This window comes from Erpetoichthys calabaricus, chromosome 12, assembly GCF_900747795.2.
Source record: "Erpetoichthys calabaricus chromosome 12, fErpCal1.3, whole genome shotgun sequence".
NCBI classification, from domain to species: Eukaryota; Metazoa; Chordata; class Cladistia; order Polypteriformes; family Polypteridae; genus Erpetoichthys; species Erpetoichthys calabaricus.
This window is the reverse complement of record NC_041405.2, coordinates 4,248,672-4,320,760: the sequence shown is the minus strand read 5'-3', so window position 1 is coordinate 4,320,760 and position 72,089 is coordinate 4,248,672. Positions and strand designations below refer to the sequence as shown.

Sequence of the window (72,089 nt, the reverse complement as noted above, 5' to 3'; positions counted from 1 at the left end):
AGCACAGTGGCCTCCATCATCCGTAAGTGGAAGAAGTTCGAAACCACCAGGACTCTTCCTAGAGCTGGCCAGCCATCTGAACTGAGCGATCGGGGGAGAAGGGCCTTAGTCAGGGAGGTGACCAAGAACCCGATGGTCACTCTGTCAGAGGTCCTCTGTGGAGAGAGGAGAACCTTCCAGAAGGACAACCATCTTTGCAGCAATCCACCAATCAGGCCTGTATGGTAGAGTAGCCAGACTGAAGCCACTCCTTAGTAAAAGGCACATGGCAGCCCACCTGGAGTTTGTCAAAAGGCACCTGAAGGACCTTCAGACCATGAGAAAGAAAATTCTCTGGTCTGATGAGACAAAGATTGAACTCTTTGGTGTGAATGCCAGGCGTCATGTTTGGAGGAAACCAGGCACCGCTCATCCCCAGGCCAATACCATCCCTACAGTGAAGCATGGTGGTGGCAGCATCATGCTGTGGGGAACTGGGAGACTAGTCAGGATAAAGGGAAAGATGACTGCAGCAATGTACAGAAACATCCTGGATGAAAACCTGCTCCAGAGCGCTCTTGACCTCAGACTGGGGCGACGGTTCATCTTTCAGCAGGACAACGACCCTAAGCACACAGCCAAGATATCAAAGGAGTGGCTTCAGGACAACTCTGTGAATGTCCTTGAGTGGCCCAGCCAGAGCCCAGACTAGAATCCGATTGAACATCTCTGGAGAGATCTTAAAATGTCTGTGCACCGATGCTTCCCATCCAACCTGATGGAGCTTGAGAGGTGCTGCAAAGAGGAATGGGCCAAACTGGCCAAGGATAGGTGTGCCAAGCTTGTGGCATCATATTCAACAAGACTTGAGGCTGGAATTGCTGCCAAAGGGGCATCGACAAAGTATTGAGCAAAGGCTGTGAATACTTATGGACATGGGATTTCTCAGTTTTTTTATTTTTAATAACTTTGCAAAAATCTCAAGTAAACTTTTTTCACGTTGTCATTATGGGGTGTTGTGTGTATAATTCTGAGGAAAAAAATGAATTGAATCCATTTTGGAATAAGGCTGTGACATAACAAAATGTGGAAACAGTGATGTGCTGTTAATACTTTCTGGATGCTCTGTATTGAGCATACTGAATGCGAAGTTGAGTACAGAGAAACAACTCATCTTTAAGTACAGAAACAATTGAAGTTTAACAAGAAGAAACACTTTTCTTTTTTTGGCCTTTTACTCTACATGTCTAACAACTTTTCTCCATCCTCGTGTGGATTGTTTGCCTTGAAGTTTCACTAACCCCCTTTTTAAAAACCAACATTTTCAGACCGAGAGGTTTCTGTTGGTACACTTTTGACCCCTTGCTTGATTCTCTGCCATACCCACCAGCAGCTACACATTTAATCCGCCTCTGCTGGTTGCTCAACAAATCCTGGTGATTGGATATCTGAGGAGCCATTGGAGGTCCAAAATTTGGACTTCACCGGCCTTAAAGTTAAAGAGCTGAGGAGTCAAATTGCAGGGTTGGGGGTCGTCTGTGTGTGTAAATTCAGTGTGAAGTCAAAGTGAAGACGCAGCTAATAAATTCCTGACAAATTGGCATCTCACGCTGGTTTAGAGCAGAAGGGGGGGGGGGGACCTGGAATGTAACAAGACGAACAAGAAGATGAAGCAACAAAGGTGGAGGTTTTTTTCTTAGAAAGTACTCAGTGACTCAACGCTGGAACAGAACAGAGACGTCAACGGTTGACTGTTGCCAAACCCAAAATGCACTGCACACACCTCAGTCTGCATTCAAAGCAAAATGTTCTCTCTAACCCTAGGAATGATCATTGGAATCCCACTCAGTTGTTTTGGGGCTAATCCGTCAGTCTCGGACAGGGCCCGGGAGTTGTGCGGAGATGTTACGGTAGTAACATCATACGCCGTTCCATTTTCGGTCATTTCCTTTGGAAACTGTGAACAAAATGGCGACCTTAAAAGGTGCAAAACTACTGCTTCCGAGAAGGTCCCGGTCACCGTCACCCTTTGCTTCCTGTCGATTAGCTAATCTCGAAGCCCCCTTCACACCGCGCTCCCCCCCCCCCACTCCCTTTGAGAAGGATCACTAACTTTTCGCGTGGTGCGCCTTATTGAAAGCCTCCTGAAAATCGAGAAGTCTCATCATAGGCGCCCATCTTGTCGTGTCCTTTGGTTACTTTTCTCCAACATTTGGGTCAAAGTTAAACATGCAGTCATATCGCTAGCTTGTCGCTCGTCGTCACTTTCACTCCAGACTTATTGCCGTGTGCACAGCGATGTAACAAAACACTTGTGTCAGGTGTATACTCGAGCAACTGTCCTTTCCAGATCCCACTTGCCGAGATTCCGGTTGGGCGAGATGTCGCTCGCTAATCTTCACACAAGCAGACAGGACTCTCAACTCACTTTTCCCGTTGTTGTTGTTGTTATTGGTGCCATCGTCCGGGTTTTGAGGAAGTGTCAATATTTGGGTGTAATTACAGAAGAATGGGTGAAAGGGAAGAAAACTGAAAAACACAAGACTGTCAGGCACTAAAGCATATGACAACCTGAAAAATATACTAACTGCAGTCGACGTGAAAAAGAAGTACACCCCATGGAAAACATACGGTATTTGAACAGGCAAATGGTAGACGTTCATGCAAACTGTGATCTACTCAAGCAAATGACACCTACAGTCGACATGGCAAATTCATTCAAATAATCTTCTGCTAATTTGTTCAGCTGCTGCCGTTAGGGGTTGCCACAGTGGATCATCTTCTTCCATCTCTTCCTCTCCTCATCATCTTGCTCTGTCACACCCGTCACCTGCATGTCCTCTCTCGCCACATCCATAAACCTTCTCTTCGGCCTTCCTCGTCTCCATCCTTAGCACCCTTCTTCCCAATATACCCAGCATCTCTCATCTCCTCATTCTCTCCACCTTCTCATTCGAATAACCTAAATGAATCAGATTGGTCACATGTACAAAGCAAGTCCGCCCATCCACTTAACACCATTTTAACACTAGAATTACCAGAGCTTACGAGAAAACTCGTCAATCCGGCCCACCTTAAATCTGTTCGCACCTCTCCGTCAGCGTCTTTTGTTCTGTAAATGTGCCGATTAAGACAAGCAGCCGGCTATTCCTTCCTCCCACCGTCACAGAAAGTTCACAAAGTTCTCCCAGCTCGTGCCTTGTTTGATTATCTGGGAGTGAACTGCTGGAGTTTTAGGATGAAAATAATAGATCGTTATTTGGAACACATTCATTTCATGTGTGTTCCGTTTCTACAGTAATCTGTGTAAACACATTGTTAAAACAGAAACTTTTTCATATTTTAGTAATAAATGTTACAAAATGTAGGCATAAACTATAGAATGTGTGAAGCCTGAAGTCCAAAGATCAAATAAAACACTTTCACAAAAGGTTCAAGGACAATACAACAGCTTCCGTGGCGTAGCGGTAAGATTTGCCGACTTATAATCAAAAGTCCCCGGTTCGATCCTGACTGTCTCCTTATTTACTGTTTTCAGTAGTGAGCTGCTCTAATTGTTAATATTATACAGTACACACATACATTTGGTTTGCATCTGTAACAGACGGTGTGCATTTGTAGGACTTGTGAAAGTTACCTTTTTTTTTTTTTACTTTTATTCTCTCAGTCACGATCACGATACATACTAAAATAGTAAGAATAAAAGCAGCTCACGTCTCAAAACGGACTTGTCCGGGATCGAACCCGTGAAGTTTTGATTACCAGTCAAGAGTTGATACCGTTGCGCCACCGAATCAGTCGTAGCATATGCGTGTCAACGTCATACCCTAACGCGGGTTCTTTTTCTGCAGTTATATTCTTGAATAGAAGCGCACTTGTTCTGTTATATTTGTACCATTTGTGAAAGTGTTTCTTTGAAATTTGGAATTCAAGCTTAACACATTATACACTTCATGTCTACATTTTGTCAATTATTACTAAAACATGAAAAATGTTTCTGTTTTAACGATGTGTTTCCTGTACATGGATTGTTGTAGACACGGAACACACATGAAATACATTTGTTCCAAATAATGATATAGTATTTATAAAAGGTGTGATTTTGCTTGACTTCTCACTCTATACAAGTCCAAGCAACTGACACGCAGGTAAACAGACTTGAGCTGAGAAAACTGTGCGGCGGTGGGGGATGTGATAGCAGGCTTCTTGCTGCTTATCAACACATTTACAGGACAAAAGACGCTGAGGGAGAGGTGCGAACGGATTTAAGGTGGGCCAGATTTATGAGTTTTCTCATAGGCTCTGGTAATTCTAGTGTTAAACCCATCCAATCAATCAGGTGATCCACACAAGGATGCCATTATCATTAGAACATCCTCAGGGAGATCTTGCAGGTGGACCTCAGTATCTTCTTCAAAACACGGATTTTCCAGGGTCCGGCCTTCTCTTTGGTATTGACGTGTGTGGCCAACATGAAAAGTGCTCTCCAAAGAACTCGGAAAGAAGATTGGGGCTGTGGATGCCCAGGGATTGAAAAAGATCTCCAACATACTAGAAATCAATCGTTCCGCCGTAAGGAAAATCATCTCCAAGTAGCACAGATTTTTAAATGAAGTTGTCCTGGACTGGGGTTTGCTGGAGCCTATCCTAGTTAGCATAGGACACAACGTAGGGAACAAACCCTGGACAGGGAGCCAGTCTATCACAGGACATACACACATATACACTCACTCACTCACACTGGCAACCACATTTGTCACCCCATTGACTCCTTGGGTTGATTCGCCAGATCTGGTTGGCCAAGCAACTCACATTTCCACGTCCATCCCTCACAAAGCCCTGCACTCGATTGAAGGGGATGAACCTTCCCGGTAGAAGAGTACCAGTCATTGGTTCCAAGGGTTTATGGGTAATTGTACTGCCCTGCTAGAACCTATGCTGTAATATGGCAGGGGGGTTAAAACAGGCAAGACGTGCAACGAAAACTCATTTTGCAACTGAAGGAGTTTTGCACAGAGGATTGAGCGGTCAAAAATGTCACCAAGTCGATGGCCACTTCTGCTAAAGGGGGCAATGGCAGCTTCTGAGGCCAAGGGTGGGCTTACTTCTTCCCCAGCAGACCTTTCCATCTACTGGTAATTTCATTAGATAAGGTGAGCGCTCCTTGCGTTTTCATTTTACGTACGTCACCCGTGTCTGCATAAGGATCTGCCGATTGCCTGTTCAGTTCTGTTGAAAAAGTCAACCACGTCCATGGGGGGTACTTACATTTTCATGTGACTGTATTTAATGGGATTAGAGGGGAAAAAGCAGTTTCGTTCAACGTGGATCACAACAGAACCGATTGACTGTGCCTAATTTGTGGAAACGAACAAGGAACAGACGTGGGTATAAATGGGAACAAACACTAAAAAGCAATCATTCCACAGACCGTAAGGCCCAAAACAGGTTAAAAAAAAGCCAAACACTTAAAAACTAATAATAAGAGAAATGTCTGAACAAGTGGGGTCATGAAGAATGAGTCACAATCTTTGCATTACTGGTTTGACAGAGAAAGAGAAGGAAATTAGGAATGAGCAGCCCTGGAGAGGAGAATCCAAACAAAACCAGGAGTGGATTGGAACAAAACCCTACACCCACCTGCAGGCCTGGGGATGCGGATTTTGGGACCCCCAGTCTAAACACAGTGAGGCTCATCAAACACCGAAGTGCAACAGGCTCCTGTATGAGAGGAACAAGAAAGAGGAGTGAGAGGGGAGCCCAGAGAAGTTCTAGCAGAGAAACTCTGAACCGCTGGCATCAAAGTCAAATCCCAGGGGGCCGTGGAGGCCGCAGGTTTTCATTCGAGCCGCTTCCTTAACTAGCCATCGGTTACTGCTGCTCATTGGACCTTAGTTGTTTTCAGTAGGCTTGAGAAGCGAGCCAACAGATGACCATCTACCACACTCGATAGCAGCTTTCATAAAACAACTGAAAGGAAAAAAGGGAAATTCTGAGACATATCCGTCTGTTCCTGGCCATAAACACGGCGCAAAAACCAACAGTTTTAGAAAGAGCTGGAGAAGCCGAATGAGAGCTTCCTTAACAGTAGGGATTGACCTCTAACTGAGTAATTGGTTGGAGTGAAAATGATGGCCCACCAGTAGAAGTTGGCTTCTAATTAAACAATTGGGATGGAACAAAAAGCCTGCAGCCACTGCATCCTTCCACGAGTGGAACCCGAGGTCCCCGCTGGTCAAAAACCACGAAAAACTTCAAAACCTCACAGGGTCCTTGGCTAATGACTGAGGGACTCCCACAACCACACAGAGGAGCCACCGCTTGGACAACAACTTCAAAGTGGAGCGAGCCCACCGATGGCCTGCTAACACATTGACATCTGATACGGTATCTGCTTCCATAAAATATCTGAAAAGGAAGAAAGAGAAGTTGCGAGAAATCGCTAACTGGCCAAGAACAGAACATGTCACTGATGCTCTCTGGGGGGGAAAAAAGAAGAAAATCCACAGTTTTAGAAAGAGCTGGATAACCAGAATGAGAACTTCATGAACAGTAAGAATGGAATTCTAACTGAGAAACTGGTTGGAGCGAAAAAGGTGGCCCCCTCCAGACCACCGAGTCGCCCAATCATCTTTTGGCTCCTTTGCATCTTGTTACTGTTGGTCAAGGAAAGGAAAGCGAAGCGTACAAAAATAACATAAAAAGAAGGACGTTTCATTAGCAGCAGTAAGAAAAAGGCTGGAATGAGCACCTGCAGCCACCCCCAGGGTCTGAGCTGGACACCGCTGGTTGCTCTAAACCTCACTGGGACAAGCGAGAGGTTCTGAACTGGAAGAGTAATGAAGAGGAGCGTCAGGGGGTCTCAGCAACGAAGGGAGCTTGACAAGAAAACGCAGGGTTTTGAGAACAAACAAACAGGGGAGGCTCCAAGCCAAACAGCCTTTCACATACGAGTGTCCCGGGGGCTCTAAACCACAAAACCACTGAGAAGTTTGCTTGGTCGTTGCCCCTCTCGTAGGTTCAGTGCGGAGTACTGCCATGTTAGCCACCCACTAGTAATCAGCGGGCTACTAACTGCAAGGCCGTCTTGTTTTCACAGCGGGCTCTCTCCATGTCGGCTATCGTCATACTTGGAAGACAAGAATGGTTGGCAAGTGATGACAGGTAAAGAATCTCACTGGGGATTTTTTGGTTCGCATGCAAGTGACTCCAGACTGAGAAGCATTGCAAAGAGAAGTGACAGAGAGGCCAAGTCACCAAGGAGTGCCTGAAAGACAGAGGCCAGTCTAACAGGGCAGGTCCTCCAAACAAGTGACTGAGGTGGGTGTGTGTGTGTGTGAATGGGCCTCCACCGAGGAGAAACAAATAAAGGCGCGCCCTTGAGGCGAACCCAAACTATTTACCAAGAGAGTCGAGGCCCACGAGTAATTAAAAGTTCACAAATCTGTTACACGGCGGTCTTACACAGGACTGAAAAAGACGGCTGACCGAGGACAGTTATGGAAACGAGTGTCTGAGGGTCTTGACACTGGCACACAAAGGCACTCCGACGTGGGCCACGCTGGCTGCGGGTTTTAGTTCCCACCCGATATTTTAATTAGATGCCAATTTGTGAACTTGCTTGTTAAGATTTCCCAACCCTTTAATGTTTCCTCTTAGCCTTAATTCACGTCAATATCAGTTTCATTACTTCTTGTTTTCTTGACCAGCTGCCAATTCATTAATAAGATCCAAATGTCAAAAGAACTGGCAGCTCACCATCTACACTTGGGTGTGTTCATTACGAGGAATCTGTGCGAATAAAATACTTTCAAAGATAAAGGCCTGACGATTGCTAGCCCTGCTCCTTCTACAAATCACCTGAAAGCTGCTCTCCGAAAAGACAGCCTGGCGAGGCAAAGCACTAAGTAGCCATAAAATTCAATGCACTCAGCCATTATCAGGGAGGGGCTTCTAATCAAGCAACTGGGCTGGAACACAAAATCCATCAGCCAGTGTGACCCTCCATGACAGGACCGGAGGACCCCCTGGTCAAAACCATGAAAAACGTCTTAGCTAACATCTGAAGGGAACATTAGCAGAGGAGTGACAGGGGGGCAACAGCTCTGAAAACAAGTTCAACGTGGAGCGTCTGAGTGGTCTTACATGGAGACAACCCACACAGGGCCTCACAGTCGTGAGTGAAAGGCGCTAGAAAAGAAAGAGAGAGGTTAGGAGCACACACTGATACAATGCATTGCTGCACCCAACACACGACAAACCGACTCAGAATCCCAGAGTAGGACCTGAGTGCAGTGAGGGAGACACCTCAGCACCACACCAGTTCAGAGGGAATGGAACCAGGGTGAGATTTGTTTAATGGTGGCTGGAACAGCTGTTAAAAATAAAAAAAAAACAAACACCCGTTGAGGCCAGCGCACGACTGCCTCCATATCTACAACGGCCCACTGGGTGAATTTATACAATAAACACAGGAGAAAATACCAGTGAAGTTTACTCTCCCACATTAGCCAACTTGATAGGTAAATATTTATGCTCAATTCCGATTGCTTTTAAGTAGCTAAAAATATGAAATAGGCCTAAATTAGAAAAAATTAATTAATGGATGAGATCCACCTCGGACTACAGTATGTGAGCTTTGGTTCAAATCCTTCACTTGTGGTTTGCTTCATAAAAGATGTAAAAAAAGACTGAAGGAGGAGCAGAAAAATCAGACCTCCGTCACACTGCTGGGACAATCTGGGTGAGAAGACCCCCAAGTCAGGAATAAAAGGAGGCGAGTTCACACCTCCAAGTAGGAGAAGGTTTTTAAACAAAAGAAGCAGGCCAGACAAAAAGATATTCGAGTAAATTAATAAAGGCATAAATTTGATTCAGTATATCCTTGGTTAGTACAGTATAGAATATCAAAATATTTTATAGTATAGCTCGGTATAATATTATAAAGGACAATGCAGTATAACGACAAATAGTGTAACACTGATTAGTATTATATTGTATAGAATTGTACTGTATAGTGTAGAGGAATAATGTATGGTATTCTATAGTATAGTGTGGTATGGCATAATATTGTACAGTCTAGAGTAACAGTATACCATGGTATAGCAAAATATTGTATAATATAGTAAAATAATGTGTATTATATAGAATAGGATTATCTAGTACAGTATAGTATACTTAACCATATTTTGAATATTTTAATATAGTATAGTGTAGTTAAATATTGTATGGCACTGTATAGTGTATTGTACAGCAAATTATAACATAACATTGAATGTTTTGAAAAGTATAATGCATAGTATAGTATGGCATAATATTGTACTGTATGAAACAGTACAGGATTTATAATGTAATAGCAACGTAAAGTATATTTTACAGTACACTATAGTACAATATTGTACATTGTTAAACAGTATAATATATAGTATTGCTTTGTATTGTGTAATGTAATAGTGAATGGTATTCTATAGTACAGTGTGGTACAGTAGAATATTGTTAAGAATGGTATAGTATACTTTACAGTATAATGTTGAAAATGGTTATACATTACATACTGTATATGCTTACAGTATACAATAGCATTATATTGTATATAGTATATATAATGTACAGGATAGTGTAATATGGTATAATATTGTACAGTATGATATAGTATAGTACACCATTGGACAATACAAGATGGTAGGCCTGCGGTGGGTTGGCACCCTGCCTGGATTGCTTCCTGCCTTGTGCCCTGTGTTGGCTGGGATTGGCTCCAGCAGACCCCTGTGACCCTGTGTTCGGATTCAGGGGGTTAGATAATGGATGGATGGAAGATGGTGAGGCACTCTATAGTAAATTTTACAATATACTACAGCATAATATTGAATATTTTTTGATATAATGCAGTATAGTATATAATTGCTTAATATTACAGTATATAATACATATATATCATTTTATATAATACTGTAACATATACAATAATATAGCCCTAATATTGCATAGTATTTCATAGTACAGTGCTGTGTTGTACAATATTGTATAGTATTATACAGCATAATTTGGTATAACATTATATACTATTATACACTATACAGTAATATTGTGTGGTATGTTTTACAGTGTACTATAGCATAACACACAGTAGTACAGTACAGCACAGTAAAGTGTAGTATAGTATACTATTGTATAGGGTATTTTCTAGTTTTCCCATAGTAAAGTATAGTCCTGTGTACGGAGTACAGTGAAATTCTTACTTGCACGCCTGACCGACACACAGTATGTCGCCACTCCCCGGCGCTGTGATAAATTTTTTTTGTTCTTTATATCACTTTACAATTTCTTGTATTAGGAATTTGTTAGTTTTCGCATACCCCTTGGGGTCAGAGCGCAGGGTCAGCCATTGTACTGCGCCCCTCGAGCAATTACAGGTTAAGGGTCTTGCTCAAGGGCCCAGCAGAGTAGGATCTCTTTTGGCAGTGACGGGGATTCGAACCAGCAACCTTCTGGATACCAGCACAGATCCATTAGCCTCAGAGCCACCACTCCCCGGCGCTGTGATAAATAAGGTGGTCTTTAAAGACGTGATGTTATTTTAGTTAACAGAACACCCCAGTCAGCTTGCCTGATATTTGCCATTCATCACACACCCCCATTTGTTCATATGTAACTACCCTGCATTTGAACTTTAACAACTCAAAGCTCCAAATTCCTCAAAGTGTTCTTTCGAAGTCCTAAACGTATTTTTCTAACTGTGTGAACCTCTTGGCAGAGGTCTGGCGGTTGCTGATGTCCCGTTTTAGAAGCCTACCACTGAATGGCTGGGACGTGTGCCAGGAGTCAACATCATTTCAGTCCACTTGTTCTCGAGTTACAGAGTCCACTAAATTATCAGAAGACGCACACAAACACACTTTTTCACAATGCACAAGGAATGCTTTAGGGAGACTAAAAGTGCTTTTGCAACTGAAAACCGGAAGTCTGTTTTTCTCATGATACCAATACTCGCTCCATGTGTGAGAACTTCACCCTTCAACACGTTCTTCAATGGCACTCGAATACTCGCTGCACGGCACTCACGTCTGCCAGAGGTCATCAGCTTCTTTAGCCGTTTACTGGAATACTCCTGCCACAAACAACAACTTTTACATTAGCTGTTCATCCTACACAGTTTTAAGTGATGGCCACAAACAAGTTTAAATCTCATAATTTTCATGGAGATCACAAAATCCCTGATACCATGCGCTTGAGTATGGCCCATGTTGAGCAGCAGCAAACAATACCAAAACATCAATTCACAAAAAAAAAAATCTCAAAGCACTCACATTGCAGATCCAGCTGACAGCCATCCAGTCCTACGTTCATATCGTCCCAAACGTGAATTTTTACTAAAATGAGACCAAATACAGCACTTCTGGAAAAATGCTCGTGTGTGGAGATGAAGCACATTTAGATAGAATTGAGCATTTGAACTGTAGTCACCCCCATGTACCCACTTACAGGCCACCCTGACACTCCATGAGCCCTACAGCGCAGGACTTTGGGGTTTCTCAATGGCAGTCTGATAAACTGACCTTCAGCTTGTTGAGGCGCCTCAGATCCTGATGTCCACCTGCTCAGAGCTTCACTTGTCTTTCTTTAACTGCTAACCTCCTCTCTCAGGCCACAGCTCTGCATTGCTGACATCACGTCAAGCGCCATGGCAGTCAATGAATGAGCTCTTAGTGGGCAGGACTGACCAATGACTGAAGGAAGAGGCGGGGCCTCAGGTCAAAAGCTCAATCTCATTGGAGTGCTATTCACTATTGTACACGAGAGAATTTTCCGGAAGTGGTTTTATTTAACAATATTCTTGTAAACATTATACATGCTTGAGACGTTGATAAGACCTGCCATGTGGATTATGTGATGCTTTACTTGAGATTTTTTTTTCCATAGACAGTTTTGTATGTGGTTCATGTTGGACCACATTGAAGCCCACTGTATCTGGAAATTTTGTGATCTCCAGTTTTCCTTCACCAACAAAACAAAAAAAACACACAGAATAAGGAATAGTTAAAAAAAAAAAAATCATTTGTGAATGGAGTGTTCCAGAATGTTCTAGATATGTTTCCCTTGCAAACACAGCCACAACAGAAAAAAAAAATCAAGAAGGTGACTTCTGACCGCCACTCCCCCTTAGTTACCTGGACCAGTACCTCTAATTCCAGTTTAAGACCACCTCAGACATCTCAGCTAGCCACATCGACCTTGGAGATCTCCAGCGGTAGCACAAGGACAAATAAACACGTGACATCAGGCCCTTCCGTGCTCTGCTTTATTTTGTGGAAAGTTGCGCCCTCTTTCCAGGTTGAAAGCCCCCCATCACACATCCTCCTTCTTCAGTTCCCTTTTTGAGCCAATTTGCCCCCTGCCCCTTCCTCTTCCCCTTGGTGTGAAGTCCCTTCTTCCTCCCTGGAAATGTGGTTTCCAATATCCTCCTCTTGTCGGGTTCGGGCCACTTGTCCGACTCCATCCTCCATGCGGTCTGTTGCTGTGCCTCTGCGTGCTGCCCTGGGGCTCGTAGCCTGAAGAGAAGTTGTCGTTCCTGATGATTTTCTCCTCTACCGGATTGTCACAGGAGTCGGCCATTTGTCTGAGATTCTTTCCGTCGCCCGCTATCACACGTTCTGACTGACTGGTGCTACAGTCCCGAATGTTACCCTGAGTTTCATTACGAGCGTCCCGAGACAAGGGACTGGCGGCATCACAGTTCCTGTCATCGAGTCGCTTTGCGCACATCACATGACTTTTCGACTGGTGGACGGGTCTGGCAGGACGCCACCTTTCTGACTGGCAGACCCTGACTTGTACAGGCAGCACAGATTCGGGGCCTACCTTCTCCATCTCCTCCAACGGAAGGCTGGGTGACACAGTTTCTGCTTGCAAGCCCATCCGGTGAAAGGTCCTTTCTAAATGCATCTCCCCCTTGTCTTGAATTCTCGGGAAATGCTGACGTCTGTGTTGGCCTCGGCCCCTCCAGTGGGGCCTTTCGTCTTTCCTTCTCCTGTTCTTCCCCATATCCTGGTATACATGACCAGGTGTCTCTGGAGTTCTTACTTCTGCTTGAACACTGGGGTCCTTTAGATCAGACTGGTCACAGTTTTTCACGGAGGTTTCCGATCGACTTCCATCTTCTTCAATGGGAGCAGCTTCTACGGGTGTTTCTACCACAGGGGCGGCCGAGTGTTCAGCGGGAGAGGTAGCAGTAGCAGATTCTTCTGGGTTCAAAATGGACTTGTTACCAGCTTCTTCTGAAGGTGTCTAAAAAGATAAATGAAAAAAACAAATCTAATAAGGGTGGTTAAGTCGATCGACAGGAAAAACTTGGCTAACGAACTACACGTGTTTCAGGATTCGAGCATTTTATAAAGATCTTTGTTACCGGAGGTAGATTTAACTTACAGAGAATATGGATGTGTGTTGTAAAACAAACACGACGACAGCAGTAGTTTTCGCATAACATGAGTATGTACTTAAAAATTGTACAACTAGATGAATGAAAGTCCATGGCATAACCCACCAAATCTGATGGCTCCTGGTGCTTCCGCAGCAAATTCTGAGAAACTCAACTCAACACGTCAGCCTACCAATTTTCATGATCTGCACTTCTTATATATAAACGTGTACGCGTGGAAGTGCATGTGCCTGTCTGGACCAGAAGTGAGAGGTGGAGTCGGGGTAAGGGCTCCTTCTTCGAGGAAACCGAAAACTCGCTTAGTTGCAATTAAAGCAAGGCAAGCACGTCGGCAAAACGAAACCGCCGAAGACAAAGTAGCTTAGCCGCTAACATCGGCAAAACTGTATCCCTTTTACTTTTCCTCCTGCCGCTAATGCACAAGCATGTCGGCAAAACGAATCCTCCTAGGAGAGAAGACGCCCAGAGGAGTTCCCTTCAATTACCGGACATCTCTACATTTCTATATTTATTCTGATGATTTCAACCGTTTCTGGGACCCCGGGGCTTTTAACAGCACGGGCTTACACAGCTAGTTATATATTATTTTTTGGGTTTTTCCTTGCCTCCAAGTTGTCTGTTTTGGAGATATTAGAGGTCAAAAAATTGAAGTTTCTACAACATTTCGGAAGATGTTATTTTTGAAATATAGGGGTTTCAGAAAGTATTCAGACCCCTCCACTTTTATCACATCATGTTAGGTTGCAGCCTAATGCTAATATCGTTGATATTCCTTTTATATAGAATAGAACAGAATTCCTTTTATTGTCACTATACACATGTACAATGAGATTAAAAGCAGCTCCTTCAGTGCAGACATATATGTAGAACACAACAAGTAAATAAACAAATAAACAAATGGTGCAAAAAGTTGCAAAAAAGTTCTGCGACGCTATATACAAATGGAAGAATAATAACTAAATCGAGTTATTGCACATTATTTAAATACTGAAAAGAATAAATATAACTATTGCACTATTGGGTTACTGCACATAATTTAAATATTGCACAATAATAATGATCACGTGCAGTGAGTAGTGGATGTTGGACCCTGAGAGTAATGATATTGTACAGTATACAGCTATTACACAGTTATTATTCAGTACTATTTAGATATTGGATATTGCTGCACAGTTGATGGGTAGAAGGAAGTCCAGGGGTTGGGGGGTTAGACTGTGTAGTCAGTGCATGTGTGAGTTTAGAATGGTTATGGCTTTTGGGAAAAAACTGTTCTTGAGTCTGTTTGTCCTTGTTGTGATACACCTGTAGCGCCTCCCTGAGGGCAGCAGGTCAAACAGATCAGAGCCAGGGTGGCAGCTGTCCTTGATGATGTTTTTTGCTCTGCTGAGGCAGCGGGAGGTGTAAATGTCCATTATATTTGCATCAAGCAACACTTAAAACTCAAGAATGACAAAACTTCACAGTCTGGAGTAGGAAAAGTACCAAGAAGTACGGACTAAGAACTAGAAAAGTCCCTACAGTGGGAAAGCACCTATAGTTCTGGAATGAGATGTTTAATAAGGACATATGTTTGTGATGTTAGGCTGTTCACATACTTCATCCCCATGTGTAATGTTTGTAAAGAGCTCTACTGTATAAAAAGCACTATACAAAGACTGATTGACTGAAGTTCTTGTCAGGAATAAAAAGCGGAGGAGAGCAGAGAACTCGATCTCAACTTCAATAGTTTAAGAGGACTCTAGCAGTACCATCGATTCCTATTTGGGATGGAGAGCCTGTAACTGACTCATAGATTGCTAAAGGCGCACTGCACTTGAAATGCGATCTATTTAGAAGAAAGAAAAAAAAAAGAGTAATCTAAATGAAAAGGAAATGAATGGAGAATGTGCGAGGGGAGGAATAGTGACAGAGTGAAAAGAGAGAGAGAGAGATGGAAAAATCCCATTCAAATTTAAAAAACAAAACAGCCGAGAGACATCATTTGCTTTTTTCTTTGTTTTTTTTTTGGCAAGGCTGATGGGTAGGGAGGTTTGAAGCTTTATGTAAAACACTTGCACGCTAAAAATAAAAACTGATGGCAGAATTTCCTTCAGCGCAGTTCCAAAGTGAGTCAACATAAAACAATCTTCTGTGACTAACTCATTTTAATGGATCCACAATCATTGAGTTTTGACGTTGCCCAATAAAAAGCACCTCCATTAAATGCCCAATGGTAGCTAAAAAAAGAACACCCAGGGGGTCATTACAACAATACATCAACTGTACCGACCCTACTGTCTAATTTCCCTTTGACACAAGCACATCAGCCGTAATAACTTACCACATTCTTCTCTTCTTAGGTTCTTCAACCTCCACAAAGTGTGACAAACTTGCCTGTCAGGTCGGTTTGCAGTCAACCCATTTTCAATTTGTCTACGCAACCTCGTAACATCAGATTTGACCAATTTTTGTGTTTGTAATCAGTAAAAGCACCCTAAATTTCACCAGGATGAAGCCTTATGACTTTTCCTACACTTCCCTAAATAAACGTAATAAAAAAAAAAAAAAGTTAAACATCCTGTAATTTACACAGCTTCTAAGAAATGGTTCCCTTGCCATGTCTATCAGGTCAGTTTTCACCCGTCATTGACTTTTCAAATTTTCAGCAGCGTTTGCAATAGTTTGTTAGCTCACAGCCCATAAAAAACATCCTAAACGTTGTCTGTTCTAAAAGTTAAGATCATCGGGGCTACAGCTTAAGGTGACCAATGACTGTATGACAAGTTTTGTGGTGAAAAATTTGATGTGCAGGGTACCTAAAAATGGGATGCAAGTATTGGGCCAAAAAAGACCCAGAAGGCACAGCACTGAGTCTGCACTTAAAAGACGTTGTGAGGGTTAATTAAACAAAGAAAAATTATACATTTAAAAAAAGAAGCACATGTCGAAACTCATCTTGTCACATAAATGTCCGTCCTTCCAAGAAAGCCATTAAGCACACAGGGGTGTGACACAATTACATTATTTACTGTATTTGTCATGCTATCTTGTGCACTTTGTCTTATTTCCTTAATTCAGTGAGTGCATTTACATGCACACACTGTTACACACGTACGAGTAGGAGGAAGCCGAGTGGACCGAAAGAAGGTAATTCCACAGCATGCCAGGGGGCAGCGGGGCGCACTAAACCTTTCTCTATTTTCTCTGCAGACCAAACATGGGAAAACTTGCCTGATTTCTCATACAAGACATCACTTTTGGTTCCGGCGCCAAGAGTGGTGTCACTTCCGGCTCCAAATCCCAGTAACACGTCACTTCCGGTTCTGACATAGATGACATCACTTCCTTTGATGGCCTTTAAAGCCGCCATCTTTGCCAATACTCTTCAGTTCATGTTGAGAACTCGTCCTGAGCTCATTTGTGCAATTTCAATTACCCCAGGTACAATACAGTGCATCTGGAAAGTATTCACAGCGCATCACTTTGTCCACATTTTGTTATGTTACAGCCTTATTCCAAAATGGATTAAATTCATTTTTTTCCTCAGAATTCTACACACAACAACCCCATAATGACAACGTGAAAAAAGTTTACTTGAGGTTTTTGCAAATTTATTAAAAATACAGTAATCCCTCCTCCATCGCGGGGGTTGCGTTCCAGAGCCACCCGCGAAATAAGAAAATCCGCGAAGTAGAAACCATATGTTTATATGGTTATTTTTATATTGTCATGCTTGGGTCACAGATTTGCGCAGAAACACAGGAGGTTGTAGAGAGACAGGAACGTTATTCAAACACTGCAAACAAACATTTGTCTCTTTTTCAAAAGTTTAAACTGTGCTCCATGACAAGACAGAGATGACAGTTCAGTCTCACAATTAAAAGAATGCAAACACATCTTCCTCTTCAAAGGAGCAAACAAATCAATAGTGCTGTTTGGCTTTTAAGTATGCGAAGCACCACGGCACAAAGCTGTTGAAGGCGGCAGCTCACACCCCCTCCGTCAGGAGCAGAGAGAGAGAGAGAGAGATAGAGAGAGACAGATAAAAAAATCAATACGTGCCCTTCGTGCTTTTAAGTATGCGAAGCACCGTGCTGCATGTCGTTTCAGGAAGCAGCTGCACAAAAGATAGCAACGTGAAGATAATCTTTCAGCATTTTTAGACGAGAGTCCGTATCGTCTAGGTGTGCGAACAGCCCCCCTGCTCAATCCCCCTACGTCAGGATCAGAGAAAGTCAGCGCAAGAGACAGAGAAAAGTAAGCTGTGTAGCTTCTCAGCCATCTGCCAATAGCGTCCCTTGTATGAAATCAACTGGGCAAACCAACTGAGGAAGCATGTACCAGAAATTAAAAGACCCATTGTCCTCAGAAACCCGCGAAGCAGCGAAAAATCCGCGATATATATTTAAATATGCTTACATATAAAATCCGCGATGGAGTGAAGCCGCGAAAGGCGAAGCGCGATATAGCGAGGGATTACTGTAAATAAATTGAGAAAGCACATGTACATAAGTATTCACAGCCTTTGCCATGAAGCTCAAAATTGAGCTCAGGTGCATCCCGTTTCCCCTGATCATCCTTGAGATGTTTCTGCAGCTTCATTGGAGTCCACCTGTGGTAAATTCAGTTGACTGGACATGATTTGGAAAGGCACACACCTGTCTATAGAAGGTCCCACAGTTGACAGTTCATGTCAGAGCACAAACCAAGCATGAAGTCAAAGGAATTCTCGGTAGACCTCCGAGACAGGATTGTCTTGAGGCACAAATCTGGGGAAGGTTACAGAAAAATGTCTGCTGCTTTGAAGGTCCCAATGAGCACAGCGGCCTCCATCATCTGTAAGTGGAAGTTCGAAACCACCAGGACTCTTCCTAGAGCTGGCCGGTCATCTAAACCGAGCGATCGGGGGAGAAGGGCCTTAGTCAGGGAGGTGACCAAGACCCCGATGGTCACTCTGTCAGAGCTCCAGAGGTCCTCTGTGGGGAGAGGAGAACCTTCCAGAAGGACGACCATCTCTGCACCAATCAGGCCTGTATGGTAGAGTGGCCAGACGGAAGCCACTCCTTAGTAAAAGGCACATGGCAGCCTGCCTGGAGTTTGCCAAAAGGCACCTGAAGGACTCTCAGACCATGAGAAAGAAACTTCTCTGGTCTGATGAGACAAAGATTGAACTCTTTGGTGTGAATGCCAGGCGTCACGTTTGGAGGAAACCAGGCACTGCTCATCTCCAGGCCAATACCATCCCTACAGTGAAGCATGGTGGTGGCAGCATCATGCTGTGGGGATGTTTTTCAGCGGCAGGAACTGGGAGACTGGTAAGGATAAAGGGAAAGATGACTGCAGCAATGTACAGAGACATCCTGGATGAAAACCTACTCCAGAGCGCTCTTGACCTCAGACTGGGGCGACGGTTCATCTTTCAGCAGGACAACGACCCTAAGCACACAGCCAAGATATCAAAGGAGTGGCTTCAGGACAACTCTGTGAATGTCCTTGAGTGGCCCAGCCAGAGCCCAGACTAGAATCCGATTGAACATCTCTGGAGAGATCTTAAAATGTCTGTGCACCGACGCTTCCCATTCAACCTGATGGAGCTTGAGAGGTGCTGCAAAGATGAATGGGCCAAACTGGCCAAGGATAGGTGTGCCAAGCTTGTGGCATCATATTCAAAAAGACTTGAGGCTGTAATTGCTGCCAAAGGTGCATCGACAAAGTATTGAGCAAAGGCTGTGAATACTTATGGACATGGGATTTCTCGTTTTTTTTATTTTTAATAAATTTGCAAAAATCTCAAGTAAACTTTTTTCATTTTGTCATTATGGGGTGTTGTGTGGAAAATTCTGAGGAGGAAAATGAATTTAATCCATTTTGGAATAAGGCTGTAACATAACAAAATGTGGAAAAAGTGAATGCACTGTGAATACTTTCCGGATGCATTGTATATGGGTGCCTGCCCCAAATCTTTTTCTGTGTCCAAGGGCGACTTCTTTCACAGTGGTGTAGCCGGCAGGATGACATCCTACAGGAATCAGAAGGCGAACCCAGAACATACCTTGGTACACCAATATGTCTTTCAACCAAAAAGGGGTTGGGTACGGGAGTACCGTACCTGCGTTACTGAGCTGGGGTCAGTCGGTGTGAGTCGGGAGCCTGCTCCGACCCGGAAGCCTGTGACAGATACCTGGGACCGTAGACAGGGGACCTACAGACGAGGGTAAGGTCCAGATTGGAACACTGGTCTCTCAAATCAAGGGACCGCTCCTAAAGGATCCACAAAGGCGACAGTCTTTGAGAAAGGTGGAGGTGCCTCGGGTTGGCAGGCGAGGGAGATCATGAATTGGGAATACAATTCCAGAATCCCCATAAAATCACAGGCCTTTGCACTTTGGGCTAGTTGGGCGCTGGCTAAGACCAAAACAAAATAGCGCCCAACAAATTATTGAACAGATAGCTTGTGCTATATTAGTTCATGCCCTCCCGCCTAGGATAAGGCGAGTAATCAGATTAAGTCAGAAACCTGGTTTCTTAAAAACCTCCGTTTACACGCACAACTACGCTGCTGGAGTTTTCCTTTGGCAAAACACTATGAAAAGAGGAGTTAAATGCCATCATTAGCCGCCATGAATCTGAAAACAAACAAGTCTGTGATAATTTTGTTGTGCTTTATAAATGTATTCATTCCTCCACGTGGCTTGAGATAAATTACATCCTTGACCTGAGCCACCGAATTCAACGTACAGACAATGGCCACTGCATCACCCGATTACACTGAATCAACAGGTCGATAAACAAATAGCTGAATGAAAACTAACCTGATACTTTGTTTATAGGTTTCTGTTACCACATTGCATGTGGCATACTCTTTTCGGCTCGGTTGTGTGATGGAGCCCTGCAAAGGGCTGGCATACCAATACGTGCTCTTCTTGCCTTACAGCCAAGTGCTGCTGGGTTAAGAGCAATGGATGTATTTTTTTTTTAACTTAATAAAATAAGTATGGCATTAAGTTACTCGTTACATTAAAAAGTAATTGGACTATGCAACTTGCATTAATTTTAAAGTGTTATCCAGCAGAGAAGGCTGAAGAGGGTTGGCCACGTGTGCAGAATCCTCTAGACACAGCTACTGACCCGGTGGAGGATACAACAGACTGCGCCCAAGAAAACAAGGACAAAACAAGTGGAGGAAGATCTGAAGATCCGACGACTCAGTCTGAACAAGGCCAGGACCGTCACCATAGACTGTAAAGCACTGAAAAACATCAACCCACAGCATCATAGATGTTGTGCCGCCAACCGTCTCCTCCAGCCACCAGCTAGGAATCAGAGAGAGAGAGAGAGAGAGATCTAGAGAGATCCAGAACGTACATTCAACTCATCAACATAAATACAGCGATTTATGAAATACAGACACTGATTATTTCAGCCAGAAGAAGAGATAATGTGAGCGCCCAAGTATCTGCCTCGGAATAGACCTTTTACCTGTGGCTACTGAAAGCGTTTCGAAAGCCAACACATGCGCAGGTGAACAGAATGCGATGGACACGCGTAGACTACAAAATCCTCAACTGTACCCTGGTTCAGGGTTTACACAGCCACATAAATCGAGTTACTAGCAGAGTAATCTACATGTGTTAACCCTGTTTCTCTAACCAGAATAAATTGTTCACATGGTATTTTAGAAACCAGGTTTCCATGAATAACTGAGTTATTAAAGCACATGGAAACACACTCAGTGTTTCTTAAACTATAGGGTTGGGTCACCACAACTGCGCAGTGAAATTAGTCAAGTTCATCCAAGTGATAAGTCGCCCACTCTTGAGTGCAGCTATTTATTGTTGTACTATGTGAAGCGGCACTGATGATTCACCAGCGAGAGGCTTCGTTTTTATGGCACTAAAATATTAGATTACTTATTTATAAAGGAACATTTACAACAACAGAGGCTGCGCCAAAGTGCTGTACAAAGAAAGCATTAAAATAAACACAATGCAAACAATCAAGCAGATGCAGTTTAATAAACCAACCAATTTTAACATCCACCACAATTGCATTACACACAGTGAAAGGCAGAAGGAAACAAGGAGGTCTTAAGCTGACTTTTAAAAACCTTGATAGAGGATGAAGACCTGAGGTGGAAAGGCAAGTCATTCCAAAGCCGCGGAGCAACAACTCAGAAAGCTCCGTCTCTCCCTTGACTTCAGCACAGACCTCAGAACTACAAGGAGTCGTTCAGAAGAACTCAATGCTCTCTGTGCCACGCAGGGGTGAAGGAGATCACATTTGTATTTTGGAGGGAGACCATGCAAGACTTTCATAACAAACAACCAGGTTTTAAAATCAATGTGACGCCTCACCGGTAGCCAGTGGAGAGACAGAGAGGCTACAATGGGGGAGACGTGATCCTTTTTTTTTTTGACCCAATTAAGAATCTCACTGCAGTGTTTTGAAGCAGCTGAAGGCGCGACAGAGTAGATTTGGGCAGACCCACATATAAGGAATTCCAATAATCCAGCCGAGACGTAATAAAGAGGCATGAATGACCATTTCCAAGTCCTTCCGTGACAGAAAAGATTTTAGTTTAGAAATTTGCCTCAGTTGGTAAAAACTGGACTTTACTACCGCAGAGATTTGTTTTTCAAAACTTACTGACGACTCGAAGATGATGCCTCAGTTTCGGACATCATTATGAATCATTGCTGCCAAAGAGCCCGAGTGCTGATTTCAACTGCAGATGTGGTAGGACCAAAAGTAATGACCTCTGCTTCATTTTCGTGCCATCAAATATTTCATATCCTCAAGAGCTTGTTTTTTTTATAGATGAAGTGATGTCAGGATTCACTTTGAGGTAGAGCTTTGAGGTAGATACGCAACATCATGTTTGTAAAAGATGGCCTACAAGGGGAGCCAGGAAAATATAAAAATGCATTTCCCACAACAACATCATCCTGCTCATAAGCTGGGAAGCAATAAGCTTAGACGACCGACAAGTAAAGACATGAAGAAAAAGAGCGAGGAGGGAATGACAGGCAAGCTTGCGAGGTGAAAGGATTCACGGCGCCAGTTTCTAAGGTCCGAAACCCCTGCGTTCTTTATTCCTCATCACTGGATCCTATAGCTCGTCCTTCCCAGTGAGCATGTATTGGATGTCAGCTCTCATGCACACACAGCCCACCCCTACAACTAAAGAAGAAAACAAACAAGTCACAGACTTGTCGGATGGAGTCTCTGTGTATGTCACATGAGGCAACCGGGATCACAGAATCGACTGCGTCCCACTCATTATGATGATTTAAATCAAGGCTATAACTGAAAATCGCTGGAGATGTCGCCTAAGGTGACAAGAGCGTTCTGGCATGCATCTCTTTGATCTTCTGGGTGACAGCCTTGGCTAGTCTCACGTTTGATTGATTCTCGTCTACCAGTCCTCCACCTCCATGACTTGTGGCTTGGAGATTTTCCTCATTAGGTAGACTAGGGTGAAGGACAGAGTCTTGTTTATAGGCTACAACTCACCATTAATGCTGACCACCAAACATCCTCTCTGACTTGTCCCTGTTGTGCGGTTTTCCTCCATTTTTATTTTTACTCGATTACACGTTTTTCTCTTTGTATTTTCTGTCACTTCAGGTGTTGTTGCTTATGCCAAAACTTCTTATATCAACAGTTTTGGTTTAAGAAATGTAATTAACATTATTAAAAATATTTTGCATCGATTAGAAACAAATCTTTGGTTCTCACGGGTGTCATGGTTATTTAGCAGTGATGAGCGAGCAGTATGTCACGGGATAAACGGTCAACACCGAGGTCTCCTTTTTATTAGCTGATAAATCCTTTTCAATTACTACGGTAAAGAGTTCTGACAGTCTATCCAGCAGGGGGTGATAACTCCCTGGTTGGAATAAGTTCTTTTGTAATTCCAGCATGTTACATAACCCGAAACTATATAGATAGGATCTAAAAAGGCGATACCCCTCCCTTAGTGATACGGAAGTAAGAAATCACATAGGAGAAATAACTTAGCTTTCTTTAATGATGGTTTACGCGGCATAACAGACGAGGAAGCCATGACAAGACTATCACCGAAGTGGGAGCTCGATGTATACAGTCTGCCATTTTCGTCTCTGCGTTGGAAGGATTTTCTGGATTGGATGATGGTATCTCTCGTCCGTCTGTTGGCTTCAGAGGTGTGCCGGGCAATGTTCCAAGGCGTTATACTCTTTCTCCATGTGTAGGCCCCCACTTAGGTGAATAATGCCATTCCAAACAAGGAAAAGAAGATCCAATGTCATGCTGAATCTGACACACAGAAATAGTACAATGCCCATTTCACAGTTGGCCCTTTCTTGTCTTCTAATCCTTGCCTAGCAGTTCTAAATGATGAGCCCCTCTGTGTGCTAAATCTGGCTCTTGTTTTATCTGTACATGTGAGTGGATTTATAAAATATTTTTTGTACGGAGCACAGTGACTTATTAAACTTATATACTTATTACAGACAGCAGGTGCTTTTTGGACTTCATACAAGGAACAAGCAACCATGAAGTGGTTAAAACTTCCATCGCCAGCAGAACATGAAGACCAGCACCAACATCTTGATATACCCAACCTGAATTTTGACAATCCGGCTCTTTGGCTCGAAGACCTTGAACCAAAGACACGAGTCAGTCCACCTGAGATGCCCACACCAGATACTCCAGCTTTATTGGTAGGATTTCTGAGGAACTTTCAAGGCATCTCCTGCACTGCACAGAAACTTATCAAAGATATCATCGGCAATGTTCCCTCAAATTATTTTTTTTTTTTGCTGCTGAGCAAATGTGCCCTAACTTTCCAGTTAAGACCAATTGATTCAATTAGAGATTTGACCGCCATGATACACTAAAGCCCAATGGAAGGGCCACGTGGGTGGCGGCTGGCTCCCCTTGGAGTTTTTAAGATTCTCAATCAGTAAGCTTAGTCCCTTGGAGTTTCTGGCAGTGTGATAACTGCTGTGTAGAAATTTAAAGGTGCTGCACGGGAAAAAGGGTGCGGCCACGCAGCTTAGAGGGAGACCCTTGTTCATTGCCCATCGCCAGTTCTCTCACTTTTTTCAGCCATGTAGCACACCCGGACACCACCGTCCCAGCAAACAGTACTGCAGCAGTTGCTGTTCGCCGGGAAAACTGAAAGGTGCCCACAACTCAAATTCCAGGTCTGTCCAGCTTACTTTGACATCATTTGGTAAGTGGCCATACATGACCTTTGTTGTCCAAGCATGACCATGAATTACTAGGGTTGTGTTTCTTCTTAGTTCTTTGCCATAGACTTCTGCTCTATCTTTTGACCATAGGTTTAGGTTTAATTCCGATTTTCCTGACTACGATTCAGTTCCCAATCTGTTCTCATCTAAATATGGCCTCTTGTCCCAGTTGGTATATATCGCGCCAGCATTCTACAAGCTCTCATTAACGCCCAATAGCTAGTAAAGCATACGGCCACACACAGACCTGGAATTCACAGGGCTGCACTCACTCTCTCTCACAAACACACACAATGTATGGTTTATTGAGGGGCTTGCCCTGGAGTATTGTTGTTTTTTTTATTTGCTTGTTTTGTATCCTACTTAGGGTATGACTAACTCGAATATGTGGCACTGCCTGTGGTGCAGGTGTGGTCACTAAATAAGCTGCCCAGCAGGGAGGGCAAATTTTTGGCTCCAAACCAAAATTTCACAGACTAAATCCACTGTTGGGAAGCAACTCTGCATTACCTGTGCCACCACCCAAAAATGCCTCTTAGGGGCACGTCCTAATAAAGAGGAAATGTGGTTTTAATTCAGAATGAAACACCTGTACAAATGGGGAAACTGTACAAAATCTGGTGGATATACTGCATGTTCAATGGTGTGGATCTACAGGGTGGTCCAGATCTAACTATGCAACTTTTAATGCAATGCAATTATTGCATAATTAGATCTGCACCACCCTGTACACACCAGACAGACACACAAACACACATTCAGCTTCATATTATCTATGATGTTGTAGTAGTCCAGCCATGCATGGGAGCAGGGGACTCGAAGAGAGCGCAGCCGGAAGGTACGCACACACACACACACACACACACACACACACACACACACACACACACACACACACACACACACAGAGAGAAGCACACTGAGCGAGGGGAGTCTCCTACTATTGTACTTCCTGATGTAATCTAAAGGCTGGCTGGCCAGGAGTGCTTAGCTGGTGACAATGCAAAGCAAATTCCTAGAATGAGACGGCGGTTCTGTTAATTATCTTGTACTGTGCTGTTAGACTGAATTCCAACTCCTTTTATTAGCTCTGTTGGAAACAGCTAGTTGTTATTGTATTTCTTGTTAGTTTGTGCAGTGACACTCCTGAGGTTAGGAAATCCTGCCAAAGCAAAGCACAAATATGGCAGTAGGCCAAACCCACACAAAAGAGCAGATCTGCCCAATTTTCAAGTCTGGAGTCCACTGGCTTGCCCACTAGTGTTGATCCGCGAAAGCATTTTTAACAGCGAATTTGCCGGTGACCTTATTCATGAAATATTTCCCCGAAAAAGGCGCTGTGCAGTCATCTTAGGCCAACTTTTTCCGAGCACCCCGTATCACAGAGATGTAGCAGCCATGTTGGATGGGGACGGCACAAACTGACTGAGCATGTGCAGAACTTTCACACACGTGTACCGTACGTGTAGTCCACCTCACACTTGGCGGTACTGCCCAGGCTGCCTTGCACATGCATGATGTCACTACTCGATCAGACATCCAGCTGGATTTGCACCGGACATTCATTTAAAACAAAACCACAACAACTGGAGGTATTTTCATTTGAGGGGTATATTTGCTGAGAAAGAAAACAATGCTTTGCTGGTCTGCATATATTCATGATATGTTGTCTGTTCACTCACTGCTGGACTGAGCATGCTACACTCCTCACTACGTAGCACATATCAGGTAGTGAGAGGGACAACCCGCCAAAATAGAACACGCTGATCCCCTTGCGTACATTAATTAACTGCCAGTGTTCCGAAGCTCAAACACGAAAGTGCCATTACAGAGCACTGCAAACTGATCTTCAAGTCCTGGCAGCCAGAGCCACAGCCTGCTTGCTGGGTAAATACAATAAAAAAATTAGATTGCGAGTCTGCAAGTGTTTTGCAAGACGAGCTAAAATTTTTAATAAATTTTAACTTGATAAACGAGCGAGGTCTTGCAATACGAGTATAAGTTTTGTCTGCCAAGCATCATGTGATCACAACCGAGTCAATAGTTCTTCTCTCTCTCCGAGGGATTGTGGGTAATCGTCTGCCATGCTCGGTCTCAGTCGGCGTGCCTCACTCGTATAGTCACATGCGTACGAGCGTATACTGTTTAGCATTGTGATCACGTGTGTGTGCTGTAATGTGCGAGTCCATGTCTTGCACCCCAAAACATGAAGTTGAGTCAGCAAAACCAGCTTTTATTCAGCTTGAAACAGGAACAGCGCGGTTATTTATTGTAGTGGGATCTGCCCCCCCTCCTATACACAGACACAGCAATCAGGCAGGGTCGGGGCCAGGTTAGTGGCTAAGTAATACCGTGCCCTTGAATTTATAATGTTCCTTGCATCAGCCATCGAAGGTAGGCGTTTATAGCATCTTTTTAGATTTGCTTTTGCGGTGAACTGCTATAGTGCTGGGAGCCTGCGGTTGCTTAGGGAAGCTCTTCCACGTGTCGTCCCGTTGGATTCCTGAGTTTCCATTATTTCTTATGGAGAAATTTGCTTCGATATACGAGTGCTTTAGATTACGAGCACATTTCCGAAACGAATTACGCTCGCAAACCAAGGCACCACTGTATAAGGGAAAGGGGGCACAAGCACAATTAGCCACACGCTGACTGCATTATCTATAATATAATAAAGCACTAAGGTCTGTGGTGTCCAGTCCCTCTCAGAAATCTGATTGGTCAGTTCAGATTTGATTTGATTAATTAGCTTGGCTTTGGTGACATGAAGAAAGGAGGATGTACGAGTGTGACAAACAAGATCAAAGACATACGAGCCATGGTGAGAGAATCGCCTTCAGAGATAGAGAGTATAAAACTGGACAGGAGGTGAGAAAGGAGGTTCGAAAACAATAACTACAGTTTGAGAAGCAGGCCTCAAGAGTGGTGGTGCCGGTAAAAAGATGCTCACACATACAACAAGATAGGAAAGGAGCTGAAGGTACACGTAGGGCAAAAACAATTAAAAAATATTTTCTATTACCCGTCGTTGACGGGTGCCGTGACTAGTATAGATACATAAAATGCTAAGGTCTGTCCATCTGTCACGTGATTACTTGTGAATTACTGGGGGTAGAACCTTGTTCTTGGTCTTGATTGGAAGCTTATGACCCAATATGTGGTAGTATTGCACACAAAAAAAATAAATAAAATAAAGTAAGGTCTCAACAAACTTTTCAAACGGCGAAGTGACAGATGAAATGATGTGACCTGGTGGAAAGAAAAATAAAACATGCAGTGACATCTGCCAAGCGTCAAGAAAATCGCAGAGGCTGATGTTATGACGAAGAACAACGCAACAGGAAGAAGAACAAGAACAGCGCCATCTGCTGGGCGTCAAGTGCTGGGATACAGAATCCAAGAACGACAAAGACGGAGAAATGCATGCAGTTGGAGGTCTGCATGTTTCTCTAGTATTTAGGAAATATGACAAAGATTACATAAACAACAAATGAACTTAAGTCAGGGCTGCAACACCTGATTAGTGCACTGCACTCGGGTGCTACCATTCGGTTTATACGGCATCACCCGAGAGCTACATGGACCACTTGTTGCCAGTGCCTAGACAGTACAGTTCTGCACTGTATTGTTAGGTGTACAGTGGAATTCTCACTTGCATAACAGACTAACATACAACATATCAGCACTCGCCAGTGCAGTGACTAACAAGAACATGCAGTATTAAAATACAGACCTCTGTTATGTTATTTTCAGTTTTTGCCACTTTTGTGATTATTTTTCATGTGTTCATATAATTATGTCAATTTTGCTAATATTATGCAGGTTTACGATTTAATTTCTAGGTTTTTTGTGTTGTTCTCCTATGCTCCTTGTGCTTTGTGGGGCCACTGTGAAGGACCACCCGCAGCTCATACACTCGAGGCCGGATCATTTGGAGGGTGCTTGTCATCCGGAGTGCAGTTTTGTGGTCTTCTGATTCACAGTGCATTCAGGTATTTTTCGGACCCCTTCACTGTTTATTGTGTTGTAGATTTAATTATAAATGTGCCATTACTGCTCATTAATCTACACTCAATAACCCATAATGGCCAAGTGGAATCAGAAAGGTTTTCACATTTAATACAAATCCAAAAATGAAATCTCTCATTCTCAGATATGTCGAGACCCTTTGCTGTGGCCGCCCCAAGTTGTGTTCCGGCCCACCCGGTTTGCTTGAACTCTCAATGGGATGTGTCCAGACTTTGACTGGAGTTCACTGGTGGCCTCGCTTTTGTTTTTTAGTATTAGTTTTGTCTTTACGGTCCCCCAACCCCCGCCCAATTTTTAATTTCTTTGCTCTTTGTATTTTTAAAATGTATTTTTTGGATTTTGCATTTTGTTTCTTTGAGTATCTTCCGGATTAGATATGTTGGAAAATAATTTTGTTTTTTATTTTATTTTAATTGAATCCATTTAAAACATTGAAAGCTGCATCATGTGACCAGGGCTATTCCATGGTTTCCCTCCACGTTTTGGGCTATTCATTACCACACACACAGTGTATGTGTATTCATAAACACAGCTGACACTGAATGCACAATCAAACTGGTAGAACGTGGCGGACATGTTGACAAAGATATACAAACACAGCTGGGAGGCGTACACCCACACAAGAGCACAGCCTTGCCTGGCAAGTTTTCGCTGTCCACAGTTGCTCTTAAAAACTGCAATCTGTCTGCCCATCTCAACTAGTAAAGAGTTTCAAATGACCGATTAACAGCACAACTCCTGCCATGTCCACATACAGCACTAGAGGTTGATGTAAATGACAAAATAACTGCCATTTTGGACTGGGGCTGCTCCCTGGAAGGTGAGGGCCTCTCAAGACCGGCATCATACTACACGACTTTACCCAGGGACTGTCAGCTCCAGCCTTCATTTACATAATCTTAGCAAGTGGAGAAGAGCACGTCTGGGACTTCCAGTCATGTAGTGTGATATCCCTAGGGACTCGGGTACAGCAGGTCTGACTTTGTCACTAATTGTACGGGTGGCTCTCATGTTTGTGATGAGCGAACTGTGCCGAATTTGCTTGGCCTCGAGTTCAAAGAAATCCTGGAAATGTTCAAGGACTTAACAGAACTCGGCAAAATGCACTGATGTCTACTGGGAAGGAGAAACAACCAGTTTTGGGTGGCTTACAATGATGCAGTGGTCTTTTAAGTGACTCTGAGGACTAGGGAACGCGTGTGCCAACTATGGCGGGTGGACTGAGCATTGTGATCAAAAAAGTGACCTGAGCTGTGAGGCAGCAGTGCTAACCACAGTGCCAACCTGAAATATTTAAGTTTACCACAGCAGTACAATTTCTCGATGACAGGATGCATGGATTCACAGAGGCTATTTGCACATTGCCAGACTGATGTCACCTTCAAATTCTGATTTTTTTTGCCTTAACGTGACACAAATCTGATGTTTCCAGGGCTGTGTGGACACAGAAATCCCATCTTTTCAAATCAGATTTGAGTCACTTTCATATGCGGCGCTAGATCATATACGTATCCAATTTGTGGCCATGTGACAAGAATGAGAATGGCCAGATTGTAACTCATGTGATTTTTTTGCCTATACGCAAGGGCTGAGCACTGGGTTCGGTGGCAACTGGGTGACCGTCAACTCGGCGAAATGAAATTCAGGAAGCAAACATATTATATACTAAGAGAACGTGCTCGCAGAAGAATTCAACCGAATTCGTAAAATTAGCCCATATTGTCATTGAAATACTGTAATTAGATTTCTTTGGACCTAACTATTATCTGGAGAATTTTGTTTGAACACTTTTTGTATTCTAAATATCGTTATCATACGATTACAATCAATACAATTTATATAAAGGATCAGCAATTTTGGTTGCAGAAGATAATGTAAGATAGAATTTGTTACATCTGCAAAATAAAGTTCATTCGTCAGTTATATAAATTTATTTTTAACATTTTAAATCACGTTGTCATTTAAATATCATTCAAAAATCTCTTTGAACCTAACTATTACTGGTAAAGGACGTCACAGAGTTGTATTTCGCCTGTTAGTCTTTTCGCCCAGTTGCCCCTGAACGTGAGCACTGCTGTTATCAGTCAGCACCAGCAAAACCACAATGGAGGAGAGCCACAGCTGTGGTAACAGTTACAGTTCCATCATTAATCTGCCCTTCAAGGGCAAGGATAACTATAAACCTCTGGCAGAAGGACAAACACAAAACACAGTATTTTAAAGCATTTACTAAACAATAAAAAAACATAAAATAGAAAGACAAGGTAAGAAAAAAAATATCAAAAAAGCCAACTCTAAGTTAACAAGTCCAGTGCTTAATCCACAAACCAGTAGCCACAAAGAAAAAAGAAGCAAGAATCCGAGAAATTGGGGAAAAAAAAAATCCAAACCATACTTAAGGCTTTGTCACGCTACACGATTTTTCATTTACAGACTTTATTTAGAAAATCTAAGGGAGTCTGAGGCAGGCGCTGTACCCTCCCATGTTAGCAGCCGTGTAGTGCGACATCCCGAGCGACTCTAGTCTGCAGCTCAGCACCGACAAAATTAAACACGACTGGACTGCGATGTTAACAAAGGGCGTGAATGTCAGATGCCAGTACCCCTAATCGATCCCCTGGACCAATAACCCCACCGATGAACCAAGCAGTAAACATGGAAGCCCCTAAAGCTAAGAATCCAAAAATCGACTGAAATTTGTCTATCAGATCTCTAGTAATCCTAACAGGAGAAGGAGAAGGCATTGAGATTTATAAGCTGTGGGCTCATGCTGAAGGTGTGTAAGCCACAAAGCTTGCTTCTTGAATTTGCGCTTGACAGACCTACCTGGGGTTATTGACCCGATTTTTGAGATTTGAGGTCTTAAGAACAATATGACCACATCCATGAAACAGTAATAAACTAAAAACAGTACTGAAATTCATGAGTGTGTGGGGCTCAGCACTCTGTGAGGTGACGGCTGCAGTCCCTGAGATGGTAACTTTTACAGATGTCATGTGCTGCTCCGTCTTGGTGTGCAGAGTCACCCCAGCTTCATTTCTTTATCTTTTATTTCCCATCCAATGTCACTCACCTCGTGAATGTGAAGTAAAAAGCGGTTGCTCTCCTCTTCGGGGTCAATCACACCCCCTTTTAGCCTCTGACGCGTCAGAATTTCCTGCAGCTCTGCCCATTTCCTCAGAAACTCCTTTCCTGGGCTGAATGGCAGCTACGAAAGCAAACAGCGAGACAAAATTCCGATGAATGGACTTGGAAAGGACATGCGCCAGCAAGCAAACAGACAGACAAAAACATGACATACCAGTGGAGTCTGAGGCGGGGCAGTGGCCTGCAGGCTGTCCCAGTCGTAGGTCAGGGGCTCACGGCACACAGGACACAGGACTTTGAGCTCCTGCTGAGAGATCAGGTAAGGCATAATAAATAATCAGGGGCATCGATACAGCAGGCCGCATCTCAGACTTGACCTCAGAGCCGTGGAACAAGACAGATATGATCAAGGAAAAAAGACGGACATTTTAACTCATCAAAGATCAGCTGAGGCCGAAAGCTTCTTGCAGATTCACCGGGGCAGCTACATGGAGCTTGAAAGAGAAAAACATGATGGGTAAAGAAAACCGACCCCCATAACTGCTCAATGACATCTCAGGGTGACAAGGGCACAAGCTGAGCCAACACGTCTCATTGAGCCCTCAGGGGCTTTGTGGTCTGTACCTGTGAGAACCTCCAAATCAGAGCGAGAAGACCACCTAGAGTGACCATCACACCCATGACTGGAAGTATCCGGAAAAAAATCCTAGTGATTTGTGGAGAGTTGCGGTGCACGGCCATAGATGGATTATAGACAGAAAGATGAAAGGCACTATATAACAGGAAGGAAGGTAGACAGAATGACAGAGTGCCTTTAACACAATGACTGCCACGGTGACAACAGGTAAACTTGTTCCTGATGTTAATGTAAAATCAGGGTGTTATTATAATAAACTAATTAAATTCGTAAGTCAGTTATTGAGCTAATCTCACAATCCAAAAAAAAAAAAACAAAAACTTTTTTTTCTAAAATTTGAGTCAACTGGTAGTTGGCACAAGGAAGAGAAAATTCACCCAACCTCGAGTTGGCATTCAAAGAGTTAATCTCTCTGTAACGGGTAGGCAGACAGATAGATAGATGAAAGGCATTATATGATAGATAGATCCATGAAAGGCAGAACGTGATGTGCAGGTAGACAGATTAGGGGGAAAGGTACTAAGTCATAGATAGGCATGATGCACCATATCATAGATACATGGATGAAAGGCACTATATAATAAATAGATTCATGAAAGGCAGAACGTGATATGCAGGTAGACAGTACCTTTCCCACTAATCTATGTCATACATAGGCATAGATTACACATAGATTCTGTGTAAGAAAGGACAGAGCCGACTATACTTCCTTAGAAGGCTGGCGTCCTTCATCTGCAATAAGATGCTGCAGATGTTCTATCAGACGGTTGAGGCGAGCGCCCTCTTCTACGCGGTGGTGTGCTGGGGAGGCAGCATAAAGAAGAGAGACGCCTCACGCCTGGACAAACTGGTGAGGAAGGCAGGCTCTGTTGTAGGCACGGAGCTGGACAGTTTGACATCTGTGGCAGAGCGACGGGCGCTGAGCAGGCTCCTGTCAATCATGGAGAATCCACTGCATCCACTGAACAGGATCATCTCCAGACAGAGTAGCAGCTTTAGCAACAGACTGCTGTCACCGTCCTGCTCCACTGACAGACTGAGAAGATTGTTCCTCCACCACACTATGCGACTCTTCAATTCCACCCGGGGGGTAATCGTTAACATTATACAAAGTTATTGTCTGTCTGTATACCTGCATTGTTATCACTCTTTAATTTAATATTGTTCTTTATCAGTATGCTGCTGCTGGAGTATGGGAATTTCCCCTTGGGATTAAGAGAAAAGCCAAGCAAAATGACACCTTTTATTGGCTAACTAGAAAGATTACAATATGCAAGCTTTCGAGGCAACTCAGGCCCCTTCTTCAGGCAAGATGTAATACAGAAACTGAAGTTTCCTATGTGTCTTCTTAAATATTTACCAATGTTGTTTCTTGTCCTAGAGTGTGTATATAAACATAGGAAACTTCAGTTTCTGTATTACATCTTGCCTGAAGAAGGGGCCTGAGTTGCCTCGAAAGCTTGCATATTGTAATCTTTCTAGTTAGCCAATAAAAGGTGTCATTTTGCTTGGCTTTTCTCTACATTCATAATGGCTAACACGGTACAACACCCTAGTACCCTTGGGATTAATAAAGTATCTATCTATCTATAGGCATGATGCATAGACAAATGGATAAATGGATGAAAGGCACTATATGACAGATACAGAGAAAGATGAAAGGCACTATATAATAAATAGATGCATGAAAGGCACCGTATGACAGACTGAAAGATGAAAGCCACTGTATAACAGATCCATGAAAAGCAGAACGTGATATGCAGGTAGACAGATTAGTGGGAAAGGTACTACGTGAAAGATTCATGAAAAGCACTATATACAGTCGACGTTTGATATACGACTGGCATGACATGCGAACAACTTGATTTACGACCAAAAATTTTGTTTTGATTTACGACCAACATCTTGCGTTACGGCCTGAATGCGGTCATGTGTATCCGCTTGTGCGATTGTAAACAAACAGCCGAGAGCGTTTGTAAGCGTCAGTCGGAGCCCAGATACATGTGTTTGTGGACGTAATTTCGGTCAGTGCAGTGATTTATATCATTTTTTTCGATAATTGCTAAAGGAAGGAAGAGAAGGTAACGAAGGTAAAGAAATCGATCACAATCGAAACGAAGAAGGAAATTGTGCGGAAATATGAGAGTGCTGTTCGTGTGACCGATCTTGCTAATATGTATGTACAGCATGACGAAATCCACCATCTCGACAATTTTACAAAGAAAAGATTTGTATAAGGTGGCTCCTTCCAAACAATAATCACCTTCCATTTCATTCTCCTCCCTTCCTGCAGCCCAAATATGTCAAATTAAATGGTGAGTACAGTATGAAATTGTTGTTTCTGGTAGGCTAGGCGATTTTTTTTTTTTTTATAACTTTTTGGTTAGTACATTAGAAACATTATTGGCGTTTTGGTAAATTATGCACATTATACAACCCTTTTTTATTATGAAAAGGTTAAGTAAGTGTTGCTGTGGGAGGTTCGGAACGCATTATGGGTTATTTCCATTATTTCTTATGGGAACAATAGTCTTGACTTACAATCAACTTGAGTTACAACCAGCCCTCGCGAACAAATTGAGTTCGTAAGTCAAGGGTCCACTGTAACAGGTAGATCCATGAAAGGCAGAACGTGATATGCAGGTAGACAGATTAGTGGGAATGGTACTATGTCATAGATAGGTATGACGCACCATATCATAGACAGATGGATGAAAGGCACTATATAACAGACAGAAAGATGAAAGGCACTATATAATAAACAGATGAATGAAAGGCACCGTATAATGGACAGATGAATGAGAGGCACTTTATGACTGACAGATACACAGATAGGAAACTGAAAAGCACAACAAAATAGGATGTTATATTAATACGAAAGGCACCATCTGATGGACAAGACACACTGATATTCATATATAGTTAAATGAAAAGCACTATAAAATACGTACTTGGTTTAATGAGAAAAGCACTACAAGTGAGGGTCATAATAGTGGCAGGTGGGCTCTACATGGGCCTGGTGGACTGTACACAGAGTCAATGCCAACCTCCCCATGATGGCTGGAGCCCCAAATATGATTACTCCTGGCACTTTAGGTTAGGACAGTCTTTGATTTGGGATGGGAGACATTGCAGGATGACAGATGGCGCAACCAGTGTGCCCCTCACCGTCCACATACACCAGCAGCTCCACAGAACATGAAGTGTCTGGGCAGTGACGTGAAAATTTAACCCAACACCAGTTTGAGACCCAGAACTTTACACCGATTTAGTACTAGGGTGTTGTACCATGTTTGCCATTACGAAAGGAGCGAGAAGTCTGGCAATATGACCCCTTTCATTGGCTAAGTGAACAGATTACAATATTGCAGATTTCGAGGCAACTCAGGCCCCTTCTTCAGGCGAGATGTCATACAGAAACTGGAGTTCCCTGTGCTTATATAGACACCAGGACAGATACAACATTGGGAAACCTTTAAGTGAGACATCTTAAATGTAAAAAAATTAAACAGACCTCTTCAGGCTAAGATTCATTTAGCACAGACAACCTGACTACAGACCCAGATTGTCTGACTTTATTGGACAGTTATCTTAATACAAAGATCTTGACCAGACATTGTTCTCTTCTCTTGCTAAATGAATCTTAGCCTGAAGAGGTCTATTAGTTTTTACATTTAAGAGGTCTCCCTTAAAGGTTTTCCAATGTTTTATCTGTCCTGGTGTCTATATAAACACAGGGGACTCCAGTTTCCGTATGACATCTCGCCTGAAGAAGGGGCCTGAGTTGCCTCCAAATCTTGCTTATTGTAATCTTTCTACTAAGCCAATAAAAGGGGTCATTTTGCTTGACTTTTCACCAATTTAGAATAAAGAAAAAGGCATTGTATCACTAAATATCACTGAAGATGCCGAGCTGACACCATATTAGAAGATTCCGGCAGCTCTTGATGTGGACTGTAATGCTTGCAGATCCCTTTACCAAGGCTGCTTCTTTAGATTTTTAAGTTCAGCAAAATGCTTCCCCTTGCTGATGACCCTTTTCAAGAACAGATTTTTTTTTTTTTTTTAAAATGGCCAAAGAGAGTTGAAGATCCAGTTCCCTTACTCTGAGAACATTCCAGTAAAGATACGGCGAGCAGCTGATCCGATGGCCTCGCCTCACATTATCTGATTGCAGTTTTGAAATCTGAAAAGCTTTTCCGTGTCCAAACAGAAATTCTTTCTGCCAGGTGTGCCTGACGTGATCAGCGCAATTCAGGTGGGGATGGGGGTGTCACTCACTGTTTAAATGAGGGGCTCACTGTGAAGTGTGATTGGGTGCCGTAACTGGAAATCAGCCCCCGGGCCAAAAAAACAGAGTCCTACGAAAGTGTCCAACATGCACAAACATGCAGAAGCTGTGTCGCCATTGTAGACAACTTCAGGTCAAGGCATGTGGGCGCAGGTACAAAATTAGGGTCATCCATCCACGACTCATTTGTTAAGTACTGCTATTTAAACAGTTAAAGGAAAAAAAAATCAAGCCATCAAAAACAACAGAAAATCTCTTCTGCTGTATTATCAGTTACAGAAAAAGAATGTTCAAGATTAACGATTAGGAGGCAGACAGCAGGCTCCCCCACGACAGATAAAGTAGTTTCACAAGACCGAGCAGTTCAGCGAGCTCCAGTTCAAGAGCAGGGTGACACTGGGAAGTTAAGGGGGTAGCAGGGCACTTTATCAGGACACACATGAGCCCTCGGCTGTGAGCTGCACACAGAGTCAACTGACAGGACTGCAGGGAGAGCAGGAGCCACAAGGTGGAGCTTTAACCTGGCATCTCTGATCTACCCGGAAAGAGGTCACAGGCCAACAGCCTGCTTTGCGGGTAATTAGGCCTCAGTGGAGAATAAGCCTTGGGATGGAGTAACGGTGAGCCCAGCAGACCCTAAACACTGCAACAGAATCAGGGATTCATCTCAGGCTCAAGTGTGTTTTCATGGAATTGAATCATTTTGTTGTTTTTTAAGTATTTTCCAAATACTGTGGTTATGGTTCTGTTTTCTTATCTGTATGTATGTGTGTGGATACACACACATACATACATATACATACAATATATATATATATAAATAATATACACACACACACACACACACACACATTATATATACATATATACACACACACACACACACACACACACACACAGTACTGTGCAAAACTTTTAGGCAGGTATGAAAAAATGCTGTAAACAAAGAAAGCTGTCAAATATGGAAGTGTTAATCATTTATTTTCATCAATCAACAAAATGCAATAAATGAACAAAAGAGAAATCTAAATCAAATCAATATTTGGTGTGACCACCCTTTGCCTTCACAACAGCATCAATTCTTCTAGGTACACTTGCACACAGTTTTTGAAGGAACTCGGCTGGTAGGTTGTTCCAAACATCTTGGAGAACTAACCCCAGATCTTCTGTGGATATCGGCTTCCTCACATCCTTCTGTCTCTTCATGTAATCCCAGACACACTCGATGATGTTGAGATCAGGGCTCTGTGGGGGCCATACCATCACTTCCAGGACTACTTCTTCTTCTTTATGCTAAAGATAGTTCTTAATGACTTTGGCTGTATGTTTGGGGTCGTTGTCCTGCTGCAGAATACATTTGGGGCCAATCATACGCCTCCCTGATGGTATTGCATGATGGATAAATATCTGCCTGTATTTCTCAGCATTGAGAACACCATTAATCCTGACCAAATCTCCACCACCATTTGCAGAAATGCAGCCACAAACGTTCAAGGAACCTCCACCATGCTTCACTGTTGCCTGCAGACACTCATTATTGTATCGCTCTCCAGCCCTTCGACGTACAAACTGCCTTCTGCTACAGCCAAATATTTCAAATTTTGACTCATCAGTCCAGAGCACCTGCTGCCATATTTCTGCACCCCAGTTGCTATGTTTCCGTGCATACTTGAGTCGCTTGGCCTTGTTTCCACGTCGGAGGTATGGCTTTTTGGCTGCAACTCTTCCATGAAGACCACTTCTGGCCAGACTTCTCCAGACAGTAGATGGGTGTACCTGGGTCCCACTGGTTTCTGCAGGTTCTGAGCTGATGGCACTGCTGGACATCTTCCGATTTTGAAGGGTAATAAGCTTGATGTGTCTTTCATCTGCTGCACTAAGTTTCCTTGGCCGACCACTGCGTCTACGATCCTCAACGTTGCCCGTTTCTTTGTGCTTCTTCAAAAGAGCTTGAACAGCACATCTTGAAACCCCAGTCTGCTTTGAAATCCTTGTCTGGGAGAGACCTTGCTGATGCAGTAGAACTACCTTGTGTCTTGTTGCTGTGCTCAATCTTGCCATGACATGAAACTGTCTTCCACAACCTCACCTTGGTAGCAGAGTTTGGCTGTTCCTCACCCAGTTTGAAGCTGTTTCTGTTTCAGTTCATGACTGGGTTTCAACCTACGTGTGACATTGATGATCATTAGCACCTGTTTGGTAGAATTGGTTGATCAGACACCTGACTAGAATCCTACAAAATCCCTGACTTTGTGCAAGTGGACCTATAAGAATTGATGCTGGTTTGAAGGCAAAAGGTAGCAACACCAAATATTGATTTGATTTAGATTTGTCTTTTGTTAGCTCACTTTGCATTTTGCAAATTGATAACAATAAACAATCATTATTTATATTTCTGAAAGCATTCTTTGTTTACAGCATTGTTTCACACCTGCCTAAAACTTTTGCACAGTACTGTATATATAATTTGATAGTATCAATATGTATGGTGTTTGCGTCAATACCTTGACTCAATACAAGTTAGAAGCATGAGTAATGACAGCTGGGTATCGACAGCGGTCATTGTTAAATTTTAGCCGATCTCAGGTCTAAAATGAGTGACAATCGCAACGCAGCCACAACAGCAGCAGCCGCGGAAAGGATGCGTAGGAAATGAAGTCACATGACTGATGAGGAATGTAGGCTTGCTAATGTGACCAGATGTACACAACAAACAGATGAGCAGCGTGCGGCTACAAGCGCTACTAACGCTGAAAGAAATCGTGCCAGCCGTGCACAACCGACCGAAGAAGCTCGACCAGCCGCAAATGCAGCATGGGTTGAAAGATATCAAGCAGCCCGTGCCTTGCGGCATGAAAATGCTCACTGCCACGGCATTGCCATATGCAATCACACAGATATTATTGAGAACAAAGTTCCAGAGCACCACTCTGGAGCATTTGACAACCTGTGCAAACATTGCAACTCATTCAACTTCACCTGTGAGAACAAGCAAGGTGGAGAATACAATTGCTGCCATAAAGGTCGAGTTTGAATTAACCCTTACAGATACCCTGACAGGTTTAAGAAACTGTTGACATATTTAGACGCAAAGCAGCCCTGTTTAAACAGGAAGCTCTTCATTATATCGTCTGAAAACGTCTATTTTAGGCACAAATCAGTGCCACGATAACAAAATCATTTCAGGGACTTAAAAAAACAAATAATTCTTTGCAGAGAAAGTACTGATTTCACAAACGTAGAATTTGTATCTTAGTTTGATCGGGCTCCCAGTCGCTAGTGTGTATATGTGTGTATGTACTGTATATATTCACGTATAAGTCGGGTCTTGAAACCTGAAAAATCGATCATAAATTCAAACCCCGACTTACGTTTAATTTAAAACAAGCTTCATATTTTCTTCTGATCGAACGCTCCACCGTAGATAAGGGATGCTCTTACGATAAAGGTGTATGAGGGTGTGAGATACAAAAAACACAAACCAGTGGCTTCGGAATAGTTTGGGTATTACTGTGTGGTCACGTAGGCCAATACACAGAAATAAAATGCTGTGTGCTCCGTGGTTACTCTCTCAGGTGAGCGTTAGCATATTGTAATCTCTTGGACCAATAGTGTGAGTTTTCTGCATTCAACTTATATGACCGATATTATAAAATACAGTAAACTATACAGTAAAATCAAGCCCCGACTTATCCATGGGAAAACTTAAACACAAGTATATATCTATATACACATACATATTCACACACACTATATATATATAAAAATATAAAATCCAACATCTGTCTGCTTTTCATGAGAGAACTACTTAGATCGGGTTTTTTTTCTAGAATTTGCTTGAACATTCCGGCTAATTTTGCGACTTCTCTCACTGCGCTAAGCATCATAGTTTGCTTGCGGTACCGATTAATTTGCTCGAATCCGAGAGAGACTCAGCGGGTCCCCTTTGCTCAGGCGCCAGCATCCGGGTGTACCTTACCTTCTCTTAGCAAGTGAACGAGAGAACTACTTAATGGATTTAGTTCGCTTGCAGGAGCGATATATTCATGCTAATCCGAGACAGAGGCTGTGGGCCAAGGGGAGGGGGAGGCATGACGTCAGGAGTGTTTGGGGGGGGGGGGGGGGGGGGGGTCAGTCTACCTCTGTGTTTTACAGTGTAACTTACCTCCGCTAAGCTAGCGATACCCTTTTGTTTATTGATTTTTAAAGTTTGCTGTTTCACCACTACGCGGGCGTTGCCGCAGGGAACGGCTAGTATATTATATAAATAAGAAAGATTACATAAATTGCATAAAAATAATAATTCAGATTTAACCAGAACAAAATACATATAATGTATGAATAATCTAATAATGATTAATATAATCTATGTGTGCATATATATAATGCATATGTAATGTGTATGTTTATTAAAAATGATATGTATAGCAATACACAGAAGGCCAGGAAAACCCTGGCTATAACACGACAGCTACCGAGATTTTCCACTCCCAGTGACGTAACACCAGCGTGCCTGCCTTGGTTTACCTCAAACACGGTTTATCACCCTCAGCATCAGCCCTCCTGGCATCTGGAACATAGCGTCTCAAGTGTCACAGATCTTACGATTGCTGACAACAGGACTCTTCGCTTCGGTCAGCCAGCCCCCTCTGTTTCAGACACCTATCCGGAGTTACAGTACTGTGCAAAAGTTTTAGGCAGGTGTGAAAAAATGCCATAAACAAAGAATGCTTTCAAAAATGGAAGTGTTAATCATTTATTTTCATCAATCAACAAAATGCTGTGAATGAACAAAAGAGAAATCTAAATCAAATCAATATTTGGTATGACCACCCTTTGCCTTCAAAACAGCATCAATTCTTCTAGGTACACTTGCACACAGTTTTTGAAGGAACTCGGCTGGTAGGTTGTTCCAAACATCTTGGAGAACTAACCGCAGATCTTCTGTGGATGTAGGCTTCCTCACATCCTTCTGTTTCTTCATGTAATCCCAGACACACTCGATGATGTTGAGATCAGGGCTCTGTGGGGGGCATACCATCACTTCCAGGACTTCTTGTTCTTCTTTATGCTAAAGATAGTTCTTAATGACTTTGGCTGTATGTTTGGGGTCATTGCCCCGCTGCAGAATAAATTTGGGGCGAATCATACGCCCCCCTAATGGTACTGCATGATGGATAAGTACCTGCCTGTATTTCTCAGCATTGAGAACACCATTAATCCTGACCAAATCTCCAACTCCATTTGCAGAAATGCAGCCCCAAACGTTCAAGGAACCTCCACCATGCTTCACTGTTGCCTGCAGACACTCATTATTGTACTGCTCTCCAGCCCTTCGACGAACAAACTGCCTTCTGCTACAGCCAAATATTTCAAATTTTGACTCGTCAGTCCAGAGCACCTGCTGTCATTTTTCTGCACCCCAGTTCCTATGTTTTCATGCATACTTGAGTCGCTTGGCCTTGTTTCCACATCGGAGGTATGGCTTTTTGGCTGCAGCTCTTCCATGAAGACCACTTCTGGCCAGACTTCTCCAGACAGTAGATGGGTGTACCTGGGTCCCACTGGTTTCTGCCAGTTCTGAGCTGATGGCACTGCTGGACATCTTCTGATTTCGAAGGGTAATAAGCTTGATGTGTCTTTCATCTGCTGCACTAAGTTTCCTTGGCCGACACTGCGTCTACGATCCTCAACGTTGCCAGTTTCTTTGTGCTTCTTCAAAAGAGCTTGAACAGCACATCTTGAAACCCCAGTCTGCTTTGAGATCTTTGTCTGGGAGAGACCTTGCTGATGCAGTAGAACTACCTTGTGTCTTGTTGCTGTGCTCAATCTTGCCATGACATGAAACTGTCTTCACAACCTCACCTTGGTAGCAGAGTTTGGCTGTTCCTCACCCAGTTTGAAGCCTCCTACACAGCTTTTTCTGTTTCAGTTAATGACTGTGTTTCAACTTACGTGTGACATTGATGATCATTAGCACCTGTTTGGTAGAATTGGTTGATCATCACCTGACTAGAATCCTACAAAATCCTTGACTTTGTGCAAGTGGACCTATAAGAATTGATGCTGGTTTGAAGGCAAAAGGAAGCAACACCAAATATTGATTTGATTTAGATTTTTCTTTTGTTCGCTCACTTTGCATTTTGTAAATTGGTAACAATAAACAATCATTATTTATATTTCTGAAAGCATTCTTTGTTTATAGAATTTTTTCACACCTGCCTAAAACTTTTGCACAGTAATGTATGTCACTAGCACATGCACTCTGCCATTAAGAATGTCGGGTCTAAAGCTTTTTCTTTTTAGGTTACTATTGTGACAGTGAGCATGGGCATATGATGCAGGTCGCAGTTGACATCGGTTTACTTAGCCGATACACTTGGGGAGGACACTGGGCTCACATGAGAAGGCAACATTAGCTCAAAGAAGTGTACTATAAGCAACTTGCTGCCTTTAATGGACTCATATTCTCTTTTAGATCATGAGGCAAGTCTTTTGGGTGTTCCCAGCATGCAATGGAGTGTACGTACTAAAAGGGGCTCAAGTCAGGACAACTGCTGAAATGATGACACGGTCATGGGCCCACTGATGTGTGCGGAAAACAAAGGTTTGCCCATCTGCTGTGATCCCACAGAAGAGCTACTGTACCACAAATTTCTGAAAAGGTTAATGGTGGCCGTGAGATAAAAGTGTCAGAACACACAAGTGCATCACAGCTTGCTGCGTAGCTGCAGACAGGTCCCATGCGGACCCACTGTCCACTGCTGAAAGCACCTACATTGGGCATGTCAGCGTCAGAACTGGACAATGGAGAAATGGAAGAAGGTGGCCTGGTCTGATGATTAAAACAATTTTTTTTTAAATCATGAGGACAGCCCGGTAAGCGTGCATTGTTTACCTCAGAAAGAAACGGCAGCAGGATGCACTTAGGGAAGAATGGCAAGCCGGCGGAGGCAGTGGGATGCTCTGGACAACATTCTGCCGGTAAACCTTGAGTCCTGGTATTCATGTGGACGTTACTTTGACACGTACCACCACCTACTTAAACGATTGCTGCAGACCATGTATACCCCATTCATGGCAACAGTATTCTTTCAACAGGATAATGTGCTATGCCACACTTTAACAGTTGCTCAGGAATGGTGTGATGAACTTGACAAATGGTTCAAGGTGTTGATTTTGCCTTGAAATTCCACTGATCAACAAGTCAAACAAGTCTGACCCATGGAGGGCACACCTTGCAACTTACAGGACGTAAAGGATCTGCCACGAGGGTCTTGTTGCAGACACCACAGGACATCTTCAGAAGTCTTGTGGAGTCCATGCCTCGATGGGTCAGAGCTGTTATCATGTTGGTCCCCACCTCATGCCACCAAATTATTCGGGTGCATTTAATGTTGTGGCTGATTGGTGTAAGTACTAAAGTAATAAACCTGTTTTTAACACACACACACAAATTCTTAGCTTTTGATGTTCTGTGCATTTAACTTTGCTTTCATCACCAAGGGCCCAATCAGTTGAGAGTACAGATTATAAAGCAGCCCACTAAACAAGAAAACCAGAAGCACTCGGCACAATCTGCCTTCAAATGACCCTAAGGTGCTACGAGGTGGACAGTTCTGGCTAATTCCAGTAGACCACCGAAGAGGAAGGGTGGGTAAGCACTGTAATTGCCAAGCATGGAGGCGGAGATGAATCTGAAGAGTTACCTCTTTTTGAATTTTTCCCCATTTAAAGCTAGACACAGGCGTGTCCCATGTGCACCCCCCTTTCTCGTGCTTTTTGTCTACTTCAGTAAAAGGTACCAGTTCCTCCTGTGCTGAGGTACTGTGCTTTGCTTAACAGTCGCGCTCAAGACACACAAAAACGCTTTCCCCACACTTACCAAGCCAGGGCACCCACATAAGGACAAGCCAGGAAAGTAACAAAGCTTAGCATCCTCTGCAGTGACATAACCGCCTGAGACCTTTTCAGATTCCAGCCTCCCAGTGAACCCATCATAAACATCCTTATCGGCAGCAAGGCTCCAGAACGGTGGGAGCGGCTGCCACAGCCAATTGCCACACTCCTGTTGGCCCCGACACTTTGTGTGCTGGAATGTGCTCAGCTGACACAATGTGTTGATAGCACTGAAGCAAATTTTATTTTGGTAAAGTCGCCACCACCGAAACTGCCGTGACATGCAGTCCCACACCCTGCACTGGGCAGATTGAAAAGTGAACTGACTGAATCATAAAGAGAAGGAGATGGCAGTGGGGACGAAGGGCCTAATCCACTAGGGGGTTCTGCTGCCTGTCCGATGATGCAGCTCAGTGGCACATTGGAGAGCAGTTGAACACAACTGGAACCCCGAGGAGGAGTAATAATGGCAGGAGTGGTATCACGTACACAGATTACAATTGCACTGTTAAGTCCCCAGCACACTACACAACGTTCCCTATTTTTAGTCACAGCCTTCATGTTAATTATCAAACCAAATCAGGGACAATTGCAGTGGCGCCAGTGAGCATGCCCGCAGCTCGCTTCGCTCACCCACTCCTGGGTTTGGTTAACCAGATATACAAGATTGTTATTTTCATGGGAATTGTTACATTTGCATTATTTTCACTTTTACTTTAAAACTTTTGTGAAAACATTATTTAGAATTAACTTTTCTTCAAGATCGCATTGAATTTTGATTCCATGTTTGGACTTACAGCATGACAACGCAACGTATAACTGCCTGTGAGTGCATATCGTTTCTTTCTCTCTAATAAATAAAACAACTTTTTCGAATGTTTGTCCATGCTCTTTCTTCTTCGCTTTGTCGTTGATGTGTCATCTAGATCGTATAAAATTTATTGTCCTGATAAAATTTGTAAGAACTGAAAGTGCAGGAAGTGTGTCTGACAAAAGCATTCACACGACTGAGGTTAGATGACCGCGCTCTTGTTTGAAAATAGTTGTAAGTATGTCGTGACTTGAAAGAATCTCATGTTAAAAGTCTCCGTCTCATGGGACTTCATACCGCTTTTGGAATCTTAATTCTTGCTGGCAACATGAATTAGACGATCTACAAGTCTCCAATCTAAAGTTTAAATCCGAACAATATATTCAATCTCTTTCCGATGTTCGATTATTTCACTGAGTAATAATATACATTTGTTTGCACTAATGTGATCTTTACTATCCTTTTTGTGAGACTTTCGAATTTTCGTACTTCCATTATCTCTAACCTGCTCTGCACGTGTACCGCACCAACATTTTTGGAATCTTAATTCTCGCTGATTCGCTTCTTCATTGGGAAGAAACACTACGTTTTTTTCCCCCTGATGGCAACACGAATTAGACAATCTATAAGTCTCTGACTTAAAGTTTAAATCATAACAATATATTCGATCTCTTTTTGCTGTTCCGTACTAATTTCCATTTGTTTGCACTAATGCGATCTTTCCTATCTTTTTTTGAGACTTTAAAATTTTCATACTTCCATTATTTCTAATCTGCTCTGCATGTGTATCGCGCCAACGTTTTGTCATTTACTCTTTGTCCTTTACTTCTGGCCCTGGTCATGGTTAAATCACTTTCTCGCGGGACAAATAAGTGTCTGTCCGAGAATTTGGCGTCTCGTCTCCTTCCAAGATTATTTTTATAATAGAGAGACAAAGAACAGGTTGCATAGCCAGAAATGTAATCAAAGAATAGAGTGGTAAGTTGTAAGCCAAAAGGTATATGTAACATGCACCAAAAAAAATGTGAGACAGAATTTGTAGAGGGCACAAAAAATTGCAGTAACCAGTAAACTGAGAAACAAATAAAAGACGATAACCATGAATCAAAGTCTTGGATGATCAGTAACACTAAAGGTGTTGACCGTCATGCAATTACAGTAATGACGTCACGCGTCACATACTCCTGGTTGTCAAGCCTAGCAACAGCATAGTACCCATTATAAAAGCTATTCCAAAATGGTGGTGTCCCCATAAAGAAAACAAAGAAGCACCGTGGGAAAACAGGAAACATGGGAACAAAAACATAAGTATTACAAATAGTCATCATTTAACTGGTTTGGCTGCATTTCCCTACTTAATCAAGGGGGTTGTCATTTCCTACGTTCTCCAAAATGTTGTGTACAGATGGGTCAGAGTTTATGAGTCTCTTCATGCATGTGCAAGTTTTATAAATCTAACCCTAGGCCCTTTAAATCCCAGGAAACAACTCATTTGTTGTACTTTGTGTTCACATATTTTCCAATCATTTTTAATGCACCAGTATAGTTTGTTCCTGTGAAAGAAAGTTCGATAAATTTATATATATATATATATATATATATATATATATATATATATATATATATATATATATATATATATATATATATATATAAAAAAAAAAGACATTTAAGTAACTAGAAGTCTGTTTGTCGCCTGAACTACAAATCACCATTTAATCAGGTTGTATGGTTGCCAATATTCAAATATACTTTGCATTTTGTTATTATTTATGAATATTATCAATAATACATTGTTTAAACTGTAACTTAACTTCTGCTTGTCTTTTGTCTACATCTAATTGCCTGAGGTTACAGATATAGAAGGGAAGGTGGGGTTAAGTTATATACAATAATACCTTATAAACAGTGGTAAGTCTGTGAGATTAGGCATTCTAAGGCTACATATTAATAATACAATAGGGGAAAGTACAGCAATATATTTTACTCTACCAAGACAAAAAAATTGGTGTAGTCGGGCAGGATTTTTGGGGTAACCATGTTTTGCACCCTGTTTGCAAATACTGTCGATGTATATGTGTGTTTTTGTATGTGAATTTTAGGGCATCCAGTGTACAAATGCGGTGGAAGTAAACATTGTTTGGTTGCTGAATGGAATATAACCAACAAAATGTAGAGACTTCATGTGTGTCACGAGGACACCCGCATGTTTGTTAGTGCTGGTGGTAGTGAGTCCCTAATTAAAGTGCTAGAGAGTGGTGGAATATTGCATGCGTCATTCATACAGCATTTAAGTGGTTAAAGTGCTAGGGAGTGATAGGACATGCATGCATCATTCATACGGCACTTATTTGTTTAGAATCTTGGTGTATGTATGTGTATGTTTGCTTACCGGGGCAAAAGTAGGCCAACCCATAACGAAGGTGGCAAATTGTATTAGATTATAATTGTAGACTCAGAAATGCCTAAATTTATATTAAAGTCAGCCATCTTCCAGTGGAGTGGCAGAAGCAAGCAGGCTAAAGCTAGGAAATGCAACCTGTAGTGCAGGTAGAGAAAGCAGAAGCTGAGCTGAGCATGCCACAAAATGGAAAGGGGCTGAAAGGATTAAAAGCAGGAAAACAGAAATCAGGTATAAAGAAGACAGCTGATGTTATAAGAGGTTTACTAGCTTGATTTATTGGTAATAACGAAGATCAGTATAAGGAAGAAAATAGCAAAGTGAATGAAAGTGAAAGTTGTGGAATGTTGTGCGAAAGTTTTGAAAGATGTAACAGTTGGTATGAAAATTGTGAAGTGCTAGCATGTAGAACACCCACTGCTGAAATGGAAAGCACAGAAAGCAGGGGAAACAAGAAGAGAAAACCACCTGTGGTGAAAGTTAGGGCAATAGTAATGGGATCTTACTGGAACCCTGAAACATGGGTGGGTGACTTACCTGAGACAGATGGGTGCTCAGAAAAAGAGTGGGAATGTGAGTGCAAGGAAATGGAGAGAGATGAAAGGAAGGGAAAACAGAAAGGGTGTTACCTTCCATTATTATTTTCCACTGCACCACAATCTCGAGGTGATTCTGAGGTCTGTCCAGTAGTTAAAGAACATGCTACACCAATAGATATTTCACCACTATTAAGAAAGGTAACCAGTGCTGCATTGAAATTTGATTTAGGACAAAGAAATCAGATAGAAGGCAGAGAAGCTGGTGAGTGTGAATGGCAGTTGTTGACTAAAGGGCATGAAATGGATAATGGCATATTGGTACTGAGTAAAGAAAATGTGGAATTAAAACAAAGAACAATGGAAATGAAAGGAATTCGAGTGTTTGTGTGTAAAAGGTCTAAAAGTGCTAATGCAAGAATGGCTGAGTTGGAAAAAAAGTGCACCAGTTTAGGATTTGGTTTGAATGAATCAGGACAAGCCAAAGAACAAATGATGGGGGATGGTGCAACAGGAAGGTTTACAAACTCAGCCAGCATGCCAGGAATGCACAGGGGTGTGAAAGTCCTAACAGCTGTGCTGGGGCCAGCAATAATTAAAAAGCACACACACTTTGTTCAGTAATTCGAAACCTGACTGACCAGTTGTTAAAAAAAAAAAACAGCCTATGAATCTCCCTGTAATAAAATGGAGAAAAGTGAGCTGGTCTTTAGTAAAGAACACAGGTCAGTTTTAGGAGAGATGCTGGATTTAGAACTCGGATTTTGGAGAGGTTTTAGCCCACACTTTCAGGTAGCAGTTACCATACAATAAAATTAAAAAAAAGGACACACAGGCAATGAAAAAAATAGAAGGGTAGCGCAGGAAGACAGGAAAGGGAAAATAGTTATTTCTGTTTCAATTTTCTGGCCTTTTGTAACAGTGCAACTTCTATTATTTGAGGTTTTACGGACTTTGGGTTTGTGCAGGTAATAAATAGTGAAGGCAATTAGCAGAGTGAAATCCATGCTAAAGACAAAGACAAGAACAAGAACAGAAGAGACAGCAAGAAAAAGACACTTACTGGGGTTTAAGTGAGTAACAAGTCCATGAGTCATGCAATAAGAAGGCTAGTCAGAATAGCTATAGTTTAAAAGGAAAGGTTTGTTCATTACTGCAGCAAATTTATATTCCAAGGGGTGGAAGCTGAACAAACCAGTTAGGAATGCCAAAATAAGGGGATTAATTTTGGGCTCATAAAGTATACATTCTGGGTATTAAGTGGGATAATTAATATAATTAATACTATTATTAAACAGCGGTATACTGAGCAAATTGGTGAACTTTTCAGGAAAGCAGGTGCAGCTGGTACATTTGCAAGTCATATGGGCTTCGATGTTTAGGTATGGTCTAATTGGGAAAATACGGAAGCCCTGCTGAGGTTGTCAGCTGTATACTGGTAAAGGCTGATGGCAGTCAAGAGTTGCACCATGGGTAGGAAAGCACAAGAGGCAACTAAGTCAACCCCAAATGTGTGAAGAGGGGCCACAAAGTTTGGTTTGTGAACAGTTTATGAAGTGGCACATGTGCTCTCACTTGGGCAGAAGTGGTTGTACTGGCACCTGTGGCATGTTACCTTTCAAATTTTGATTTTAATTGTACAGCTGCATATGCTTAAACAGATAGTTTGGGACAGGGGTCTAATTAGCAGTTAGACACAAAACCAGGTCAATTTTAGGATATTATTAATATGTAGCCTTAGAATGCCTAATCTCACAGACTTACCACTGTTTATAAGGTATTATTGTATACAAGTTATCCCCACCTTCCCTTCTATATCTATAACCTCAGGCAATTAGATGTAGTAAAAAGACAAGAAGAAGTTAAGTTACAGTTTAAATGTATTATTGATAATATTCATAAATAATAACAAAATGCAAAGTATATTTGAATATTGGCAACCATACAACCTGATTAAATGGTGATATGCAGTTCAGGCGGCACACAGACTTCTAGTTACTTAAATGTCTCTAGTTAAGGCATCATTGGTGCTCAGCTTTCAGCCACATGTCTGTTCAAAATGGCTGCTGAGCTGTGCTCTTCATTGTGTTGTCTTCATCACAGGTTAGCAAGAGAGATGCCTTCTTTCAGATGTTGGTTTGTAAGAGAGAGAGTGTGAGGTTAAACAAGTAAATATATAGATTTCCTGTTCAATCCCTACAGCCAATAGGGCGTCGTAGTACTTAAAGGCTTCTGAACCAAGCCAATTCCAAACAGCCATACTTCAGACCAATGGGGGAAATAGAACATCTTAACACCTGCCCCCAAACCATATGTTAAAGTACACCTTAGCCCATTTGCGGGGGTAGAAATGACTTTAGCAAAGAAACACTTGCCAAACTGGTTTAAAACGCATACCCCAAATCCTGTCGTAAAATTCAAACAGACCCATTCCTAAGGTTTGGGGGGGGGGGGGGGGGGGGATAGGAGGGGCGTTAAACACTAAATTACATTGCTATACCTAAATTACAACTAAAGACATATAAAATATTCATCAAGTTATATGTAAAATCTCACATCACAACAATACATTTTATATACACACACACATACATATACACACATATACATATATATACATATAGAGAGGCCTGTAATTTTCATCATAAGTATACCTCAACTATAAGAGACAAAATGAGAAAAAAAAAAATCCAGAAAATCACATTGTATCGATAACGAGTTCAAACAGGTGCCATTAATACAGGCAACGAGTGGAGGACAGAGGAGCCTCTTACAGAAGAAGTTACAGGTCTGTGAGAGCCAGAAATCTTGCTTGTTTGTAGGTGACCAAATACTTATTTTCCACCATAATTTGCAAATAAATTCTTTAAAAATCAGACAATGTGATTTTCTGGATTTTTTTTTCTCATTTTGTCTCTCATAGTTGAGGTATACCTATGATGAAAATTACAGGCCTCTCTCATCTTTTTAAGTGGGAGAACTTGCACAATTGCTGGCTGACTAAATACTTTTTTGCCCCACTGTATATATATATATATATATATATATATATATATATATATAAATAAATGTATATATATGATATACAGTCAACCCACGTTTATAGCAGTTAATCAGTTCCAGACTCTACCGCAATATATGAATTTCCGCGAAGTAGGATTCTTTATTTATAAATCAGATATTTTCACAGAGCATAGAAAACCTGTTTACGACCTTCTAAATACGTTTTTTTTAACATTATTAGAGCCCTCTAGACATGAAATAACACCCTTGTAGTGACAGGGACTTTTAAACACTGCAAACAAATATTTGTCTCTTTTTCAAAAGTTTAAACTGTGCTCCATGACAAGACAGAGATGATAGTTCCATCTCACAATTAAAAGAATGCAAACATATCTTCTTCTTCAAAGGAGTGCGCGTCAGGAGCACATAATGTCAGAGAGAGAGAGAGAAACAGAGAGAAAAGCAAATAATTAAAGATCAATTGGTGCTGTTTGGCCTTTAAGTATGCGAAGCACCGCCGGACAAAGCAGCCGTAAGGAAGAGAGCAATGTGAAGGTAGTCTTTCAGCATTTTTTAGAGGAGCGTCCGTATCCTCTAGGGGTGCGAACAGCCCCTCTGCTCACACCCTCTCCGTCAGGAGCAGAGAATGTCAGAGAGAGAGACAGAGACAAAAGCAAGCAATCAAAAATCAATACGTGCTATTCGGGCTTTCAAGTATGTGAAGCATCGAGCAGGAAGCATATCATGTATCATTGAGGAGTTTTAATTAATACATAATACGTGCTCTGACTGGGTAGCTTCTCAGCCATCTGCCAATAGCGTCCCTTGTATGAAATCAACTGGGCAAACCAACTGAGGAAGCATGTACCAGAAATTAAAAGACCCATTGTCCGCAGAAATCCGTGAACTAGCAAAAAATCTGTGATATATATTTAGATATGCTTACATATAAAATCCACGATAGAGTGAAGCCGCGAAAGTCGAAGCGCAATATGGCGAGGGATTACTGTATGTATATAAATTACACTAGCTGTGTAACCCCATGCTGTAAAAAGCCCAGGCTCCTAGAAACCATGGATTCTGGCACTTCAATCAATCACATCGGTTGTGTATTAGCGGTTTGACATCGGTTTCATTTTGGCGACATGCTCGCCTCCGTTGTCTGTGAGCGGCTAAGTGAGTTTTTCTCTCCATGGAGGTTTCGTTTGTGCTCGCCTCAGTTGTGTATTAGCGGCGGCGGTTTCACTTTCGCGACAGAGTCGCTTTCTTTGAGCTTTATGCTGTAGCCCCACACTTCCGGGCCGGCCAGACAGACAGACAGACAGACAGACACTTCCACACGTAGATGTTTATTTATAAGATGTACATTTTTTTTTTCTTTACATTTTTCCAACTGTCCACCAAGTAAAATTCTTGCCCGTGCAGGAAATACTTAATCATTTTTGTGATTGTCCACCGAGTACAACTGTTGTGCTTTTCCCCACCACAGTTCCTGCCCGAGACGGTAAAAGCAACCCACAAGCTCCACCATTTGTTAGTACACCTTAGTAAATATCTGGTCATCTGCTTTGGCTGCTTCCTCATTCAATTTTAGCACATTACTGAGTCCAGTTAGTACCCCTGGACCTTTCCCCAACAGTAACATCAAAGTTAAAATACTGAAGAACTGCTACATAACAGACATTTTGTTAACAACTGTACCTAGTCCTTTATGTTGTACTTTTGCTACGAATGCATGCTGTAGTACTGACTCAGAGTGAGACAGTAAGATCTATTTCAATAGGAGCAGGAGATAAGACAAGGTCAAAAATAAGGCCAAGTTTGAATACCAGAAAATCTAAGTGATCCGTCATCAACTCCAGTTCACTAAACAAAAATCACCAAGTTCCTAAACAAAAGACAAAGTTGTTAAGCAAGAAAATTTCTCACTTATCTGTAATATCGGGAATGCACATGGCGACCTTTATGCAGTCGCTCAAGTGATGTCACATGTTATTCTGGGTGATGCTGTCAGAGCAATTGCTGACATGAATGCTCTGAAATTGATAGGAAGGCAAAAATGGTGCCACAGCATAATGTCAAAATATTCAACTTTTTTTTTTTAATGAAAAATCTCAAATTCCACTTCCTTGGGTGACACATCGGGGAAAGATATGAAAAATTAACGTAAAAGGTTGATCATAAAAGCTATAGATGTCATCACACAGGTTATATGTTTGTTCTATACTAAGCCCTATTTTCTCTTCTGTTCTTTTTCCATTTTTTCTGTGGTGTTGATCTGTGCCCCCCCCCACCGCCTGATCGAAGCACCGTGCAGTCCCTCCATTGATGGATTGAAGGCCAGAAGTCCACATGACCATCATCATCAAATTCTTCCATGAGAACCCTGAATACAATGAGAACTGATTGAGGTCATTGATGTCAGGTAGAATGCCGAGTGGAGGCTGGGTGGTCTTGTGGCCTGGAACCCCCTGCGGATTTTTTTTTTTTTTTTTGTCTTTTCTGTCCTCCCTGGCCATCAGACCTTACTTTTATCCTATGTTAATTAGCATTGCCTAATTTTATTCTTATATTATGCCTTTGTTTTTCCTCTCTCTCTCCTTTTCTTCATCCTATAGAGCACCTTGAGCTACATCACTTGTATGAAAATGTGTTATAGAAATAAATGTCGTTGTTGTTAGTTTCACCAACACCAGTGCAAAACGAAAAGTCCATTGCTCAGGTTGTTAAGTAGGGCAATAAAGTGACTCAATTAAAATGGACGGCCCAGCATTCCACACTCCTCACGCCAGTAATTCACACTGTGCTATTTTTATAAAGCGTCTTTCACAATGCAGGTTTTTCCAGATGCGACGTCCAGCACTCCACCCACTCTTAAAGAGCTACACCAACATACCCAGAAACTCTTAGGGTGGCCATTTAAGGTTGTCTCTCGTGATTAAACGCCCTACCACTTGTCCAATTAAACTGTAACTATAGGATTTAAGGCCTGAACACCTTGCTTCAGTCACCTTAGAGTGATCACATAAAGAAGCCGGTCCTCAAAACCAGAGCCGGCCAGTCAGCGCAGTCCTTTGTTTAAAAAACAAGTAAGTTGACCAGGAAGAGTCTGGACATGTGATCAGGATGTGACTGGATGTAACAGGTAGAAAGTAATGAGAAACGGGCTGGTAATCACGCTTGGAAATTGAGGAACAAGGCCTGCTTCCCAGCAATCCTTAGACACACAGGCTGCACGACTGCTGTGCCTGCTCCCCAAGCTGACAGAGTGTTGTGCCCATTCTCTGCATCTGCCATTTGTTCTATTTGCCAGGCCACTAGGGCATCAATAAGGGTAAAGAGATGAAAGGAGAAACAAAGTCAGGTAAAGTATACGTCCAAAAGGAACCAAGTCAGAAAGACAAAACTAAAATTAACATTAAAAAAAAAAAATAAAATTACTCGCAAATCATTTTAGGAACTACAGCCACAAACATTTTGCTCCATCCCACTTTCTTTTAATTAGAAGCTAGCTCTTGCTTATGACGATGTGGGTTCTGCTCCAGGCTCCCATCTCCAATTTGGGAACTCTTGAACATGACACCGTCGGTAATGACACCGGATGACCTGATCAGTGAGGACATCACGAAACAAGGGGATGGTGCAAAAATGTGCAAAGTGCTTTTCTTAAAATCAGCAAAATCGGAAGTGTTCAAATGAAGAGTGCAGTGCAGTCAAATGCTTATTAAATTGTAGATGGGCCACAGAAGTGTTGTTGTTTATTGTGTTTGCACCCTGTCGCGTCTCGTCACATCACCCCGTTTAAACTAGTATGTGTTTGTTTAAATATCGTCCCCGTAAAAAGAAACGGGGAAGGCTGTTCAGGGGAAGGCAGCGCCCCCCTGGAAACGTCAAAACCGGAGGTTTTTCCATTTACATTTGGCTCATTAAAATTTAAAACAGGAAGGAGGGAAAGAAGAAGAGAGAGAAGGAGACTCACCTAACCGCAACTGATCATCATTTTTCTGCCTTCATTCACATCGCGACATTTTTCCAGTTTGCTTCTCACTCGGCCAGATTTACTGCAACGCATTCATCGCCAGAAACTCCGGGGTTGGACATTATTTTCCACCATCGCCGAGGAATCACGGTAAGATTGTTCCGGTATTCATTCAGAGAAATCAAACACCCACATTTTGAACGGCTATCAGTAATTTGGACAGTAATTTACCTGGAATCATTTTCATGTTCATTATCATTTCAGTAATCATGTGTTGTCATTATTTGTATTGTGTGTTTGTTATTCATGTGCAGGGACAAAGGAGGATTTATTATTATATATACAGTGCATACAGAAAGTATTCACAGCGCATCACTTTTTCCACATTTTGCGAGCTACAGGTGATTTAAAATCCTGGACAGACAAACAAACAGCCACGGTAGCGTATTACATAAGAAGATATTTTGATTTATACTTGAAGTGTAGGAGTTCCCCGGCAGGCCTGAAAAGGTATCTCCCTAGGTTTAGGCAAGCCGACCCTAGTAATGGAAAAGACTTTATAAGTACAGTTGTGGCTGCAAGACGGGGAACGATCGTTCTGAGAGAATTAAGAAGAAGGGTTAGGTAGTGCAGGGCACACCAGACTTAATAGGTGCCTGCTGGCCGAGCTACTGGTTGATGTAAAGGAGTGCATTGGGCACCTGAGACTTTTTTTTTTGAGGAGTTGTATTTTTGACCTGGACTGAAACAGAGTCCAGTTTTGTTTTATTTTAAGGCTGCTGATGCCCTTACATGGACTGGAATTGACTGAATACATATTAGGTAGGGTATTTTTCGTCTTTTCTTGTCACAGGATTATTTATTTGTTTTTTGTGTATCCTTTTACGTCAGCAACTATTTTTTTTTTCTACTGTATCGTGGAATAATAAAATTACGTTTATTTTTTTGAACATCTGCTTCTCTCGTGCCTCTCTTATTACCCTTTCAGTCCTGGTCGGTCCCAAACTACTAGCAGGCCATCTGCTTTAGTAGACGGCTTGTGACAGTTAAAGCTATAGCTGCATGATGGGGTCACTGAGCAGATACTGAAGGCAAAGAATTCACATGCAGGGTGTCCCAAAAGTCACTATACACTTCCTTTTTTCTATTTCATTCCAGGTATCATTCGGCAAGACTTAAGCCATCAGCATATGACCACTTAGATTTGCAGTTTTTGTAAGCGTATTAATCCCTTGACCTGGCACCCCCCCTCCACACTTTGCCAGGTTGTTGTGATGTGAAATTTGCATACAAGTTGATAAACATTTTGTATGTCTTTATTTGTAACTTAAGAACCCCTTCCCCCCTTTTAGGGTAATTATACGACAGGGTTGGGGTGAAGCGCCTCAAACAAGTTTGGCTAATGTTTCTCTGCTGAAGTCTCTCAGTCAACCCCCTCAGGACAGCCAGGCTGCCTAACTGCCAAGCTTTACCTTAACACCTGGTTTGGGGGGTGGCAGGTGTGACAGTGTTCTATCCTCCCATTGGTCTGAAGTATGGCTGTTTGGAATCGGCTTGTATCAAAAGCCTTTAAGTACCATGACGCCCTACTGGCTGTAGGGGATGGACAAGAAACCTATACATGTGCTTGCTTTACCTCACCCTCTCTCACCAAACTGATGAAAGTCCATCTCACACCATGAACTGAAAAGGACAACACAATGGAGAGCGCAGCTCGGCAGACATACTGAGAAGGACATGCGGCCTGTTCTGAAGAAAGCTGACCACAAATGAGGCCTTAACTAGAGACATTTTTAAGTAACTAACAAGTCTGTGTGCCGCCTGAAACTACACATCAGCATTTATCATGTTGTATGGTTGCCAATATTCAAATGTACTTCGCATATTGTTATTACTTATGAATATTACCAATAATACATTGTTTAAATTGTAGCTTAACTCCTGCTTGTCTTTTATTACACCTAATTGCCAGAGGTTATAGATCAGGGGTATTCAACTAAAATCTAAAGAGGTCCAATTAGAGAAAATTTCTTGAAGCAATGGCCCTTTAGATCATGTTGTCTAACTATTTTCGCTATCCACTTTTCTTTTTTTGGAGAGCGCCATTTGTGCCTTATTTTTCTGTCCCTTTCTCCGTCTCACCCGTCGTTTCTTTTTCCTGCACAGTTGTCTGTATCTCACTTTCTTCCACCTAAAATCCACAGACTTGACTGGCTGAGTGGTATCACGTGAAATGGCTTAATGCGCATAACAACTGGTCTGTGCATTTCCTCATCCACTAAAACATTACCATAAAGACTACAAAAGCTGCGCCGGCTGAATTAGAAGTGCCCTGTCAGGTTTTAAATCATAACTTTCTGTTTTGGCTGTAAGTCTGGGTCCGGACCCAGACCACCCGTTAGTGACCTCTGTTATAGATGTAGAAGGGAAGGTCGAGAGAAGTTATATACTATGATATCTTATAAAGAGTGGTAAGTCTGTGAGATTTGAGGCATTCTGACAAAGGCTACACAATAAAGAACACAAAAGGGGAAAGTCAAGTAATACAGAGCTCTACCAAGACAAAACACCAGGTTAGTCAGATTTCCCGACCGATGGATCAGTCGAAGGGGTCCCCTCAAATGGTCTCCGCGCTCCCCTGACCTTACACCTTGTGACTTTTTTTTTTTTTTTGTGGGGCTACATCAAAAGCAAGGTGGGTGTCACTCAGCCCCATAACCTGTCACAGCTTGAGGAAAGAATCCGCACGGCCTGCATACAGCGAGGTCAGGGAAGAAATACTGCAAAACGTCTGAGAGGCTTGCGTCCAAAGGTGGCTGAAAGTTGTCGAAAATGGAGGCGCTCATGTGGAGGTATACAAGGCGTCGGAACGTGATGGCAAGCCTAGCAAGTAAAACTGCAGCGACTCCTTTGTTGATGCTAGAAATATTAATAAACTCAGTTTGTGTAATTTTTAGAAATTTATTAAAAGTGTATAGTGACTTTTGAGACACCCTGTATAAACGTGTCACACTGAATCATTTCTCTTTACAAACAAATAAATGAACAAGTATAATTTGTTTAATTGGGTTCACTTAATCTAGTTTTAGGACTTCTATTTATGCAGAAACAGAAAATAATAATGGATTCACAATCTTTCTAGCACCATTGTTAAGTGGGGACAGGAGTGCTCCTCTGGAGTAATGCTGCCCTCTGGTGTTAAGACGTGAACATTGTACTGATATACACATTAGGCTTCCTTTACACGGCCCCTGTGATAAGTCATGTTATGGGGTGTTTTAATGGGTTCATTTAATAATACATTTCACAAGTTTCCTAGTGAACTTTCCGGTGACTTAACTGCCACTGACCATCGGCTCTCACTTCATGGCATGCAGTCGCTCATCTTTAGTTAAATGCAGGAGGAGCAGCACATAATTAACAAGCGTCAGCTGGGGATGGCACAGTTAAAAGCAGGCAGGGTAAGTGCTAGAGAGAAGAAACGAACAAAAGAAAAAACACAGAAAGATGAACAAAGGAGAATAATGGTCTGAGGGTGTGGACCTTGTAAGAAAGAGCAGCACCAAAGTGGCTGATTAGTTGTCCAGGGGGCAGGATCAATGGCTGGTGGTGATTTCGGGAACTTGTCCACATTCATATCTGATGGATAACTTCAGGTGAGCAGAGGAGAACAGTGGGGAGTCACTGGACAGGAGGAGGAACTCGAGAAGGGGCAAATTCAGGGTGTTACAGCAATGGAGCTGTGGGGGAGCCAAATAAAGGGAAGTAGCAGAGATCTTCATTGGGGGAGTCAAGAGTGGCAAAGGATGGCCTGGCTGCACAGAGGTTTGTGAGGTCTTTGCACAACAGTTTAGCGGGTATCGATGGAAGTGGCAGAACACAAAGCTGAGTTCAGGTGCTCCTGGAGGGGATTAGTCCGGTGTCCTACCTGTGGGGAATTGAAACACTGCAAAAAGGATTTTAAAAGTATTTATTATTGCACTGCTAGTGACCCTATGGGAATGTGGATAGACAATCTTTAATAAGACTAGGGGGCTCTGCCCCCTGCACGCATCGCTTGCCCACCCCCAGGTTTGGTGAACCAGATAAACTTTTTAAAGAGTGTTATTTTCATTTTCATTCATGTTTTATTTCTTGATATTTGCCAGTAATAAAGCTGTAGTGAATGAGTTATCTCACCCCTCCGCGGGGCGTGCTATGTGCCACCCACTTTGCGTCTCTGCCTCTCACATTGTGAAGAGGGGGGCTGAACGCACACAAAGGAGTTGTGGTCGCTCCTCCAAAACCCCCTCTTAAAACGATGATACAATGGGAAACAAATATATTTTGTTTTTACCTCCTCTTTGCTCGATCACCTGGCCTGCTGCTGCTTGTGCCGTGCTGCGCGTCGATCATTGAAAAGCCTGTACAGCAGCTGTCCTTTTGTCTCACGAGACGTTAAAGTGTCTCAGAGAAAATCACACCTCGACCCAAGATGTCTTTTATTATAATGGAGAGACCTATTTAATTAATTATTTTCTTTACTTATTCATGGTGGCACTTAAATTCTCAACGTGAATAAGCTTCTGCACACTTTTGTACAGAAAGTCTGGTCTGCCTGTTCACTTGCCCTGGCCTAGCTCGGTTGTGAACAACTAGATACCCCAATAGTAGTTGGTGTCCATGCCAGCGGGCACCAGCACATTACCACCCCACCCCTCCCAACACTACAGTCTATTTGCCTGTCCACACCAACAAAAATGGCAAACAGTCCAGAATTCACATTCACATCAGCAATATCAAGCCTGAAGGAGAAGCGAATCCTTCAGCTATTTGGGTCTTCTTATACAGCAGGTGGTCTGGCACCTATTGGCATTTTTAACACACTGTTAAAGAGCTGTGAATCTTTGTGCTACAAGTCCTCTAACCATTTTATCACCTGTCCATTTTCTTTCTTATTTCAGTCAATGTAAGATCTGCTATCATGCCACCCACCTCACTCACCCTTGGTCTTCCCCTTTGACCCCTGGAAGGTAGCCATCTTTCTAACTTTTGTTGTTTGTTTGACATGACCCAACATTTGGGACTTTGGAAAGCTCAAATATCTTACGCTTACATCAACTTACTCAATTATGGCTTGCATGCAGAGTAAGAAAATACAACTAATAGTGTAGCAGTGCTGTTAGCAGTATTTATGTTGTAGGCCGAGAGCACAAGTTTAAAAAAAAAAAAAAAGTTATATTTCACATTTGACAAAATGAAATCCGAGTATATAAACTGGGTTATGAATGTCAGCAGGAACAGAACTCCTTCACCACTCAAGGGCTGCCTGCATGCTATGCCTTCCTTCACAGGACTACAGGATGAATCAGTTCAGCGGGCGCTCACTTAAAGAGGGGCTACAGAAAGACTGCCGACTTAGAAGTGCGCGCTCACCCGAATGCCACGAGAAAGGGTAGGGACTGACCTGCTTGAGGCTGCTGGTCTTGTCCAGTGCCAGTTCGGCCTTTTGAGCCTCAATCTCCATCTCCCGGTGCTCCACATATCGCGCCAGGCAGTGTGAATGGAAATAGTGGTAGCAGGCCGTTTTGGTGAACGCCTCGTCTTCCTGCAATGAAGGAGGAAAAAAAAAACAAAAAACTATGAAGTGGCACTGCAGACCTGCACTAGAGTGGGCACAGGGGTTAGGACAGGGGCCTACCTGGAAGCCAAACAGACAGATGATGCACTGGCCGTAAGGCACGTTGCTCTCCGTCAAGATCTCCTTCCCTTTCTGCGTGAAAAAGCACAAAGACAGAGACAGACACACAGCCATGGTAGATAGACATGAACCGTGCTGCATATCAGACAGACTGATATATGGATTGATCATGGTGGACAAGACAGAATAACATTTCTACTAGGGATAACATTTTTACTTCAAATAGAGTCACAAATTATCTAGACAGTGCAGTGCTTCAGAATGGGGGCACCTTCAGGTCACTTCTGGAGTAAAGCGGAGCTCCCCTCTGATGTTAATACTCTCAGTGCCATGAAATGAGGAATCTCTGTTGGTTTCTGCTGTCCACCGTCACATTCCTTAACATCATTAAGTCCAAGTTGGAAACTAATGGCTGCCCGGGGCTCCATTTAATTCTTTATCTCTTAAAGTCTCTTCCCTTTTCCTGAATCTTTCTTCTTCTCCTAACTCTGCCCAGCCCGATTCCACTCAAGCGTGCAGCATCACCTGGCCTGCTGTCACTCTATCCTCCCTTACCCAGCCTACTGTCAGTCAAGCTTCCAGCTCCATTAAACTTGCAGTCATGCAACTGTTGCCCCACCCAGTCTGCTGCCACTCAAACATCTAGCCCTGTAGCACTTTGCTGCTACTCATATAGCTCTGCCCAATCTGCTGCCACTCAAGTATCTACCCTCCACTCAAATTACTGCCAGTGGAAAAACTGGCCCCACCCAGTCTACTGTCACTCAAACATCTAAGCCCGTGGCACTCTGCTGCTACTCATACAGACCCGCCCCGCCTGGTGCCACTCATGCACACAGTTCCACCCCAGCCTGGTACCAATTAAGCACATACAAGCCTGCTACCCCTCATGCTTCTAGCCCTGTTAAACCCACTATCACCCAAACATGAAGCCTCTGCACAATCTCCTGCCACTCATATCTCTAGCAGTGTGCCACTCGGTTGCCATGCCAGCATACAGACTCACCCCGCCTACTGCGATTCAAATATCCAATCCTGCTGACTCCACTGTTATTTCACACATCTGACTTACTGTCACTCTAACCACCCAGCCTACTGCTACCGAGTCCTGTGCCAGCCTGATGCCAAACTTAGTAGCTCACAGCTACTCAATCATACAACCCCACCAGCCTGGTGCCATGCAGACACTTAGCACCACCCAGCCCACTGTCACTCTATCCCTGCCCAATCTGCTGCTACTCAAACATAATAACAACACATTTTATTTATATAGCGCCTTTCCCAAGCTCAACATCTGGCCCCACCCAGTCAGCGAGGTGCTCTCGGTCAGCCGCCTTTTCCATTCCGCCTGTGAAGAATCGTACACCACAAACCCTTCTTGCAAATAAAGTAATAATATGCATGTTTTTAAAATGTATTTTCAGAGCCCCCCTGACTTTTGCATCCTCCAGTTCTCAGGGTGCGCCAAGACCCCCTGCCTTTCATTTCACACCCTGCCACTCACCTCAATGAGCTCGTACAACATGGGACCCCCAACTGAAGACTTGGCGAGGTCGGCCAGCGTGCACTGAATACTGCAAGACGGGAACAAGAGAAGGCAGAGTCACCAAACATGAGTAGGAGCTCAAGGACCTGGGGGTGGGAGAGGGTGGGGGGTCCAGAACAGCAAGGGTGGCGGGTGGGAGGTGTTGGACTGGACTGGCCAGACCTGATGAGCACTCACCAGTGAATCTTCTCATCGGAGAGCCCCCGGGGATTCTGGATGGAGATCTCGGGTGGAGAATTTGGATACTACGGAGTCACAGAGAGTGAGGAAACACAGGACAACACTTCAGTATGTTGGTGGGACGGGGTTGGGGAGTTTGGGACAGGGAAAGCACAGTGACAGGCGACAGCAGGGAACGGAGTACCTGTGCGGGCAGAGACAGCTGCAGGGTCAGGCGCACAAACTGAGCTTCAGGGTCCTGGGCGGTCGAAGGAAACAGCGTGATGTGGACCTCCCAGGGGTGTGAGCTGAGAATGAGAGAAGAGGAGTCACCAGAGCCAACATGGCAGGGGCACAATGGCCGTCTAGCTGTGGACTGTCCGAGGGGCTCGAGCCGGGCGCTCACCTGCGGGGCTCCTGCGTTACGTGCAGCTCGTCCAGGTAAATGGACTGCAGGACCTCGACCTCGGAGAAAGTCCTGTGCGGACAGAAGAGAGACAAACTCGTGAGAGAAGAACGAGACCGACACGGAGAGAAGAGGAGCATACTGACGAGGCGAGAATAAACTGCGAGAACAGAAAGGAAAACCACAGCCGAAGAGCGAATGAAAGTCCGGACAGACAGACAGAAGGCTACCGCGGATAAAAAACACACACGGCGGGATGTCACGGCACTCGCGTGCCGCTTTACTTTCAATCCGGCAAAGTTTGTGACTCACCCGCCTTCCGCCATCCTCCAGTCGTCTCGGTGCGTCCCGCTCACAGGTCCGAGCGAGTGAGGCGCGCGATGCGGCACTAAAGTTCCGGGCAGCTCATCAGTTCCGCCTCCGGCAATGAAAAGAAGCGTCACTTAGATAATGGACACCGCCAGGACGGAGAAGATAGATAGATAGATAGATAGATAGATAGATAGATAGATAGATAGATAGATACTTTATTAATCCCAAGGGGAAATTCACATACTCCAGCAGCAGCATACTGATACAAAAAACAATATTAAATTAAAGAGTAATAAAAATGCAGGTAAAAACAGACAATAACTTAGAATAATGTTAACATTTACACCCCCCCCCCCCCCCGGGTGGAATTGAAGAGTCGCATAGTTTGGGGGAGGAACGATCATCTCAGTCTGTCAGTGGAGCAGGACGGTGACAGCAGTCTGTCGCTAAAGCTGCTCTTCTGTCTGGAGATGACACTGTTCAGTGGATGCAGTGGATTCTCCATGATTGACAGGAGCCTACTCAGTGCCCGTCGCTCTGCCACAGATGTCAAACTGTCCAGCTCCATGCCAACAATAGAGCCTGCCTTCCTCACCAGTTTGTCCAGGCGTGTCCATCCATCCATCTGTTTTCTAACCCGCCTGGCTTGGCGGATTTAGGTTTGGGCGATATGGTTAGATGCCCTGAATAGCATCTTGCTCTTTTGTTGGGTTTTGGCACGGGACGCCCTAACAAAAAAAAAATTAAAAAATTATGGGCCCGCGATCTGTAAAGTGCACGGTTTGTTAGTTGGGGGAGCGGAGGGGGCGCGGCGCTCCGGACATCGAGGGGTGCTCCAACCCGTCGTCCAGCTCGCTATAGACTTCGAGGTTCGCCACCTAGATCGCCAGAGAGAGGTAAATGGACTTGGACTGACCCTACGTGCTTAGTACGAACTCAAAGAGTCGCTGGGAGGCATCTACAGTGCATCAGGAAAGTATTCACAGCGCTTCATCACTTTGTCCACATTTTGTTATGTCACAGCCTTATTCCAAAATGGATTAAATTCATTTTTTTCCTCAGAATTCTACACACAACACCCCATAATGACAACATGAAAAAAGTTTACTTGAGGTTTTTGCAAATTTATTAAAATAAAAAAACTGAGAAATCACATGTACATAAGTATTCACAGCCTTTGCCATGAACCTCAAAATTGAGCTCAGGTGCCTCTTGTTTCCCCTGATCATCCTTGAGATGTTTCTGCAGCTTCATTGGAGTCCACCTGTGGTAAATTCAGTTGACTGGATATGATTTGGAAAGGCACACACCTGTCTATATAAGGTCCCACACTTGACAGTTCATGTCAGAGCACAAACCAAGCATGAAGTCAAAGGAATTGTCTGTAGACCTCCGAGACAGGATTGTCTCGAGGCACAAATCTGGGGAAGGTTACAGAAAAATTTCTGCTGCTTTGAAGGTCCCAATGAGCACAGTGGCCTCCATCATCCGTAAGTGGAAGAAGCTCGAAACCACCAGGACTCTTCCTAGAGCTGGCTGGCCATTTAAAGTGAGTGATCAGGGGAGAAGGGCCTTAGTCAGGGAGGTGACCAAGAACCCGATGGTCACTCTGTCAGAGCTCCAGATGTACTCTGTGGAGAGAGGAGAACCTTCCAGAAGGACAACCATCTCTGCAGCAATCCACCAATCAGGCCTGTATGGTAGAGTGGCCAGACGGAAGCCACTCCTTAGTAAAAGGCACATGGCAGCCCGCCTGGAGTTTGCCAAAAGGCACCTGAAGGACTCTCAGACCATGAGAAAGAAAATTCTCTGGTCTGATGAGACAAAGATTGAATTCTTTGGTGTGAATGCCAGGCGTCACGTTTGGAGAAAACCAGGCACCGCTCATCATCAGGCCAATACCATCCCTACAGTGAAGCATGGTGGTGGCAGCATCATGCTGTGGGGACTGGGAGACTAGTCAGGATAAAGGGAAAGATGACTGCAGCAATGTACAGAGACATCCTGGATGAAAACCTGCTCCAGAGCGCTCTTGACCTCAGACTGGGGCGACAGTTCATCTTTCAACAGGACAACGACCCTAAGCACACAGCCAAGATATCAAAGGAGTGGCTTCAGGACAACTCTGTGAATGTCCTTGAGTGGCCCAGCCAGAGCCCAGACTTGAATCCGATTGAACATCTCTGGAGAGATCTTAAAATGGCTGTGCACCGACGCTTCCCATCCAACCTGATGGAGCTTGAGAGGTGCTGCAAAGAGGAATGGGTGAAACTGGCCAAGGATAGGTGTGCCAAGCTTGTGGCATCATATTCAACAAGACTTGAGGCTGGAATTGCTGCCAAAGGGTGCATCAACAAAGTATTGAGCAAAGGCTGTGAATACTTATGGACATGGGATTTCTCAGTTTTTTTTATTTTTAATAAATTTGCAAAAATCTCAAGTAAACTTTTTTCACGTTGTCATTATGGGGTGTTGTGTGTAGAATTCTGAGGAAAAAAATGAATTTAGTCCATTTTGGAATAAGGCTGTAACATAACAAAATGTGGAAAAAGTGATGAAGCGCTGTGAATACTTTCTAGATGCACTGTACATATTCAGTTCATCCAATACAAAATTGAAAACATGTTAAATTGTTTTAAAATACACACACATGTTATCTGCAGTCCAATGAAAGAATTTACAATGGAATTTGTAACTCGGCAGCCCAAAGGCAAATCTAGCAGTCCGATATTATGAGATTGAGCCATTTTAAAAGAAGACCGGCTGGGGGTGGCACTCGTCTTCTGAAACAGCCTTACACCCCTCCCCTGGGGGGACGTCGTTCCCCCTCTAAAGACAAAATCACAGTAAACATTTTGTGCCACGTGGTTGGTTTTGTTTTGCTGTACTTCTGTATTTAAGTTTTTCTTAACATGGTGGACTAGTGTGCTTGCCTCGGGAAGTTGATTCTGTAATAAGATTGACTTTCAAAGTGCATGAGAGTTCAGTAAAGGAAAAATTTCTGCCGGTTATAAAAGAAGAGGATTTACAGAGGGGTCCAGTAAGTTTTTCTTAACATGTTGGGCTAGTAGGCTTACCTCGTATGCTGACCTGCAAAGTGGATGAGAGTTCACTAAAGGAAAATGTTATAAAATGGCCGTCAGGACGAGAGGATCCACAAAAGGGTCCGGTTCATCTTTTCATTAACATGGTGGCCAAATCTGCTCACCTCAGGCTTCTGAACTCACGATAATGTTGACTTGTGAAGTGGATGAGAGTTCAGCAAAGGGAAATTTAATGAAATGGCTGTCAAAGCAAGAGGATTCACAAAGGGATCCATTTCAAATTTTCCTTAATATGGCAGGCAAGTCCGCTCACCCCAGGTGGCTAAACACACAATAATGCTGACTTGCAAAATGGATAAGCGTTCATTAAAGGAAAATTTTTCAAGTTGTGAACTTTTTGTCCCCAACATCTCACCCATTACATTCATTAACTCCGACAGATTAGCGATTAGCCACCACCCTCCCCCTGTGTGCACATACCGTGGTAAAAAGTCAAAATGTGCAGTAGAGCACGTTGGCGCCCAAGATCTGTGGGACTCTTTCATAGTTTCAGGAGCTGGGATGTCACGTCTGCATGACATGGGGACTGCAGAGTCCCCGATCTCCAAAGAAGCAGAAGACTCCAAAGTGATGATCAATAATGCGGCTGACATCTGCGTCATTTTAGGTTACTTCATTGTGGTCATATCTGTGGGACTGTGGGTGAGTATGTCCCTCTGTTTTTTTTTTATTTTTTGTTAGACTTGGTACATTCTGCTGGGCATTACTTATTTGTGACCTCGTTTACATTCGTTGGCAATTAATGCAGACTGGTCAGCAGAGGGTAAGATTTGGGAGGAGGATTTGGTTCACGATGTGAACTGCAGTCTCTTTACTGCCGCTGCGTCGTCAACATACAGCTGATGTGGATCATGGAGCTGGCCAGTGGATACAAATGCATGGTTAGATATGGAGCCCAGTAAAATCCTTCTGGTCTCAAAGTTGCTGAGGTGGGAATGAATAGAAAAACAGCCAGGCCCACTAAGGCTTCATAGTATTACACCAGGGTGATACAAACGCTACTGTAGGGTTGGGGTGAAGATATCTGTCATATGAAGTCCTCTAGAATTTGGTTGCTCTTCTTGAAAGATCTTTTTGATTGGGTCATATTTTTGATCGGAAGCCATGCTGGATTTGGGAGACGAGGGACTGATTTTCACCAGACGTAACGCTGGCCTCAGGACATCAGGACTTAGTTTGGATTGGAAGTTTTTTTTTGTCTTAGTACATTAGAACTGGACTTTCATCAGACAGCTAGTTTGTCCCTAAAGGCGAGATCACAGCTTATGTTTCATCAAAGTGGGTAAGATCCCGTTTGGATCGCACACACGCCTGGACTTGATAGACTTGACGTCAGATTAGATTCTATTGAGACACTGGGTACGGAAACAAAGGGAAACACAATAAAATGACAGGGGGTCTCACTAAGTAAGGGTTCAAACTTGACCTTCATCATAGTATGACTGGTCCACTTTGTACTTCGTTTAGTCTCCTACTTCAACTTTTTCTCTAACGTCTGTCTTCAATAAAAACAGCAATGTACCAGTCTTCTTGATAGAGCAGCCATTTCCCAAGGGGATTTTTTTTTTGCCCTGACCAGGGACAGCTTCTAGCAGATGACTATAGATGACCTGTGGGCTGAGGAATGGCTGTGGGTACTCCTGGTGCTTTGCAGTCTGGGGTACCCCTTAAATCCTGAACCCCAGGCCAAACGACTCCCAGGATACTCGGCTATTAAAGTGGGGTAGTAAACTGGAGGGGCTCTTAATTAACTTTCTGTCACCCTCCAAAGACCCCCCTCCGCTCATCCTATATGTTTATACCCTAAGAGTAACCATATCAGGGACTCTGTCTGTCATTGGTGGGGAGTAGTGACCCCTAGAAGTTGGAAATGCTTCATGTCTGTTATATACTGGGGTAATGACTGTAACTGTATTATCATTGTAAATAAAGTCTTTTTAAAATATTATCTATCTATCTATCTATCTATCTATCTATCTATCTATCTATCTATCTATCTATCTATCTCTATCTAATCCTGCCTACTATACCAACTTCTATCTAATCCTGCCTACTATACCAAATTCTTTCTTTCTTTCTTTCTTTCTTTCTTTCTTTCTTTCTTTCTTTCTTTCTTTCTTTCTTTCTTTCTTTCTTTCTTTCTTTCTTTCTTTCTTTCTTTCTTTCTTTCTATCTAATCCTGCCTACTATACCAAATTCTATCTATCTATCTATCTATCTATCTATCTATCTATCTATCTATCTATCTATCTATCTATCTATCTATCTATCTATCTAATCCTGCCTACTATACCAACTTCTATCTAATCCTGTCTACTATACCAAATTCTTTCTTTCTTTCTTTCTTTCTTTCTTTCTTTCTTTCTTTCTATCTATCTATCTATCTATCTATCTATCTATCTATCTATCTATCTATCTATCTATCTATCTATCTCTATCTAATCCTGCCTACTATACCAACTTCTATCTAATCCTGCCTACTATACCAAATTCTTTCTTTCTTTCTTTCTTTCTTTCTTTCTTTCTTTCTTTCTTTCTTTCTTTCTTTCTTTCTTTCTTTCTTTCTTTCTTTCTTTCTTTCTTTCTTTCTATCTAATCCTGCCTACTATACCAAATTCTATCTATCTATCTATCTATCTATCTATCTATCTATCTATCTATCTATCTATCTATCTATCTATCTATCTATCTATCTATCTATCTAATCCTGCCTACTATACCAACTTCTATCTAATCCTGTCTACTATACCAAATTCTTTCTTTCTTTCTTTCTTTCTTTCTTTCTTTCTTTCTTTCTTTCTTTCTTTCTATCTATCTATCTATCTATCTATCTATCTATCTATCTATCTATCTATCTATCTATCTATCTATCTATCTAATTCTGCCTACTATACCAAATTCTATCTATCTATCTATCTATCTATCTATCTATCTATCTATCTATCTATCTATCTATCTATCTATCTATCTATCTAATCCTGCCTACTATACCAACTTCTATCTATCTATCTTTCCATAGAAATAGCGCCCCCTAGGTGTCCTGCGTGCTCAGCCTCATTTATTTAATTGAATTTTGTATTTCTGTAAATGTCATCATAATTAGCTTTAGGAAGTAGCCCAAATGAAATGTGACATATGAAATAAAAATGTCACCAACCTGGAGTTGGTTGCTATGGTAGCGCAGAGGTGCGTCTTGGGTTCAAGTCTTGGCCCTGTCCATGTCTCCAGGTTCTTGTTGTGTCTCTATGAGTTCTTCCTCCAGGTCTGCTGGTTTTCCTACCGTATTTTGTATGACACTTGTTTCACTGCGGACTCTGAGGGTGTGTGTGCCAGTGTGAACTGTGACTGTCATCACGGCCTCAGCTGGATCTTCCTTTGCACCCAAAACTGGAAGGACAGGCTGCAGACCCAGGGACTGGAAGCTGGCCTTAGTTGGTGTAAGAACTGATGGATGGTTGCCCTCCAGTCTCAGTCACTCAATGTGAAGACCCTGGCGACTTTTCTTTTCAAGGTTTCAAATTTGGAATAACAGAATGGAGTCATAACCCTAAGGACTGAAACACCCGGAGTGCTGGTGACCACACCCATGAAAAGGTGACCTCATTGCAGGCTGGTGTGGGAGCAAACTGCAATGTCCAGGCCAAGCTGAGAACGCTGGCTTTGTGGCCCCCTGTAGTTAATAACTGTCAGTCTGCTTCCTTTGAATTATTAAGCAGGTTATTTCTGGACTCGTTTAAAGCCGAGATCTTCTCTTTTTGGCTTTCACCAGTGGGGCCAAGTAAGCCATTACCATCCAGTCTGTTGGGCTTTTAATGTGCTGGCAGGATGGCCTCTAAGGCGCCCGCCACCACCCCCATCAACCCACCGACCACCACTTGGCTGCAACTCCATCCTACAGCCGATCAGCACTGATTGTGACACACAGGAGGAGAAAAAGAGACGGTGCCAGCGGTGGAATTAATCATTAGAGGAAAACAAGAAGAGAAACATGTTGTCCGATCCTTAATGAAGTGTGTGTGTGTGTGTGTAGTGAGCCCCTGAGGCATGCGGAAACATCACAAGATGGTGCAAAGACAGACCGTGATACCAGCAAGACAGCGCAGTAATGGCCAAGTGGAGTCTAAAAGTGCCAAACGGTGTAGCAGGTTGTGCCAAATGTCACAATATCCTAACAGAAAGAACAGATGTGAACATGACAATGGAAGAATAAAGAAGGTAACAGTATAATCTACTCTCTCTCTCTCTCTCTCTCTCTATATATATATATATATATATATATATAAAATCCTAAACCTAAAAGTGCAAAGATTTTATGTGACGTTTTTAATGTCACATTTTTTGTCACGCTTTAAATCGGGCTTATTTTCAAACCTACATATATATGTTTGGCATCATTCTTTTCAGAATTTTCTGCACTTTAATGTGATGTTGTTAGATTTTCAGATTCTTATTCCGTTTTTAAATTATAAGCTAAAAAACATCAAGAACTCACATTCCCATGAGACTTTCTGCCAAGAGATTTAACCAGGCCCGGAGCTGGAAATAAAAGACAAAGAGTAGGACAGCTGCTGTGCAGGCTTTCAAATGTTCAAAGCACCATGCGAGAGATGCCGATCACACGGCACGGCAGCAGCTGATCGAGCAAAGAGGAGGTAAAAAAAAGAAACAATATTTGTTTCCCATTGTGTCACCGTTTAAGAGGGGGTTTCGGTGGAGCGACCGCGTCTCCTTGGGGAGCGTTCAGCCCCCCTCTTCACAACATGAGCGGCAGAGATACGGGCGCAGGCCCAGGGTGTTGGTGAGCGAAGCGAGAGCAGGTGGCGAACCCCCCGTAGTCTTATATATAAACGTCTACACGTGGAAGTGTGTGTGTGTCTGTCTGTCGCATGAAGCTCAAAGAAATCGACTCCGTCGTCAAAGTGAGACCACCGACAAAAGAGAAACTTGCTTAGCCGCTAATACACAAATGATCCGAGCACATCGGCAAAATGAAACCCCCCAAGGACAGAGGCGCCTGTTCCTTTCAATTACCCGACAGCTCTACATTTCAATTTTTTCCTGACAATTTCAGTCACTTCTAGGACCCCGGGCTGCTTACACGGCTAGTAATAAATAAATCTAAGACATGAGCTAGCCGAGTGAGAAGGTGTGTGTGTTTTATCGGTCCGATCCCTGAGTGTTTAGGAGTTTCATGGCTTGAGGGAAGAAACTTTGCCACCCTAACCCTAACCCCAATTCTTGTAGTGAAGGCCCAAATGCTTTGGCGCCTCTTTCCAGACAGTGAGAGGGTGAATAGTCTTAGTGAGGGGTCCTCCACTGTGCTGGTGGCTCTGCGGATGGTGATGGAGGGTAGAGAGAGACGCTCCGATGATCTTCTCAGCTCTCCTCACTGTCGGCTGCAGGGTCTTGTGATCTGTGACGGTGCAACTCCCAAACCTGACAGTGACGCCGCAGCTCAGAATGCTCTCGGTGGTCCCTCTGTAGGAGGTGGTGAGGATGGGTGGTGGGAGATGAACCTTCCTTGGCTTTCACAGGAAGTAAAGGCGCTGCTGGGATTTCATGGCTACGGAGCTGGT

General features: G+C 43.0%; 1 protein-coding gene and 1 long non-coding RNA gene across 2 annotated transcripts; one reads left to right on the top strand and one right to left on the bottom strand.

Annotated features, from left to right (window-relative positions):
* Positions 1-12,263: 12,263 nt before the first annotated feature.
* On the bottom strand, positions 12,264-63,523 carry rnf25 (ring finger protein 25). The gene is made up of 10 exons (XM_028814913.2): positions 63,410-63,523; positions 63,098-63,169; positions 62,897-62,999; positions 62,710-62,777; positions 62,491-62,560; positions 60,987-61,058; positions 60,753-60,893; positions 31,964-32,053; positions 31,736-31,870; positions 12,264-13,263 (listed from the first exon to the last, which is right to left on the bottom strand). The coding sequence occupies exons 1-10, from the start codon at positions 63,421-63,423 to the stop codon at positions 12,325-12,327; spliced, it is 1,704 nt and encodes a 567-aa protein (XP_028670746.1). The 5' UTR covers positions 63,424-63,523; the 3' UTR covers positions 12,264-12,324.
* On the top strand, positions 32,053-45,452 carry LOC127529781 (uncharacterized). The gene is made up of 2 exons (XR_007936392.1): positions 32,053-32,593; positions 43,156-45,452. It is a non-coding gene; the product is annotated as an uncharacterized LOC127529781 (long non-coding RNA).
* Positions 63,524-72,089: the final 8,566 nt, after the last annotated feature.

Coding starts and splice junctions, on each gene's coding strand:
- rnf25 (XM_028814913.2), bottom strand. Junction 62,778..62,896: donor AGCTGTCTCTGCCCGCACAG/GTACTCCGTTCC, acceptor GTGACTCCGTAG/TATCCAAATTCTCCACCCGA. Junction 31,871..31,963: donor CCCCGCCTCAGACTCCACTG/GTATGTCATGTT, acceptor TTGCTTTCGTAG/CTGCCATTCAGCCCAGGAAA.